Source organism: Zea mays, chromosome 1 (assembly GCF_902167145.1).
Source record: "Zea mays cultivar B73 chromosome 1, Zm-B73-REFERENCE-NAM-5.0, whole genome shotgun sequence".
NCBI classification, from domain to species: Eukaryota; Viridiplantae; Streptophyta; class Magnoliopsida; order Poales; family Poaceae; genus Zea; species Zea mays.
This window is the reverse complement of record NC_050096.1, coordinates 240,168,187-240,240,275: the sequence shown is the minus strand read 5'-3', so window position 1 is coordinate 240,240,275 and position 72,089 is coordinate 240,168,187. Positions and strand designations below refer to the sequence as shown.

The following is a 72,089-nucleotide window of genomic DNA, read 5'->3' as shown; positions in this document are numbered from 1 at the left end:
AAAACACAATACCACAAGAAATCAAACACAGGGATGACACAGTGGTTTATCCCGTGGTTCGGCCAAGACCAACGCTTGCCTACTCCACGTTGTGGCGTCCCAACGGACGAGGGTTGCAATCAACCCCTCTCAAGCGGTCCAAAGACCCACTTGAATACCACGGTGTTTTGCTTGCTTTTTCTCAATCCCGTTTGCGAGGAATCTCCACAACTTGGAGCCTCTCGCCCTTACAATTGAAGTTCACAGAGAAACACAGAGCAAGGGGGAATGAGCAACGCACACAAGACTTCAAAAGATCAGAGCAACAACACGCACACAAGTCGCAACAAGAGCTCGCAACACAACTCAAAGAGTTCGCAACTCAACAAGAGCTCTAGATGCTATCACAATGAACCGAATGCGTGAGATCGATGTCTTGGTGCTTAGGAATGTTGTAGGAATGCTTGGTGTACTCCTCCATGCGCCTAGGGGTCCCTTTTATAGCCCTAAGGCAGCTAGGAGCCGTTGAGAACAAATCTGGAAGGCCATGCTTGCCTTCTGTCGTCGGGCGCACCGGACAGTCCAGTGCACACCGGACATTGTCCGGTGCCCGATTCCTTTCCTTAAATGGCGAAGCCGACCGTTGCAGATCTGGGAGCCGTTGGCGCACCGGACATGTCCGGTGCACACCGGACAGTCCGGTGCCCCCTTCCGATCGTTGGCTTGGCCACGTGTCGCGCGCAGAATCCGCGGCCGACCGTTGGCCCGGCCGACCGTTGGCTCACCGGACAGTCCGGTGCACACCGGACAGTCCGATGAATTTTAGCCGTACGCCGTCAGCGAATTCCCGAGAGCGGCTACTTCGGCCGAGGCAGCCTGGCGCACCGGACACTGTCCGGTGCACCACCGGACAGTCCGGTGCCCCAAACCGAAACAGCCTCTTGGCTGTACACAACCATCTCTTCTCTTTTCTTCTTCTTTCTGTTTCTAACACTTAGACAAGTATATTAGTACACAAAACCAATGTACTAAGGCTTAGAAACATACCTTTACTCTTGATTTGCACTTTGTCCATCCATGAGCATAAATTCACATTTAAGCACTTGTGTTGGCACTCAATCACCAAAATACTTAGAAATGGCCCAAGGGCACATTTCCCTTTCAATCTCCCCCTTTTTGGTGATTTATGCCAACACAACATAAAGCAACTAGAACAAGTGCAATATCACTTCAAATAAAAACTCAAATTCATTTTGATTCAATTTGGCATATATGGATCATCCTTTGGCACCACTTGGTTTGTTTTTGCAAATCAAACTCAAAATCCTATCTCTAAGTCAAATCCACTTGTAGAGACATAAAGAGAGGTTTTCCAAAGAAAATTGATTCAAAATTCCAAAAACTCCCCCTATTTCCCATAATCAATACTTCTCCCCACAAGAAGCCAACTTTTGACAAGAGAGACAACAAAAGAGATTTGACAAACCAAAAGCTCTATTCTACTGTTTTCAAAATCTCTCAAGTGGTAGCTGATCCATTTATCACTTTGGCCTTTATTTTCTCCCCCTTTGGCATCAAGCACCAAAACGGGATCAATCTTGGCCCTTTAACCCCATTGCCTCACCAAAATCTTCAATTAAGAGCAAATAGGCAATAAGAGTTAAAAGATGAACTTGGAGAAATTACTCTTTTCATCGGAGTGCAGTGGAAGTCTTTCACGGTCCAAGTCCACCTTTCCCTTTCAAACCTTCTTTGAGACTAAAACAATCAAACTCAAACAAATGGTTAGTCTCAAAGGGTCAAGTTGCAACACGTCTCCCCCTAAAACTGTGCATCACTTTGCAACGGACTTCTGAGGTCCAGGGAGTGTGTGTACAACTTGAGCACCACAATAAACAACAAAATGCAAAAAGGAACATGATCAAGGCATAAACACATGTATGCTATAAATCAATCCAGGTTCCGTGAATCTAAGACATTTAGCTCACTACGCAACCTGCAAAAGGTCTTCTCATCTAGAGGCTTGGTAAAGATATCAGCTAGCTGGTTCTCGGTGCTAACATGAAACACTTCGATATCTCCCTTTTGCTGGTGATCTCTCAAAAAGTGATGTCGGATGTCTATGTGCTTTGTGCGGCTGTGCTCAACAGGATTTTCCGCCATGCGAATAGCACTCTCATTGTCACATAGGAGTGGGACTTTGCTCAGATTGTAGCCAAAGTCCCGGAGGGTTTGCCTCATCCAAAGTAGTTGCGCGCAACACTGTCCTGCGGCAACATACTCGGCCTCAGCGGTGGATAGGGCAACAGAAGTTTGTTTCTTAGAGTTCCACGACACCAGGGACCTTCCTAAGAATTGGCACGTCCCCGATGTACTCTTCCTATCGACCTTACATCCAGCATAGTCGGAATCTGAGTATCCAACCAAGTCAAAGATAGACCCTTTTGGATACCAGAGCCCGAAGCAAGGCGTAGCAACCAAATATCTTAGAATTCGCTTCACCGCTACTAAGTGACACTCCTTAGGATCGGATTGAAATCTAGCACACATGCATACGCTAAGCATAATATCCGGTCTACTAGCACATAAGTAAAGCAAAGAACCTATCATTGACCGGTATGCTTTTTGATCAACGGACTTACCTCCTTTGTTGAGGTCGGTGTGTCCGTCGGTCCCCATCGGAGTCTTTGTGGGCTTGGCGTCCTTCATCCCAAACCGCTTTAGCAGATCTTGCGTGTACTTCGTTTGGGAGATGAAGGTGCCATCCTTGAGTTGCTTCACTTGGAACCCAAGGAAGTAGTTCAACTCGCCCATCATCGACATCTCGAATTTCTGCGTCATTACCCTGCTAAACTCTTCACAAGACTTTTGGTTAGTAGAACCAAATATTATGTCATCGACATAAATTTGGCACACAAACAAATCACCATCACATGTCTTAGTGAACAGAGTTGGATCGGCTTTCCCAACCTTGAAAGCATTAGCAAGTAAAAAGTCTCTAAGGCATTCATACCATGCTCTTGGGGCTTGCTTAAGTCCATAGAGCGCCTTAGAGAGCTTACACACGTGGTCGGGGTACCGTTCATCCTCGAAGCCAGGGGGTTGCTCCATGTACACTTCCTCCTTGATCGGCCCGTCGAGGAAAGCGCTCTTCACATCCATTTGGTACAACCTGAAAGAATGGTGAGCGGCATATGCTTGCAAGATGCGAATTGATTCTAGCCTAGCCACAGGAGCAAACGTCTCCTCAAAGTCCAAACCTGCGACTTGGGCATAACCTTTTGCCACAAGTCGAGCCTTGTTCCTCGTCACCACCCCGTGCTCGTCCTGTTTGTTGCGGAACACCCACTTGGTTCCCACAACGTTTTGCTTGGGATGAGGCACCATTGTCCAAACTTCATTGCGCTTGAAGTTGTTGAGTTCCTCCTGCATGGCCAACACCCAGTCCGGATCTAGCAAGGCCTCTTCTACCCTGAAAGGCTCAATAGAAGAGACAAAGGAGTAATGCTCACAAAAATTAACTAATCGAGATCGAGTAGTTACTCCCTTGCTAATATCACCCAGAATTTGATCGACGGGATGGTCCCTTTGAATCATTGCTCGAACTTGGGTTGGAGGTGCCGGTTGCGCTTCTTCCTCCATCACATGATCATCTTGTGCTCCCCCTTGATCACACGCCTCCTGTTGATGAACCTGTTCATCGTCTTGAGTTGGGAGGTGCACCGTTGTTGAGGAAGAAGGTTGATTTCGTTCATCTTGTTCCTGTGGCCGCACTTCTCCAATCACCATGGTTCGTATAGCGGTCGTTGGAACATCTTCTTCATCTACATCATCACAATCAACAACTTGCTCTCTTGGAGAGCCATTAGTCTCATCAAATACAACGTTGCTAGAGACTTCAACCAAACCCGATGATTTGTTGAAGACTCTATACGCCTTTGTATTTGAGTCATAACCTAACAAAAACCCTTCTACAGCTTTGGGAGCAAACTTAGAATTTCTACCCTTCTTTACTAGAATGTAGCATTTGCTCCCAAATACACGAAAGTAAGATACATTGGGTTTGTTAACGGTTAGAAGCTCATACGACGTCTTCTTGAGGAGGCGATGAAGGTAGACCCTGTTGATGGCGTGGCAAGCCGTGTTCACGGCTTCCGACCAGAAACACTCGGGGGTCTTGAATTCTCCAAGCATCGTCCTCGCCATATCGATTAGTGTCCTGTTCTTCCTCTCTACTACACCATTTTGCTGTGGTGTGTAGGGAGCGGAGAACTCGTGCTTGATCCCTTCCTCCTTAAGGAACTCCTCCACTTGAAGGTTCTTGAACTCGGACCCGTTGTCGCTCCTTATCTTCTTCACCTTGAGCTCAAACTCATTTTGAGCTCTCCTGAGAAAGCGCTTGAGGGTCCCTTGGGTTTCAGACTTATCCTGCAAAAAGAACACCCAAGTGAAGCGGAAAAAGTCATCAACAATAACTAGACCATACTTACTCCCTCCTATGCTCAGATAGGCGACGGGTCCGAAGAGGTCCATATGCAGCAGCTCCAGGGGTCTTGAAGTGGTCATCACATTCTTGCTGTGATGCGCTCCTCCCACTTGTTTACCTACTTGACAAGCTGCACAAGGTCTATCTTTTTCGAATTGCACGTTAGTCAAACCTATCACGTGTTCTCCCTTTAGAAGCTTGTGAAGGTTCTTCATCCCCACATGTGCTAAGCGGCGATGCCACAGCCAGCCCATGCTAGTCTTAGCTATTAAGCATGCATCTAGACCGGCCTCTTCTTTTGCAAAATTAACTAAATAAAGTTTACCGTCTAATACACCCTTAAAAGCTAGTGAACCATCACTTCTTCTAAAGACAGACACATCTACATTTGTAAATAGACAGTTATACCCCATGTTGCATAATTGACTAACAGATAGCAAATTATATCCAAGAGACTCTACTAAAAACACATTAGAGATAGAGTGCTCATTAGAAATTGCAATTTTACCTAACCCTTTTACCTTGCCTTGATTCCCATCACCGAATATAATTGAATCATGGGAATCCTTATTCTTGACGTAGGAGGTGAACATCTTCTTCTCCCCCGTCATATGGTTTGTGCATCCGCTATCAATAATCCAGCTTGAACCCCCGGATGCATAAACCTGCAAGGCAAATTTAGGCTTGGGACTTAGGTACCCAACTCTTGTTGGGTCCTACAAGGTTAGTCACAATTTCCTTAGGGATCCAAATGCAAGTTTTATCACCCTTGCATTTTGCCCCTAACTTCCTAGCAATCACCTTTCTATCCTTTCTACAAATTGCAAAGGAAGCATTCAAAGCATGATATATTGTAGAAGGCTCATTAACTTTCCTAGGAACATTAACAACATTTTTCCTAGGCATATTATGAACAACATTTCTCCTACCAACATTTCTATCATGCACATAAGAAGAACTAGACGCAAACATGGCATGAGAGTCAAAATCATCATAAGCGTTATAATTCCTATAAGCATTTCTAGTTTGTCTCCTATCATGATACATAAAAGCATGGTTCCTTTTAGTACTACTAGCCATAGGAGCCTTCCCTTTCTCCTTGGTGGAGATAGGAGCCTTATGGCTTGTTAAGTTCTTGGCTTCCCTCTTGAAGCCAAGTCCATCCTTAATTGAGGGGTGTCTACCAATCGTGTAGGCATCCCTTGCAAATTTTAGCTTATCGAAATCATTCTTGCTAGTCTTAAGTTGAGCATTAAGACTAGCCAACTCATCATTAAGCTTGGAAATTGAAACTAGGTGTTTACTGCAAGCATCAATGTCAAAATCTTTACACCTAGTACAAATTACAACATGTTCTACACAAGAATTAGATTTATTTGCTACTTCTAATTTAGCATTTAAATCATTGTTGACACTTTTTAAAGTAGAAATGGTTTCATGACAAGTAGATAGTTCAAAAGAAAGCATTTCATTTCTCTTAATCTCTAATGCAAGTGATTTTTGTGCTTCTACAAATTTGTCATGTTCTTCATACAACAAATCCTCTTGCTTTTCTAAAAGCCTATTCTTATCATTCAAGGCATCAATCAATTCATTAATTTTATCTATCTTAGATCTATCTAAGCCCTTGAACAAGCATGAATAATCTATGTCATCATCATCACTAGACTCATTATCACTAGAAGAAGCATAAGTGGAGTCTCGAGTACTCACCTTCTTCTCCCTTGCCATAAGGCATGTGTGACGCTCGTTGGGGAAGAGGGATGACTTGTTGAAGGCGGTGGCGGCGAGTCCTTCATTGTCGGAGTCAGAAGAGGAGCAGTCCGAGTCCCACTCCTTGCCTACATGCGCCTCGCCCTTTGCCTTCTTATAGTTCTTCTTCTTCTCCCTCTTGTTCCCTTGATCCTGATCACTATCATTGTCAGGACAGTTAGCAATAAAATGACCAAGCTTACCACATTTGAAGCATGAGCGCTTCCCCTTTGTCTTGGTCTTGCTTGGTTGCCCCTTGCGGCCTTTTAGTGCCGTCTTGAATCTCTTGATGATGAGAGCCATCTCTTCATCATTAAGTCCGGCCGCCTCAATTTGTGCCACCTTGCTAGGTAGCATTTCCTTGCTTCTTGTTGCCTTGAGAGCAAGAGGTTGAGGCTCATTGATTGGACCGTTTAGAGCGTCGTCGACGTATCTCGCCTCCTTGATCATCATCCGCCCGCTTACGAATTTTCCGAGTACCTCCTCGGGCGTCATCATCGTGTACCTGGGATTCTCACGAATATTGTTTATGAGATGAGGATCAAGAACGGTAAAGGACCTTAGCATTAGGCGGACGACGTCGTGGTCCGTCCATCGCGTGCTTCCGTAGCTCCTTATTTTGTTGATAAGGGTCTTGAGCCGGTTGTAAGTTTGGGTTGGCTCCTCTCCCCTTATCATTGCGAATCGTCCAAGCTCGCCCTCCACCAACTCCATTTTAGTGAGCATGGTGATGTCGTTCCCCTCGTGAGAGATTTTGAGGGTGTCCCATATCTGCTTGGCGTTGTCCAAGCCGCTCACCTTATTGTACTCTTCCCTGCACAAAGATGCTAATAGAACAGTAGTAGCTTGTGCATTTCTATGGATTTGTTCATTTATAAGCATAGGGCTATCCGAGCTATCAAATTTCATTCCATTCTCTACAATCTCCCATATGCTTGGATGGAGAGAGAATAAGTGACTACGCATTTTGTGACTCCAAAATCCGTAGTCTTCCCCATCGAAGTGTGGAGGTTTGCCAAGAGGAATGGAAAGCAAATGCGAATTCGAACTATGTGGAATACGAGAATAATCAAATGAAAAGTTCGAATTGACCGTCTTCCTGTAGTCGTTGTCGTCGTCCTTTTGGGACGAGGTAGACTCATCACTATCGTCGTAGTAGACGATCTCCTTGATGCGCCTTGTCTTCTTCTTCTTCCCGTCTTTGCGCTTGTGGCCCGAGCCCGAGTCAGTAGGCTTGTCATCCTTCGGCTCGTTGAAGAAGGACTCCTTCTCCTTGTCGTTGATCACGATTCCCTTCCCCTTAGGATCCATCTCTTCGGGCGATTAGTCCCTTCTTGAAGAGAACGACTCTGATACCAATTGAGAGCACCTAGAGGGGGGGGGGTGAATAGGTGATCCTGTGAAACTTAAACTTATCGCCACAAAAACTTGTTAAGTGTTAGCACAATAATCGCCAAGTGGCTAGAGAGGAGTCTCAACAAAACACAATACCACAAGAAATCAAACACAGGGATGACACAGTGGTTTATCCCGTGGTTCGGCCAAGACCAACGCTTGCCTACTCCACGTTGTGGCGTCCCAACGGACGAGGGTTGCAATCAACCCCTCTCAAGCGGTCCAAAGACCCACTTGAATACCACGGTGTTTTGCTTGCTTTTTCTCAATCCCGTTTGCGAGGAATCTCCACAACTTGGAGCCTCTCGCCCTTACAATTGAAGTTCACAGAGAAACACAGAGCAAGGGGGAATGAGCAACGCACACAAGACTTCAAAAGATCAGAGCAACAACACGTACACAAGTCGCAACAAGAGCTCGCAACACAACTCAAAGAGTTCGCAACTCAACAAGAGCTCTAGATGCTATCACAATGAACCGAATGCGTGAGATCGATGTCTTGGTGCTTAGGAATGTTGTAGGAATGCTTGGTGTACTCCTCCATGCGCCTAGGGGTCCCTTTTATAGCCCCAAGGCAGCTAGGAGCCGTTGAGAACAAATCTGGAAGGCCATGCTTGCCTTCTGTCGTCGGGCGCACCGGACAGTCCGGTGCACACCGGACATTGTCCGGTGCCCGATTCCTTTCCTTAAATGGCGAAGCCGACCGTTGCAGATCTGGGAGCCGTTGGCACACCAGACATGTCCGGTGCACACCGGACAGTCCGGTGCCCCCTTCCGACCGTTGGCTTGGCCACGTGTCGCGCGCAGAATCCGCGGCCGACCGTTGGCCCGGCCGACCGTTGGCTCACCGGACAGTCCGGTGCACACCGGACAGTCCGGTGAATTTTAGCCGTACGCCGTCAGCGAATTCCCGAGAGCGGCTACTTCGGCCGAGGCAGCCTGGCGCACCGGACACTGTCCGGTGCACCACCGGACAGTCCGGTGCCCCAGACCGAAACAGCCTCTTGGATGTACACAGCCATCTCTTCTCTTTTCTTCTTCTTTCTGTTTCTAACACTTAGACAAGTATATTAGTACACAAAACCAATGTACTAAGGCTTAGAAACATACCTTTACTCTTGATTTGCACTTTGTCCATCCATGAGCATAAATTCACATTTAAGCACTTGTGTTGGCACTCAATCACCAAAATACTTAGAAATGGCCCAAGGGCACATTTCCCTTTCACACCAGCAAAAGGGAGATATCGAAGTGTTTCATGTTAGCACCGAGAACCAGCTAGCCGATATCTTTACCAAGCCTCTAGATGAGAAGACCTTTTGCAGGCTGCGTAGTGAGCTCAATATCTTAGATTCGCGAAACTTGGATTGAAATGTAGCATACATGTGTTTATGCCTTTGATCATGTTCATTCTGCATTTTGTTGCTTATTGTGGTGCTCAGGTTGTACAAACACTCCCTGGACCTCACAAGTCCTTTTTGCAAGTGATGCACATATTTAGGGGGAGCTGTGCTACAACTTGACCCTTTGAGACTAACCATGTTCTTGAGTTTGGTTGTTTTAGTCTCAAAGGAGGATTGAAAGGGAAAAGGTGGACTTGGACCATGCAAGACTTCCACTGCACTCTGATGAAAAGAGTAACTTTTCCAAGTTCATCTTTATACTCTTATTGCCTTTGTACTCTTATTTGAAGATTTTGGTGAGGCAATGGGGTTAAAGGGCCAAGATTTATCCCGTTTTGGTGCTTGATGCCAAAGGGGGAGAAAATAAAGGCCAAAGCGATAAATGGATCAGCTACCACTTGAGAGTTTTTGAAAATAGTAGAATAGAGCTTTTGGTTTGTCAAAACTCTTTTATTGTCTCTCTTGTCAAAAGTTGGTTTCTAGTGGGGAGAAGTGTTGATTATGGGAAAAAGGGGAGTTTTTGAAATATTGAATCAATTTCTCTTGGAATGACTCTCTTTATGTCTTAACACGTGTGTTTGACTTAGAGATAGAAATTTGAGTTTGATTTGCAAAAACAAACCAAGTGGTGGCAAAGAGTGATCCATATATGTCAAATTTGAATCAAAACAATTTGAGTTCTTATTTGAATTGATTTTGTATTTGTTCTACTTGCTTTATGTTGTGTTGGCATAAATCACCAAAAAGGGGGAGATTGAAAGGGAAATGTGCCCTTGGGCCATTTCTAAGTATTTTGGTGATTTAGTGTCCAACACAAGTGCCCTAGTGTAAAAAGGTGGACAAAGTACAAATCAAGGATAAAGGTATGTTTCTCAGACTTATTACATTTTTTTATGGACTAATGTGTTGTGTCTAAGTGCTGGAAACAGGAAAAATCCAATTGGAAATGTCTTGGCTCGAGCAGCCAAGAATCTGCTGAGTCTGGGGGCACCGGACTGTCCGGTGCGCCAGGCTGGCTTGAGCGAAGTGGCCGCTCTTGGGAATTCACAGGCGACGAACGACTATAATTCACCGGACTGCCAACGGTCGGCCGCGCGATCTGCGTGGGACACGTGGCCGAGCCAACGGCTAGAAGGGGGCACCGGTCTGTCTGGTGTGCACCGGACATGTCTGGTGCGCCAACGGCTCTCAGGCTGCCAACGGTCGACTGCGCCATTTATGGAAGGAAATCGGGCACCGGACAGTGTCTGGTGTGCACCGGACTGTCCGGTGCGCCAGTCGACAGAAGGCAAGATCAGCCTTCCTAGATTGCTCTCAACGGCTCCTAGCTGCCTTGGGGCTATAAAAGGGACCCCTAGGCGCATGGAGGAGCACACCAAGCATTCCTACAACATTCCTAAGCACCAAGACATCGATTCCGCGCCTTTGATTCTTTGCGATAGCAATTAGAGCTCTAGTTGAGTGGTGAACTCATTGAGTTGTGTTGTGAGCTCTCGTTGCGACTTGTGTGCGTGGTGTTGCTGTGATTTCTTGTCTTGAGTGCGTTGCTAATCCCTCCCTTGCTCTGTGCTTCTTTGTGAATTTCAAGTGTAAGGGCGAGAGGCTCCAAGTTGTGGAGATTCCTCGCAAACGGGATTGAGAAAAAGCAAGCAAAACACCGTGGTATTCAAGTGGGTCTTTGGACCGCTTGAGAGGGGTTGATTGCAACCCTCGTCCGTTGGGACGCCACAACGTGGAGTAGGCAAGCGTTGGTCTTGGCCGAACCACGGGATAACCACCGTGCCATCTCTGTGATTGATCCTTGTTGGTTATTGTGTTTTGTTGAGGATTCCTCTTTAGCCACTTGGCAATTATTGTGCTAACAATTAACCAAGTTTTGTGGCTTAAGTTTTCAAGTTTCACAGGATCACCTATTCACCCCCCCTCTAGGTGCTCTCAACAAGGCACAACACATGCCAATCTGGTGCCTTCGCAAACCCACTTTTCAGGCGCAGATGAACTGTTCGTCGACCAATGTAGTTTGGAAGCAATATTAGTATATTCTGCCGCTGCATTGACCGGAGAACTGTTCAAACGCAATTACCGTGCATTCACTGTGTATATATCCTGTCTCTTATGCGCAGAAGAGCAAGCTCTCCGCTGCTCCGGATGGCACCTCTGGCTTCACTGTGTATATATCCTGTCTACTCCTACTAGCTAGACGCAGTCTGACAGCGTACAACAGAAGCCGATATAGTTAAACACGTTTTCAATGTAAATTACGAAACACCATTACACTAGGAGTAGGTATATTTAAACATGTTTTCTAGATGTTTTTATAAATGAAAAAACACATTATAAGCATCTTTACAAAAACACATAAGTCCATAAATAGAGAGATAAAATTGAGGAGGTCATGTATTGTATGGACATATATGGATAAGAATTATGTTGGGGGCGAAAGCTGAACTTGACCTCAATCATGTTCACAATAGTCGCACACCGTTGTTAACTGACGGCAGGAAACTCAGGCGATCTCCCAAAGCAATGACTACTCCTTGCAGACGAAGTCCTCCTTGGTGAGGCCAGGGGTCGGAAGTACTTAGTCAGGGGTTGGACACTAAGGACCGATACATAGTGGGGGTTTCATGCAATTACAAGCCGGAAACCATGAGGCCATCGCACCGTGCGGGCCTCGACTACCATCATAGCTGATCACGATGATGATTCAATCATAAGGAAGTGTACAAATTACTTAGAAGTTAAAGATAGGTCTGATTGATTAGCCCAAACACCACAAGCGAAGGCCCCCATAGGACTTGGACCCAAAGCCACAGGTGGACCTGGTGGGCCTCAACCTACCTATATGGCCCACATGTCTCTCTCACTTGGGTGTAACATTTGGTGTAAATTGACATATGTAGCACTGTTACGTAATTACTCTTTTGTATAGTATATTGGCAGAGGGTAGCAGGTAACCAAGGTATGTATATACTTTAGGCCCTAGCGCAAACTAGAAAAGATAAATAGTTGTGAATTAGAGAAACATGATCAATTTGCAACTCTAATAAATTGTTCATTAAATAAGTAAAAATAAGAATATGGTTGCTGTCAATCCGTCACCATTGTAAAATATAGGAGGTCTATAATAATTTTATTTAATTAGTATAAAAATAGTTAGGTAGCATACCAGTCATCACTTTTGGTACACTTGACTATTTTCAAGAACGTCTGAAATGAGACCAAATGTTTAACCAACAAAATATTTATTACATACACAAAAATGTTTATGAGGATATTTGTTCCCTAACAAATTCATTTTTATCCACTTCAAAATATTCAAGACATTATCTAAAAAGTATAATCAAGTTTAATTAAGGCAAATTATAAAACATAACGAAAGGGCATATTAGAAAACATAACGGTAGTAGTTTTTTTTGTTTCAGTTATTTTGTATCTAACAACCTAGTGGTAACTATACCATAAAAATGTCACGCAGTTGTTGCTTAAACAATGTTAGCTTCATGGTGCTAAATAGATGGGTTAAACTCAACAAAATGCTATTCAACAAGTTTTTTTGGAAAAACTTGTGGTGTGAGTTAATGTATGGTATTAATAGCAACGAAAACTTGTGTTCTTATATTGTTTGAATGCTAGAAAATCTATTACTCTCCTCAACAGAAAAACAACATATGTAATGTTACATGTCCAAAATTGGATTTACAAAGATCGATGTGACCGAAGTTTGAGTTGTATTGTGCCTCTTGTATTAACATCTCCTTGATCATGTAGTACCGACGATAACATAGTAGCTAATAATAGGAGCTAATGAAGTAGCTTGCGAAATCATACTCTACCAAGGGGTTGCTTGTAAATTGCATTGTCTATGTATATGAGATCAAGGGGTCATCTTCCTCCCACCATCACTTAAAAATCTAGCCACCGCTAATGTTTATTTGTTTGATAGATAAGTTTTTTTTTAAAAAAATAACCGAGAAATAAGTTGTTCTCATGAATTATAAAAACTTTTAGAATATATTAGATATCATAAATAATAAATATATAGTATTGTAACACCCCAAGGTCCCCAAACACCCCGAGGTGTCACTAAAGTTACACTTTCCAAAAACTGATATAAAATTTCGGGAGCATCTCTTTTGAAAGTTGCATAAACGAGGAAACCACAGTGTATAAACATATTTCATGATAAGAAGAACATACTAAACATTATTAATTCTGCTAGCAAAGGAAAGACCACTATAACGACAAGAACAGATTAAACCAATTGCACACATAATTTTAGAAAATATACTTTTTTAGTGGAGTTTGCTAAAACCCATAATTTCATAAGATATACTTTTTTAGTAGTTTAATCAATGGACAAATATATCATTTAAATAATTGTATATTATGTGTTGATTTTATTAAAATGCATTGTATTACAAGGGCAGGACACAATCAATACGTAGGTATTCTCGACCTTGCCGCATGCACCTCTTCTCTCTCCGAATACATGAGGAAGAAAACAATCCCACCACTTTCCTTCAGATTCTCCTCACCGCACATCTCCTCTCCTCGCACCACCGGCCACATGCATAGGAATAATCCAGGCAGATTCGGCTCGTGATTGCATGTATGCGATGACGACGCCGTGCCCGGGCGCCGCGGCCGTAAGCACCAGCTGGACGGCGCGCTCCCTGGCGGGGGCGTTTCTCGACCTCACGCTCGCCTGGGCCTGCCTCTACGTCGCTGCGCTCGCCGCCGCTGCCGCGCGCCTCCTCGCGCTCCTCGGCCTCCCGCTCCCGTGCACCTGCGCGCGCCCGCACCTGCCCTGCCTCCTCTCCTTCCTGGCGCGCTACCCGTCCCTCGCCGCCGGATCCCTCCACGCCGCCCTCCGCGCCCGCTTCCCATTCGTCGGCCCCACCGAGGACGAGGACCACCGTCAGGAGGGGGCCGAGGAGGAGGGGGAGGAGCAGGCCGTCGATGCGCGGAAGGAGGAACGGGACCTTCGTCACCGCGAGGAGGCGCGCACCGAGCTACGGCGGGAGCTGGAGAAAGAGCGCAGCGCCGCGGCGTCGGCGACCGAGGAGGCCATGTCCATGATCCTGCGCCTGCAGAAGGAGAAGTCGGCGCTTGAGATCGAGGTGCGACAGCAGCGCCGCACCGCTGACGAGCGCCGCGCCTTCTACGAGGCAGAGGTCGATGAGCTCCGCGACATCGTGCTCGTGAGGGACCGCGAGGCGCGTGTGCTGCGCAAGGAGGTGGACGCGTACCGACGCCTGCTCGGGCTTGGTGCTGCCGAGGATGATGAGGAGGAGGACGACGACGAGCAGGAGATGGTCACGCCACATAGTTTCCTCGTGTCCGAAGGAGAGCCCAGCTCATCCAAATCGATCGACGCGAATCGGATGCAACATTTCGGGATCAATCCTGGGTTCAGCTTCAACAAGCCATCACCGCGTGGGCAATCGACGGCGCCGCCTCTTACTACTGCTGGTCAAATCAGTGTGGGAAGCAATGATAGCGTTGCTGTTCAGACGCCGGCCAAAGGTCCCGCGGCTCAATCAAGGCTGGAGCTAGACAACTCTGAGGACGAGGACGATGGAGCAGGGACGGTGGAAATCCTGCCCCTGTCCGCCCGGAGCCAGGATTTCGATCAAGGTGGGCATTTCCATGCTGATGCTTCACCAGGTATGGAATCCATTTGTACAAAGGAGCAAACAGCTCATTTATTTCAAGAAGTCAAGTGTTCGGGTATAGACAAGATTGTTCATGAACAGATAGGAAGTAAGAATGACCCCAATGTTTATGATGTGCATGTGGTCGAGAGAAAATTGGAAAATTGCCACTATTATTGTTGGGCTTCACAAAAATAATATCTTCGTCGTAGAGTTGCAAGATCAGCGTCATCCCTTGCTATTTTATATGTTCTACTAATCTCTCCCTAGATTAGCACTTACCTAAAATAAATAATTTATTTGTGGGGCTAATTAATGCTAACTAACATAGATCTGGAGTCCAAACTTCACATATATCGTTTCGGTTTTGCGGAACTTTACATATATACGTTGCTTCTTCTTCTTGTTCTTTTAACGAGACTCATCTGTTCGTCTCCTCACGAAACAGCGCTGTCCCCGCTGGTCCCTCGACGAACATTGACACTGTCCCCGCTGATCCTTCGACGAACATTGACGCCGTCCCCGTTGATCCCTCGACGAACATTGACGTGACTTCAATAGACGAGGATCCTTCGACAGGCGTCGTCGTGGCACCGCCACCGAGACCTGCATCCTTGTTGCTGTCCAATGCGACGGACTGCCATGGTTCGACGACATACTGACGTCTGACCATGTTGTCCCATGCGCCTCCAACGACGCTAGTTACTGCATGAAGTTAACTTCGATCATGGTACATGACACTGATCTAGCTTTTGGCTCTACCATATGCTGTGCACAACTTGAACAGGATCCAACTATTAGGGTTAAACATTAGTTTATTTCTTTAAACAACGTACACATTAGGGTTTAAACATTAGTTTGTGTTTTTGTCAATAGTGTATCAGATATTAGGCTATTTTTTCTATACTGTCGTCGTTAGCCGCATAAGTATTATACCGATTGTATTTGTTTTAGGTCTAATTTGGAGTTCCTAGAACATGCATGTCTTACACATCGATTGGATATTTCATAGATAATTGAGATACATGACGACGAAGGAATGATTAAAACATCTGGATGATAATCAGATATATACGTGCTTTTAGGTTTGAGAGATGAGACCAGAAACGTGACTGCACCAAATGAACCTGAAATGGTTGAGAAAAATGTTGGCAATGATGGTTTTCAGCATCCTTGGAAAGGTATATCTTAGATGTTGATAAAACGTCCTCAACGGAAGACTGGCCTGCAAAGGGTCCGACTCAATGCTAGCCTAGTATTCTTGGGGTGAAAGCATATAGGCCTTCAGTAGTTTTTGGTGGTTAACGACGTGTTTTGTAGAGACATTTAAGTTAGGTCATAGTGATAGTGATTGTTTGACAATCAACAATTTTAATGGCCCTAATGTTGAATTTCGTATCGGTTTTTAAAGAATGGATGGTAAAGTTAAGGATGTTGGAACTCACTAGCGCTCAAGACTAGAACTCACACCAGAAAGAACAGTAGCTACGGAGACAAGCAAATACGGCGCCGAACGCCAGACGCACAGACGTCGTTTGTTTTTCTATAGCTTTTTGCCGTCACTGATGAGCTGTGTACAGGATGATTTATAGCCGGGCAGACTCGTGAGCACCAACTGCACGATCCGTCCAAGACTCCCGATCAATCTGGCATGCCTTCGGCTGCTCGCACGACGCGGCCTAACGCGCACGACGCGGCTTCCAGCTGACCAGCCACCTGCGACTTACGCGGCACTCCACTGACCAAATCAACCTCGACGCACACACGTTCTAGCTAGCAGCTGACGCACACCCATGCACTAACACAGTGCCGGATTTATTCCTAACAATCTCCCCCTAAGTTCGGCACTGCTTCCTGCACTCACAGGAGCGTCGCCTCCTCTTCGGCATTCGCGAATAGTGCCTCCTCCTTCTTCGGCTTGGGGCAGTCCCGTGCAAAGTGGCCGCGGTTGCCGCAGTTGAAACACTTCCCGATCGACGACTTTTTCTTTTGTCGAGCCTTCCACTCGGCCTCCGTGAGAAGGAGCTGGTCGTCGCGCTGTTCGCCGCCAGCACGAGTGCGCCGCCGGGAACGCTCGTCGAACGCCTTCAGTCTGCCGAGCGCCTCCTCGAACGCCATCGTCTCGACATCGCAGAACTGCTCGATGCCCGCGACGACGGGGAAGAGCCGATCTGGAACGGTGTCGAGGAGCTTCTTCACCATGGCAGCGTCGTCGAGCGTCGCGCCAAGCCCGGCGTAACGCGCCGCCATACCGCTGATTTTGCCTGCGTAGTCGTCCAATGCCTCCTCGTCCTCCATGTACAGCTTGTCGAACTCCCCCTTGAGCGTGGCGAGACGTGCCGTCTTGACCCGATCCGCACCGACGAAACGAGTCTTGAGGCTCGCCCACACCTCCGCTGCCGTTTTCTTGGTGGAGACCTGCATCAAGATGTCATCGGGCAGAGCTTGGAGAAGCTGTGCCCGCGCCGTCTTGTTCTTCACCGCGTTCACCTCGCCATTATCTGGTGGAGACACGGCCTCCCAGAGACCTTGCGCGTCGAGGATCGACTCTACCTTGATCGCCCACGCTGTGTAGCTCGCCGGCGACAGCACCGGGTATGACATGGAGACCGAACTCCCCCCGGCGCCGTGCGGAACCATCGCCATGGACTCGGACTCGAGGTAGTAGCGCAGGATCTTGGGCATAAAATGGCTCTGATACCAAATGTTGGAACTCACTAGCGCTCAAGACTAGAACTCACACCAGAAAGAACAGTAGCTACGGAGACAAGCAAATACGGCGCCGAACGCCAGACGCACAGACGTCGTTTGTTTTTCTATAGCTTTTTGCCGTCACTGATGAGCTGTGTACAGGATGATTTATAGCCGGGCAGACTCGTGAGCACCAACTGCACGATCCGTCCAAGACTCCCGATCAATCTGGCATGCCTTCGGCTGCTCGCACGACGCGGCCTAACGCGCACGACGCGGCTTCCAGCTGACCAGCCACCTGCGACTTACGCGGCACTCCACTGACCAAATCAACCTCGACGCACACACGTTCTAGCTAGCAGCTGACGCACACCCATGCACTAACACAGTGCCGGATTTATTCCTAACAATTTCGACGAGGCTAGCTTTTTGGGGGAGTGTTGGCCCAAGAGACCTAAAGCCCGCTGCTATACGTGCGGGCGCGTGTGTCGCGGCCCGACAGCCTGGGTGGCCGCGCCGTGTGTGCGGGCGGCCCGGACGGACACGCCGTGTGTCGGCGATCCGGTTCCAACAATTGGTATCAAAGCTAGGTTGGCCCAGTGCATTCTCAGACAAATCTTGGCTCACAATGTGTGAGGGGGAGATTGTTGGGAATAGTCCCACATTTGTCTGGTGAGAGTGTGAAAGCATGGTTTATAAGGTTGAGGGTGCAACCCCTATCAGGCTAGCTTTTTAGGGGGAGTGTTGGCCCAAGAGACATAAAGCCCACTGCTATACGTGCGGGCGCGTGTGTCGCGGCCCGACAGCCTGGGTGGGCGCGCCGTGTGTGCGGGCGGCCCCGACGGACACGCCGTGTGTCGGCGGTCCGGTTCCAACAAAGGATGGACTCGTTTTAAGTGCTGTTTAGAGCTAAGAGACACTTACAGTAGTTTAGGATTTTTTTCTTTATCCGTACTAGGTATGAACTAGTAGTTTGATCTAAATGCGTCTTATATGTTAGGTGTGTTGTACACTTGTTAAACTTAGTACTAGTTAGCTTAAAAGAAGGTCTAAAAATCATTTGGAATAAACCCCATTCACATAGACTTTGAATTGTAAGTTATTTGAGGGATTTTGTAGGTGTTGGACCCTAAGAAATAAGGACATCAGAGCATCAAGTTTGATTCAATGCATACACGTGGGTTTTAGAGAAGGCTTGATCATCAACCCTACGTTAGGGTCTTCAGACCATATCTCTCTAGTCCGATGCAACCCAAAAACATTCCAAAGAGGAATTACACGTGCAGACTAGTTCAACAGTTGTCTTCGGACCAGATGTTGTGCCCATAGCAGCTAGGGTTTGTTGTATAGGGTATTGGACCGTATGGACATGATTAGTGTATGGACATGATTAGTGTTACACCATTACCCGTCGATCTGATGTCTTCTAAAGAGAATCTAGAGAGGAACCGAGAGTGTTGGACCATACACTAGAACAAGTTCCCCAAAGACAATATCTGACCAAATGAAGCCACTATGGACATTGAGTCTAGTTGGTGAAGTCACTATGGCCGTTGAGTTCTCATTAGATCGAGGGCTTTGGTTCAACACACAGGCGTTGGATGGTCTAACACAAATTCATTGGATGGGCTGATGCCTGTGTTTTTAATGCGGAAAGCCTATAACAACTAGTTGGCTAGTTGGGGAGTATAAATACCCCTAACTTGTCATTTCTAGCTCTTTTGCTCATTTGTTCAGTTGAAGAAACCTTTCGGAGAAAAAAGGGAGAGCCTTTGTCTAGTAAGGTGTTTGAGATTTAATAATCACAAGATTAAGGACAACTTCCTTGTTAGTCTTGTTTCAGTCAAGTAAGAGTTTGTGCTTATTACTCGTAGGGCTGGACAAAATACTCGTGGCTCGTGAGCTCGCTCGACTCGTGGTCAGCTCGGCTCGGCTCGACTCGGCTCATTTCAATTTTATCACGAGCTGAGCTAACATCTCAGCTCGGTTCGTTAACGAGCCAGCTCGACACGAGCTCGAGCCAGCTCGTTAGCTCGAATGAGCTAGCATTTATCTATAAAACAAAGCATATACTTGTATTGGATGAATTAATAAGTGACGAACTATGTTTGTTTAGGGTTTAAATGATGTGATATATAAAATTATGAGTATTGTTAGTCTTTTCTAGTGTTAAATTAGTATAAAATTAACTAGCAATTGATTATATTGTTGTATATATACATGCATACTATTTTTTGTTGTGGCTCGCGAGCTAAACGAGCCAGCTCGAGCTCGCAAACGAGCCGAGCCGAGCTGGTTCTCTGGCTCGGTTCCTTAACGAGTCGAGCCGAGCCAGCTCGTTTTCTTAACGAGCCAGCTCGAGCTCGGTCGAGCCGAGCCGAGCTGGCTCGATATCCACCCCTAATTACTCGGTGATCGGTGTTATCTAGACGATTTTGTGGTGAATAGAAGTTTGGTGATCATTTGGTGAAGATTATGGGTGGTCCAACCTATGGTGTAAATAGTTATGGGTGATTTATCGTGCTAAAGTGGCGAAGAATCAACTCATGAAGAGCACTTGATCCTTACACGGATCAAAGGGGCCACACCCTTGTGTGGGTGCTTCAATAAGGACTAGTAGGGAGTGCGGGTGGCTCTTTAGTACCTCGGGAAAACATTACCGTATTCCTAACATTTCCTTTACTTTGAGTGTTTACTTTTATGCAATCAAATTCTTGCATCTGCATCATTAGAATTGACATGTTAGAATAGAGTTGAAATTTAGGGTGCAAAACTTTTGTGATAAGAATAGATATTACTATTAGATACAAGGGTAAAGTGGCCCATTTGGTAGGATTTAACTGTGCAAGAAATTCTACATAAGCCTAATTCACCCTTTTTTCATCTTGATTCTTTCAATTAGATTTAAAAAACATGTGGAATAGTAGGGAATGCAAGGGCTCCATCTGATAGATGGTCAATGACATAAGCATCTCAACAGAAATCAAGGGCCTGATGGCCGAAGATCCTCAAAGGCAACAATGCAAACAGAGAGATTACATACTGGAGCTACACTACAGATGATCTCCTTATGAAAAGTCTGAATGCCATTAAAGGTACACAGGACAAGATAAGACATGCAACAAATGAAAGGACGCAACTCTTAAGAGGACATAGCTAATCAACTTCATGGAATCAATGATGTTGTAGAAGCAGGGAGACAAGTCTGTTATACTACTCCTAAGACTAACTTCAATAATTCCCCCATATATCCTCCCATATTTGTATTTTCTATTATATTTTATTATAACTCCCTAAGGGCTTGTTCGGTTTGAAGGGGTTTAAGGGGGATTGGAGGGGATTAAATCCCCTCCTATTTAAATTTGTATAGAAGGAGATTGAATCCCTTTCAATCTCTCTCAATCCACCCCTAACCGAAAGCCCTAAAAGATGCACCCCTATACAGGTCGTCTCCATCCAGATACCCAGTCTCGTTCGTCCGCCAGATGCCCTTAGCTGTCATAACAATGGTTTTAGTTCATCTGCGATTTGGTTTGGGCCTTTGGGGGCGCGCAACTGTAACATTGGCCGTATCCTTCGCCTAAACTGATCTGTTCTTCCTTGTCCAAAGGGAATGGTTAAAAGGGATTGAATTTCAGACGCACTTCACGGACTTGTAGTCCAAGCGGTTCCGGTGGCATAATAAAAAGTCAAGCACATAGATTTTCGCGACATACATAATTTTCTAATTTTTGACATGCCTTTTCAAACGCTAAATGAACTTGCTATACTCTATTATTCAATATAATACATATGGGTTAAAGTCGATTGAGGTGTGGAGATTGGGGTGAACAGTAGAACACCCAAACAAGCAATGGACTTAGCCCGTGGTCTTTGGAAAACCTAACCGCTAAAGGTCATAGCTGACTGACTATTCATAACATTCTCTGCACAGCCCAGAGACTAAATTTTAATTGGAGAATTAAATTTTAGTACCTACCCTATTTAGTTGTAGGGATTAATTATTTTTAAAACTCATTTAAATGACGCATAAGAAAACTAAAATGTCATTTATCATTCTCCCGTAATTACTCTTCTTACATGAGTGTGTTTCATGTCTCTGAGTATGATTGAGGTGAGTGCCAATATCAGAAATGGGGTGAATAGTGAATGGTGAAGTGTCGTCCGCCATAGAAGGCCCCAGGCTCCTTTTATAGTCGCAAGGAGGAGGCCCAGGTGTACAGGCGTTACCATGCTATTGTTGCGGTTGTAGGAGGCATGTCCGAGCTATGTAGCGATATGGTCGGTGGGATGGCTCTCGTCTTTGTTGTCGTCTTTAGTCAGGAGAAGGACGTCTGATACTTGTAGTTTGTTCCTTTGACTGTGTAGAGAGCCGAGGCTGAGTTCGGGAGCATGGCGTGTGTCCGAGCTCTAGCCTGTGCAGGGGTGCGGATGAGACGTTTCCAAGTGTGTTGAGTCAGAGTGGTTGAAGTAGTGCTTGACATGGTCTTCAGCGGGGTTCGCGGGAGAGCAGGTGGCATTTAATGTGCATGCTTCCTTGTTGGGGCAGTTGGCCGACGCCATGATTAGACGTTACATGTAGTCATGCTCTGGTTGGTTGAAAGACTGGTCGGAGTGGGGAATAATACCCTGTATTCACGCCCTGGCCGCCGTTGTGGGTGGTAAAAGTATATTAGACCGTGGTCGTGTCGTCCTTTGTTGACTTTGGCACCTCCAGTGACAGGTGGTCGCACGGACTCACATTCTAGGATCAGAGTGGTTGGCCGAGGCGGGCACGCCCCGGAGCGCATTCCCGAGATGCCCTCGGGCGAGTCGAAAATGCATTTCTTGCTCCGAGGTTGATCTCAAACGAGTCGTGACTGCGTTTTTGTCCGAAGTTGGCCTCGTGCTAGTCGTGACTTAAGTTTCGTGTGCTTTGGTAAGATTGGGAGCGTGTTTGCTTACGACCTCTTCTTATCAAGCGTCTAGTCACTTTAGAGTTGTGATCTGGGTATTCATAATTATAGTATCTGACACTAATATTTTTTATAAATCTAGTTCAATAATTTTTTATCCGTATAGAACTTAAATGATATTTATTTTAGGGCGCAGGCAGCAGGGCTAGATTTTAAGAGATTCCGCGATCTCAAAATTTAGGCTTCAGATTTTAATAATTTGGCCAGAATCCTCCTCGTTTGGATTGGCCACAGATTCTTTTTCCCATCCGGATTGTGTTTGGTTGCAATGACAGGACTAGAGATGGCAATGGGTAAAAACCCGTTGGGTATTACTTGACCAAACCCATACACACGAAGAAAAAATACGCCCGCTAAAAACCCATACCCATGATGGGTATAAAATTTTGCCCAAACCCATACCCATGTGGGTTTCGGGTACCCAACGGGTTTTTCATACCCACTAACATCAACATAAAAAATAATTCATCATGTAAATGACAATCAATACATTAATAAGCTAGCATAAAAGGAACAAGTGATAACTAATTTTAGCTTAAAATTTGTTACATGAAGTTTATTTCAATTAGAACATATTCAATTAATAATATTATGAAACATATTTATAAGGAATGTTGATTTTAAGACGGGTTTTAAAAATTCAGGGTTTGCGGGTATGGGTAGTGGAAGAACAAACTCATGCCCACGTACCCGTTGAGTTTACATTTGAACCCATTAACAAACCCATGGGTACATAAATTGACTAAAACCCATACCCTAATAGAGCAAAAACCCACCGGGTTTCGGGTAGCGGGTACTCATTGTCATCTCTAGACAGGACGGGACGGGATGAGACGATTACTCAAATAATGTTGTTTGGTTCAGGGTCAAGGTTGAGATAGAACTATTCCAGTGTTATCCCCAATTATCTCTCAAAATTGGAGGGAACGTCAGAGAATGTCTCTGTCCTCGCTGTCTCGCAACCAAACACAATTTTCGAGGATTCAGAGGCCATGGGGACCCGGTTTCATTTTGGTCCTCAGTCCTCACTCGATGTTGTGGCCGACGTTAACGAATGGATGAATGGTTACTGACTGGTACAGGTTGCTGCATGGTTGGTGGTCAGGTTTGGTGAGGTAGCCGAGCTCATGGACTGCTCGTACCTGGACATCTACGGCCGGCTCCCAGCCGTCGTGCTCACGCGGGCGACATCCTACGCGGCGTACCTGGTCTACGGCATAGCAGAGGGGCACCGCGGCCTGAGCTTCCCGGACCAGGAGGCGGCAGTGAGCTTGGGTGGCCGCGTGCCCACGGAGTCGCACCACCGCCGCTCTGTGTGCCTCCGCCCCAAAGAAGCCGAAGCGCTCAAGTTATAGGGCGCCGGCGCCGTCATTCCATATGGCGGCGGAGGCGTCCATGTGCCGAGGCTGCGAGATGACGGGTGGTCGGAGGTGGAGATGGGGCGGCTATGCACCATCGAGGCCGCTGAGCATGAAGCCCCCGGTGAGGACGTGGTGGCGAGCTTCGAGGTGGTTGGATCGTATCCCAAGCGCGGCCTCATCCTAGAAGGCATCGAGTTCAGGAAGCTCCAGTAGTTTTAAAATCTGGTTACTTGGCAACATTTATGGATCAACCGACTGTTGATCCAAGGGCGCCTGTGTATGGGTATGGCGCAATGCATTATGTATACTGGATAACCAATTTCCCAATCTATTATCTATTATCTATCACTACTCTATAAGGCCATATTGTAGGTGTTCATAGTGCACCGTGGTTCTGCCATCCTCCCCATCACGCATCCCACGAATCATCGCGTCGTGCTCAAGCCGCCCCGCCATCATCGCCCCTCACGCACCTTCCATCGGCAACCTTCCATAGACGCAATCACAGGAATCATCCAACGCCCCCGCCAGGCCCTCCTCGCCCCACTCTCTCTCTCACAATCCCCGCATCCTCGCCCCAGATCGTCGCCCCGGCTCTCGATCCTCGCCCACGCTCTCATGGAAGGCGATTCCGCGATGCTCGCGTCGTCCCTAAACCCCGCCCCGGCTCTCATGGAAAGCGTGTCCTCTGCGCTCGGCTCTCTCCGCGTCCGCGACAGCTCGCTATCCATGGAACTAGGGCTGGGCAAAAAACCCGTAACCCGAAACCCGAACTCGAAATACCCAAACCCGAACCCGAAATACCCGAAACCCGAATTTTGTTCGGGAATTTCGGGTAGCAACTTGCAAAACCCGAATTTAGTTCGGGTAATTCGGGTATCACAATCGGGTACCCGAAATACCCAAATTACCCGAACTTTAATGTGTCATGTACTCATGTCATGCTTAATTATTAATTTGTATATTTATAATTATGTGTATGTGTGCATAACTTGTGATTGTAGATTGCTTGTGTTTTATATGTCCATGTGTATCATTATGCAAACTATATTTTTATACTAATTTAATAGGGTGTATGTGTTTTTATGAATGTGACACAATAGTTCGGATAGTTCGGTAATACCCGAACCCGAACCCGAAATTTCGGGTACCCGAAATTTCGGGTATTGCAAAACCCGTTGTAATTTCGGGTATCGATTCTCAAAACCCGAAATTTTAAAAACCCGAATTACCTGACCCAAAATTTTCGGGTAACCCGAACGCCCACCCCTAGTGGAACGTGGGTCCTCTACCCCGGATCGTCGCGTCAGCCCTCGATCCGCGTCCACGACAGCCCAATCTGCGCGTGGATTGGGTACCCCTCTGCCCCGAATCGTCGCCCCCGCCCGACATCAGCGTCCGCGTCCGCGTTGTGGTGTCCGCGTCCGCGTTGTGGCGTCCGCAATCTCCATGGAAGGCGATCCCGCGCGTGGATTAGGTACCCCTCTGCCCCAGATCGCTGCAACTGCCCTCAATCCGCGTCTGCATCCATGTTGTGGAGTCCGCAGTCTCCATGGAAGGTGAGTCCAGCGCGTGGATTGGGTACCCCTCGTTGTGCCCGCGTGCCAACAAGCGAGGTCGTCCCGTCGCCTCCATGGAACCGCACCACGGCACTAGGACTGTTATCCCCACCACCGACCTGCGAGCGAGGCTGTCCCAACTAGCTCCACCGTGCCACATCAGATCATCGACGGGCGCAGCCTCCATCGCGCCGCGTCGGACCACCAGCGAGTGTGGCAGTGCCGCCCCCATCGACCACCGCCACAGGACCTGCCACTGACGGCCGCAGAGTGCCTCAGATTTATTGGGTGATAGGCAGCATCTGCAGATCCACCACCGCTTTGTCATGCCATGTGTCTTTGGTTCCAACCGATGTTGAATCTGATGTTTCTATTCGTGCCCCTCGGTGAAATTCAGTTGCTTGATTTGGGGAGCCCATTTTACCTACTTTCGCCAGTAGCCGCAAGCCCGCAATCACCGTGTGCACACGGCTGCACTTCTTTTTCTTGCATTTCTGGTTTGCAGCTGCGGTTCGATTCAATATTGAGTGAAGTGTTTGTTTCTTTTCATGAAGCAGCATTAGCAGATGAAGAGGCGGAATATTCTTCTTGGGATAGTGACGACGAGTACCAGAAATTCATCCAAAACATGAACCCTCCAAGGTATACTAACCACTTCTTCAACAATTTCCTTGTTTCAGAAAAAAACAATTCCTTCCTTAACCTCTATAGATGTTCAGGGTCACCATTGACAACACCTCATGTCCAAGTGCTACAGTTATTCATGTGAGTCCCTCAAAAATTAGATGCTTTCTCATTGGCGTGTTTTCCTTGTTTGTGCCTAAGGCTGAAGCCGGCATAGTTTTTGTTTGAACGATATAGGTGGACAGCACCAACAAGTATGGCATACTATTGGAGGTAGTGCAGGTCCTCACTGACCTCAAGCTCATAGTCACGAAGGCATACATATCCTCAGACGGAGGATGGTTCATGGATGGTAGGAGAGCCATTGGTTTCTTTCCTTTTCGTCAAAATGGTGCGATAATTTCTTAGTTGACTTATTTATTTTCTTCATTGTTGGTGTATTCTTGCTGATCTTCAGCTGTCCATTTTGTCGGAAGGTGATTACATCCAATCTCTTGCAACTGCGTTTTGCAATTGTCATTCTTCATGGACACGAACAATTTTGTTGTTTGTATTCACCATGAAAAAATCACATGCCAGAGAGATGGTAACACGAGTATTACATTAACAAAGCATAGAACACGAGTATTAACATAGAAAAGTTTGAACTTTCCAATTATCAGTGTTTTGTGTTGATTTGTGTATGGCAGTTTGAGAAGAGCAGAGCGGTAACACCTCTACATTCAGTTGATGCTGAATTCTCCAAGCCCATGTGGATTTTTGGTGTCAGCTCCTATGATTTCCTTGGAATAGATGGCACAAGTCACAAAGTCGTTTGCTCTTAAAGGTTTTTGCATTTTCTAATAGCTATCTTATTTTATGCCGTTCAGAAGAATGAACCTGTTTTTCCATATTCAGGCAGTGGTTCATTAGACGAAAGCCTCCCCTACCGGTCACAACTCATGGTAAACAAATATATTATTTTTGTCCTTTTTATTTACGCCATTTATGATCATGACTTTATGTTACATCAGAAATAATTAGCTGAAACACTTTGTTAGATTTTATATACATATTTCTAAATCCCTACTACTAATTAAGCGTCTAAAGTGGGCGCCCGCGATACCGTGGATACGCTCTGCCTCACCCCGCTGCCAATGGACCCGCCCCACACCCTCGACTCTGCTGCTCCCGCCCCACGCCCACGCCTAGGCGCCGCTCTCCCAGCTGACCGCGCCAAGGCGACCACGTCCCCGTCCATGTCGTACCCACGGAAATCTCGCCCGCAAGATGCGTCCGTGCCGCGGCTGCCACGCCCGCCCTGAAACCTCGTCGTCACCCCCACCCCTCACCATAAGCCTCCATTTCTTCCTTGCTTATGGGGTCACCAGAGGGAATAGCGACCAGGAGCCGCGCCACTGCGGATCAAGGTGCGGCAGGTCAGGGCGCCGCCGCGGATCGTAGGCTCGGCCGGGACTACTTCGTCACCAACGTCCTCGTATATAAGAGTGAAAATTATTTGCCTGTTGCCGACATCCTTATCTAAAGTCCAACTTCTTATAAAAAAAGTATGTGAAGATTTACGTGCTTTTTTCTGTTTTCATACCACCATATTACCTCCTTAAATGGTTTGGTGTTCCTATCTCTTCAAGAAAGACATGAGGGGATAAGAAAAAGCCAGCCTATTTAACACATCAACTACCTTATGGTGTATAAAAATGAAACTAACTACTGATGAATAAACTCCAAACCATTAATCATGAATGAGGGAACCAGGACCGACTAGGAACAAACTACGCCTTACCAGTTATTAACTTCTTATCATGAACCTGGCGCTATTGATTCCATTTTAGTGGCTTTTCACTTTGATATCAGGTTGTATCATGGTATCACCAGATCAGGCAACAAAAAATATACAAGGCCATAAAGGACAAGGGCCTTCCCGTTGATTTGGTTGAGTGTGAAGGGGAACGACATGGTTTCCTCAAGGCTCAGTTATCCCTCTATCGCCCTCAACTTCTCGCTCAAGGTTCATTCCCTTCCCCAATCTGCCCCTCCCCCTTGCTGTCCTTTTATCTATTTGCTTTACACCAATCATTTCCTTGAGATGGTATAGAGGGCACTGCTTCAGATACAAATAATATTAGGTTCGTGGTTCAACTCCTTGTTTCGTAAATGAGCTTGGTTTAGGACTGAGCAGGAGTCCTCCTACAAGGGACATGGAGAGAAGATTTACTAGACACATGTGAGTAAATTGTTGGTTTATAACATTGTGCCTACTCTTAGTGGTGGCTGATTAAGAATGCAAGTGGGTAAGTGGGTTCGAGCAGCCTGCCTAAAATGGCCTATTTGCTGGTTTGGACTACATTTGCATCCCTACATGTTGATTGATGCTATCAGGGGGTGCATTACCTTACTAATTTTGAAGTTACGAACATATAAACCTTTACACTGAAGATCATCTTGCAAATTCAGGGAACATCTTTCAGGGCATAAGATTTACTAGACACATGTGAGTAAATTGGTGGTTTATAGCATTGTGCTTACTCTTATTTTAGTGCCCCACTTTATCAGCTTTTATGAATGCTCACACTGAAAATGCTACTATGCAAAATATAAGTAAAATGTCGTCTTCTGTAGCTGTTACTTTTAAGGTGATTGACGTGCATTGGGTTGAGCATTTGTTTCTCATTTGCTAGCTGCAACTGCAACAATTTTTTTTGTTTATTGTTGGGCCATCCACTTGCACAAGTGTTGGCTGATAGTGATCTTTTGGTGTTGGTTGTTGGTGGAAATGGTAGTAAAGAGCAGATTATCGTGAGTGGATCAATGGAAGTGCCGAAACCTTGTTGGGCAGTTGCTAGATCCGATGTGCCAGTGTGGGAGCAACTTTTTAACGTCTCTGTTTGCCATTACAACCATTTTAATCTGTTCCATCATGGTGACTTCTAGAGAAATTTTGGGATAACATTTGATACAATTTTGGTTTAGAGGTCGTGACAAACGATGGACGATGGACATAAACACATGAGAGGAAGCCATGGTGATATCATATTTTTGACAAGCCTGGGAGAGGTGAGTGTTGCTTTGTACGAGTTGATGAAACATTGAGCCCTATATGTATCTGTAAAACATATATTGGTGATGTATTTGTGATTGTAGGCGACTTCGTACTCTTCTAGGCTACTCGACTACAATACAGTGTGGAGGCAAGTATCATCAGGGATGACATTGATTTTTTAAAATAGTTTGTATGATATTATAATATTTGTTCAACATCATATCATTCTATTTAAGTCGACATATTTATAACAATATTACATATTTATAATAATATTACAGACTTTCCTTGTATGATATTTATAGTGATATTTTGTCATACGGATTTTGAATATCATAATGATGTTTGTTGTTCTGTATCTATGTTTTATATTAATTTTTAACTTTCGTGACAATGTACAGGCACATCACCAATATGTTCGTTCGGATTTGAAAGTTGATGTTTGTGCTACTTATTTGGTCTAGGAACTAGATTTTTCTACATCCGTTTGGATTTAGATTGAACAATGTTCCTTTGTATATTAACAAATAAAAAACGTAGCAATGCTCCTTCGGATATGAACAAAGAAAAACCGTAGCAACGCACATGCACCATATATACTAGTAAAACTAATATGATCCTTTAAAACCCCTATATAAAAATTGTGATTTTTTTTGTAAAATTATCGGTGAAATGGCCATGTAAACTGCTGTACCCACATTTGGTGGGTAAACTGCTCCTGCACTCCCTTCTTTGGTTGCAGTAGCACCGGTTTTTCCTATCTGCGTGATTAACTGCAAACACTGGACACACACAAGGCACAACACATGCCAATCTGGTGCCTTCGCAAACCCACTTTTCAGGCGCAGATGAACTGTTCGTCGACCAATGTAGTTTGGAAGCAATACTAGTCTACTACTAGTATATTCTATCGCTACATTGACCGGAGAAATGTTCAAACGCAATTACCATGCATTCACTGTGTATATATCCTGTCTCTGATGTGCTGAAGAGGCAGGCTCTCTCCTTTGCTCCGGATGCACCTCTGGTTTCACTGTGTATATATCCTGTCTACTGCTACCAGCTAGACACAGTCTGACAGCGTACAATAGTAGCCGATATAGTTAAACTCGTTTTCAATGTAAATTACGAAACACCATTACACTAGGAGTAGGTATATTTAAACATGTTTTCTAGTTGTTTTTATAAATGAAAAAACACATTGTAAGCATCTTTGCAAAAACACATAAATCCATAAATAGAGAGATAAAATTGAGGAGGTGTCACACCCGGATTTAAGGGATAAAGCCGGGTGCATCTCATATATGCGCCAAAAAAGACAACACATACAATAACAGAGTGTATAGAGATGAATGTCACAATATCATAAAAGTATTTATTACATAATAAAAGTCTTACAAAATAAAAGATAAATATAAAGCGAACTAAAGTCCATCATTGGCGCCATAAAGTTAACTGGGAGACGCCACCTAGATCAAGTCGAACTCCTCATTGTGCGGCTCCTCATGGGCCACCTGTTCTTCTCCTGTGGGGGATGTGAGACAGCAAGGGTGAGATCACATATGTTTATCGTTCAACAAGTTGTGGGGAATAATGTGCATGAACTCACCAAAGGTGGGAGTTCATGTGATGTGTAAGGCTGATCAACAATAGGGGGTTAAAGCTGAGCATTGCTTTTAATAAGCTGGTCAAATTTTATTAGCAGTTACTAAATGTAAGTGAATACCAAACCATAATAAGAATAATTGAACAAAATTAATAATAAATCCCATGCAATGCATATGACAAATTGAATTTAGTTCCATAATTTAATCATACGAGAGTCCTGAGCTGCTCATGACTGTGAGCACGACTAGTATACCAGTTTTACACTCTGCAGAGGTTGTACCTTGTACCCACAAGTCATGTCACCCATCTGCCAAGGGATCGCGACTCCCATACACCTCTACCAAGGAAGCGAGGTAGAGCAACACTACGAGGCATTCACCTAGTTCCACTAGCTTCAGAAAACCCGCTACAGTTTCTAGAAAGAGCAATGCAGGAATCCCCTGTCTGACCGCGATCGCAGCAAAATCAACCCAGGAACCTCCCTACACGCCTACTCCCCTACTGCCCTTGCCCCTATCGGGTAAGGTAGTCCTCCACTAGCTTTCCTAGTTAGTCAGCCAAGGGTGTCCCATTACACCCTTGTGGTGGCACATGTTTCTCAAGTTAAGCTCCATGTTCCAATTAAAAATAATGATCTTGACATGAATAATAAATAAAATAATAGAATAATTGGAACATTGACATAATGTAGTATTAAACCCAAAACCATATAGAGCAATAGCAAAACTACTCAAATGATTCAGGGATAAACAAGGTAAACGGATAACCAGTCTAGGGTCACCTATTGGGTCCCATCAAAATTAAACCTATGCATTGATAGGTGATAATAAAGAACATTATTGGGTAAAAAGTGGTCAAGGGCACAACTTGCCTTCAATGAACTCCTGCTCAGCAACTTCTACCTGCTGAACACCGGGATCCCTAGCCACTAGCTCTTCTACTCGTCACAATACAAACAAGCATAGTATAAAGAATAGATTAACATCACACCAAACATGTATACAAAATACATATTAATAATCTACATATTAAAATATGATCATAGGAAAAAGAATTATTAAATTTGGAGTTATGGATTTTAAGTTATGAATTTCCAAAGGTTTTATGTGCTTGGTACAAGATTAAATAGGATATAAATATTAATTTGGCTTTCATGTCAAAACAGTGGCACTAATTGATAAACAATAATATTACAAAATTATAGAAACTAGAATGGATCAATTTGGACTTAATATGAATTTTCTATGAATTAAACAAGTTCTAGGAATTATTTTTATATTAAATTCATTTTCTAATTCAATTTCCCTGATTTTTCATTCCCATGGACTGCGCGCATTAAAACAAAGAAGTACAGGGGCCTCAGTGTAAATCTTCCTAAGACTCAGTGAACACCACTCGAGGACTGCGGGGTGATTTCCTCAAAAGCTAGGGTCTCATTTGCAAGGTTACCCGGCCGAAAGGGTAATGAACGAGATCGACCGTCGGATCTAAAATGCGCGGTCCAGATTATATCAGTCGACAACAAACTCCCCTATAAACCCCGAGCCTCCGATTGAGATCGGCCGACCATGATTTAATTTCTGCTCGATCCTATTCCAACCGCTGGATCCACGATAAACGCCACATAGCGTCCAACTAAGGCCTTGTTCGTTTGTGCCGGATTGGTGGGTCGGAACGATTCCTAACCAGATTGCTTCTCTAATTTATATAAACTTTGATTAGCTGAAACGATTCCGGGTGCAATCCGACATAAACGAACAAGGCCTAAATAGTCACTAATCATGTGCGTCCAACCACAGATCAATAGCCAGGATTGTGTCTCCTTGACCCTGTCACCGGCTGACGGCGGCGCACATGAAAACGACGGCGACGTCCATTACCGCACCAGGCCAACTAGGGATCTGGCGCCCCAACACCCTAGAAAAACCTAGATACACGACGACTACACGATACTGATGACTTTGGGGAGATACTTACGATACCTCGCGCAGGGTCCTGCCCCACCGACGGCACACGACGGATACGCAGTGACAACGACGAATTGGCGGCGCCGAGACTGTCCTCCCACCTTGATTCCGCCGCACGCGCGCTCAGGGTGATCAGGTGGAACTTCCTGACTCTACTCCAAGTTCCCGTCGGCGGTGTACGGTGCAAACAGCGACGACGCACGCCCCAAATCCACCGGCTATCCCTGCCTTCTGCCCCAGATGCTAGCTAATTTCTCACAGCTCGAGCCGATGATCCGGACGTGCGACCGCATAGGTAATATAGACCTCGAGCCCAAGGCGGGGCGATCCGGGAGGAGGTCGCGGCTGGAGCGCGCACTTCGGAGGAGGTGGTTGCGGCCGTTGCGAGAGGGTGCTGACAGCACGGGGCCACGCGACAGCGGGACGACGTGAGACAGTTACAGCTGACGCGTGGGGTCGGTGGCGCAGTGTCAGCCGACGCGCGAACCCAGTTGTGTGAATGACCAGTGGGGCCCACCAGGCGGTGTCTGAAGCTGATTGCGTGCGCGCGGGATGAGATGGTTGGGCCAGCAGAGTGAGGTGGAGTGGGCCGGGCACAGAGTTTTGGCCCAACTGTGTGCTTCTCCTTTTCTTTTAGAATTTTCTAATTTCTTTTCCCAATTCATTTTCTTGATCTCAAATTTGAATTCAAATTTTGTTATGAGTTTCACATTTGGGCTAATTGCACAAATTCAAGTCCCTACATAAATAATATTTATTTATATATATTTTTTATCTATATAGAGTTTTCTTTCTCCTCTTTTATTTCTTAGTTCCCTTTTCCAAAATTTTAAATTAGGTATTAAATCCCCACTTTTGACACTATTTATTTCCATTAATGTGATTACTATTTTTATTAAATGCACAAACAAACAAAATCCAACATGATGCACAATTTAGTAATGTGTCATTTATTAATTGTTTACTTTTAGATATGAGTGTTAACATGTGCTAATAAATAGAAGTCACACAAATAGGGAGATCACTCTATTCTCATTATTTGCAATTTGAGTATTACAAATCCTAACCCCTTAAAAAGAATCTCGTCCTCGAGATTTAGGAAGGACTAGGGAAAAGATGGGGAAATTCTATTCGAAGCTCTTCTTCTCTCTCCCAAGTAGCTTCATATTCTCCATGGTGACTCCATTACACTTTGCACATCTTTATCACTTTATTTCTTGTAACTCGAGTCAAAGTGTCAAGAATCTTGATATGATACTCCATGTAAGTCAGATCACCCTGAACACTGAGCTCTTCCATTGGTAACTGTTCTTTAGGGACACGGAGACACTTCTTAAGTTGAGACACATGGAATACATCATGCACATCAGATAGATTATTAGGTAGCTCGAGTTGGTATGCCATCTCCCCAACTCGCCTAACGATTCTGAATGGTCCAATAAAGCGAGGGGATAATTTGCCTTTGACTTTGAATCTCCTCATTCCACGAAGTGGTGACACCTTGAGGTACACATGATCACCTTCCTCAAACTCAGTGGTCTTCTTCGATTATCAGCATAGCTCTTTTGCCTAGTCTGAGCTACCCTTAAGTTCTCCTGTATTATACGGACTTGTTCTTCTGCCTCTTGAATAAGTTCAAGCCCAAAGAACTGCCTTTCTCAAGTCTGATCCCAATATAGAGAGTCCTACACTTCCTGCCATATAAAGCTTCAAACGGTGATATCTTCAGACTGGCCTGATAACTATTATTATATGAGAACTTAGCGTAAGGTAGACTCTTGTCCCAACTGCCTCCATGTTGAAGGGCACAAGCTCTCAACATATCTTCCAATACTTGATTAGTCCTTTCAGTCTGGCCATCAGTCTGAGGATGATAGGCCGAAATGAAATTCAACTTCGTATCCAGATTCTCATAAAAACGTTTCCAAAATCTGGAGGTAAACTGTGAACCTCTATCAGATACGATCTTCTTTGGTACTGTCGGTGTTTTGGGTCCGACCGCGCACCCGGGGTTGCCCCTCGAGGTGCTTTTTGGAGTAGGACGGTGTTACCGACTATAGCTCAATGGTTCGCGCTAGATGCACGAGAGACAGTGGACAATTTTGTACAGGTTCGGGCCGCCTTGAGATGCGTAACACCCTACGTCCTGGCGTGAATACTTTGTGTGGTGGGTTACAAGGAGGTTCTCTAGTACCGAGGATGTTAGAGAACTGGGTGGATGGCTAAGTAGTCAGAGTTGTTTTTGAGGGGATGCCCCCTAGGCCTTATATACTCGACCGTGGGGCATTACATGTGGATATGATAACAACATGAGCCTAAGTAATAGTGAACCGACTGAGCCTATCTTCCTATAATTCCGCCGACCTATCTCCGCTCTATTCCGATGTACGAGGCCCCTGCGCGGGAAGGTCGGATCCTTGTTGCGGTTGCCGTTCAAACTCGTCGGGCCGTCTGGGCCTGCGTCAATCCAATCTCGTGTCAATCCATTTTAGCAGGCGTTCCTCCCCAGGCCCACGAAGGGATTACCTTGCGAATTATTGGGCCTATAGGCCTTTCGCAAGGTCTTTTAGCCTTCCAGTGGACCCAGGGGATATCTGTCCCCCACAAGCCCCCAATCTTTGGGTTGATTTTGAAATAAACGGCCCAAAGATTCTAGGTCCAGCTTGCAGTTTTTGATTTTGATAAGGAATGCCTTGAAAATAAGTCTGTCGAGCCGTTGCTTCTGAATTCTGAGTGACTCGGTAAAAACGATCTTCTGTTGTCTTCTTCTGCCATTATTCATCGGCCTTCGCTTTATTCCTCAAAATCGGTGCTCTCTCTCGGGTTTATGCTTTGGAGATCAGCATTTTGCTCTTTAGAATTCAAAATTCATTGGTGCACCCAATGGGTGTAGCCCCCGAGCTTCGAGTGGATTTTTGTGAATAATTCACTCGAAGGTCTTCATTTCAAGTCTTCTCAGAAATCATTTGTATCTTCCACTCATGCTTTTAGAAGTCAGCCTTGTCTTAGTTTCATCTTATGCTTTAGAAATCAGCATTCTGTCTCTTGGGGTTGATGATTCACTGGGTGTAGCCCCCGAGCTTTGAGTGGATTACTAAAAATAATCCACTCGACGGTCTTCATCTCACGCTGTTTTTCAGAAATCATCCTTTCCTTTTTGTCGAATGCCTTAGAGATCAGCATTATATCATCAACTTTATGCTTTAGAGATCAGCATACAGTTTTGCCTTTGAGATCGAGCGTGCGATCTGCCCATATCTCGTTTGGTCTTGAAATTTATTTGATCTGCAACAGATTGGACGTTCGGTAGATGGCCTTTGGCTAGTCTTCATATCACTTCATGCTTCAATACTTCTGTTGATTTGACTTGTACCTCATCGGCTATTTTTGGCTTTCCTTTGATCTCCATCGATATCTTCCTTCTATCTTGATACATTCATTGCGTATACTGTGTGGATGTGACTACTTGGGAAAATCTATTGAAAAATTCTTGGACGTCCCCCCCAATGGGTGTGGGCAAGGGACGGCTTGGTGCGCTGAGCGTTTAGCAAACTGCCCCTGAGTAGTAACTTGACGTGACCGCGGGTGTAATCATATCATCCAAGCAGTTGACTTGAGTCCCAATAGGTGTCGTGTTACGTGGAACGGCGCCAGCCGCCTGACGTGTTTCCAAACGGTTTGAATTGCATATTGTATTTTTGCGACTGTTCGGTGGCCGTGATAGGAGGTGAGCGGTTGCCTTCTTCTTCTATAAATAGTGTGCTTGCTTCTCCGGCATCTTCACATATCTTACTGCCGCTTGTTGCTTACTCTCTTCTCTTCTCTTCTACTCCACCATGGGTAGGAGCAAGAAAGGTGGAAGTCCTCCGAGGGAGGAGTCGGCTCGCGTAGACCCAATGGGTGTGACCTTGATGATGCTTATCCCAATGGGTGCAATCCGGTCAGAGCTGATCCCAATGGGTGTGTTGTTCGTATTATTGACGAGGATGAGGAAGAGGAGGAGGAAATCCCCTTAATTCGGAAAAACAGTCGGTGTTAAATAGTCAGTGGGAAGAGTAGTGATATTCCTTCTCCAGCTTTGTCTGCTCTCGTTGGTCTGCAAGAATTGTCTCTGGCAAATTTTGATCAGGCTCTCGAGGATGTGGTCCCTGAAGATCTGCTGTCCGAGCCGACAGATGGTGGTATGATGGATGTTTGCACTGATATGCCTGATGTCGGGTTACAGTTATCCCGAGCAGCGTCTCGTGCCTCATCGACCTTGGAGCGCGGTCTTAAGAGTCAAGAGGCTGATCTAGATTGCTCAGTTCCCATGGAAGTGGCTGAAAATCCTTTAGCCTTAGAGGTGGCTGCTGCAGAGAACCCAGTCCCCAAGGATGGCGCCAACGTTTACCCAGCCCCCGAGGGTGTTGCCGGTAATGATCCGGCTCGGGTGGGCAGCGCGAGCTATGACCCAGCCCCCAAGGGTGTCCGAGCGGGTTCACCTTCTCATACTTCCATGGATGTCCATGTCGGGTCTTCTCCACATTCTGATTGCATGGCAGCAACACGTGCTTCGGGTCAGGAAGTCGCCTTAGAGGCCGGCACACCTGATGCTAGAGTTTTGATTCCTGCTGGTGATGCTGAGTTGGTCCCCAATGATGCTCTGCAGATTGCCTCGGTTGATAATCCTTCATCAAGTCACCAACTGATTTCCCATGATTTGGGGTTTCCTTCATTCTTCTCCAATCTCCAGGTAATTTGGCTTTTCCCGATTTGACTATACTCCGGGTGAAATACTGTCTTTGCACTCATTTGTTTTCAATGTCAGGCTTTGGTTGACGAGATGGCTGGTCAGCTGAGATCGCAAGGTGCCTCTGTCCCGGAGAGAGCTCTGTCTCTAACACATTGGAATCCAGTGCTGCTTCAGTAGCGGGTATCTGATTTGGAGATGGCAAATGCTGGTTAGTGCCCTTTGTTTCCCCCTTGGCTACTTGATTAATCTGCTTTTTGGCTGAATATCCTTGTTTAACCGTTTCTTGCTAGATATGGCCCGACGGTACTCTGATCTTGAGGAGAAATATTCTCAAGGTCAGACGGACTTGGCTCAGGTTTCTGCTTCTCTGAATGATGCCAACATGTTGAATTCCTCTCTCAATGCTCAGCTTGACTCTGAAAAGGTGGCCAATGAATAAAGCTTTACTTGACTTTCTCTGCTGTGTTCTTACTGCCTTCTTGATGTTTGAGAGCTGATTCTTGTCTGCAGGAGGAAAAACGTGCCCTTGCAACTTCTCGTGACAACCTTGACAAGTTGTATCATGACGCCAACAATTCTTTGACTATCTTGGAGAGGAGCCATCGCTTTACCATGGCAGACTTGGATAATCATCGTTACAAGCTTCAAGAGTCCCTGGATGAACTCATTCGTGTTAGGCAATTGGTGTCAGGCAAAGATTCTGTCATCAAGGATCTACGTGCTTCCAAAAGATCAGTCGTCCAGGAGCTAGAAGCTGCTCGGCTGGCTGTCAAGGCTGCTGAAGACACTTCCGCTACTTTGAAGTCCCAGCGTGACAAGGCTATGGACAAAGCCATTCGCGTGGGGCGAATCTTGATGTGGAGACCCAGTGTGATTGTTCCTGACGACATAGTTGCAGATGTCAATGCTGCTCCTGATTCTTCGAGTCACCCTTCTTCATCGGTCGCTCCTGAGAAAAACATTACCAAGTAGAAACACTGAATGCATTGTGTATGTGGTTAGTGTGCTTGAATATTCTGTCAGAAAGTGTTTTCAGTACTGAATGCCATTATTATTTTCCTGTTGTTAGAATCCAACAGTAGTTACAATTGCAGAAGTAGGTGCAGTGTGATGGTTTTGAAACTTCTTTTCATTTCGCGAGGCATAGAGATCGCCCTAGGATGAGTAATCACAAGCGCGCTTGTGTTGGATCGAGTATACGTGAGCACGCCGTGCCGACTTAAGTCACTACCGACTTAAACCGACTGCTCTGTTAGTAGGGTATAGTGGTCACCCTGAGTTAAGAGTGAGCATGTCACACCTCCTTAAGTCATCGCCGACTTAAGTCGATTGCTCCGTTAGTAGGGTATAGTGGTCACCCTGAGTTAAGTAAGCGTGAGCATGTCACACCGTCTTAAGTCATCACCAACTTAAGTCGATTGCTCCTGTTGGGGACTTGTTCTCAAATGCTATGAATTAAGAACAAGGCAACATAAAGTGTTAAATAATAATGTCCTTCGTCCGCTGAAGCATTGTTTCCCCAAGGATTTAATGAACTTCGGACGAAGGCCAAGAATAGAATACCACGAAGGTCATACCTTCGTGATCGGATATACAATAATGAAAAATGAAATATAAAATATTAAACATTAGGAGAAGATCTATTAAAAATAAATTACATTATTCATATCTTTCATAATATGAACTTAAATATTAAAACATAATATTTAGGTACGTTTATACCTTCGCCTTAACAGAAAACAATTCCAGCGTAATGCGTTAGAGATTACAGGATTGCGCGAACAGTGTCGGGGTACTGTTCACCTATTTATAGGCTCAGGGTGCAGCCTGTGTAAAATTACATTTATGTCCTTTACAATCGACTACAATAATGACACAAAACATCATGGTTCTTTAAGTCAATCCATCTTTAAGTCAGTTCAGCCCTTCGTCTTGAGATCTGTCATTATGCCGAAGCTCTATAGGTAATAGCTTCGGCGCTTGCTCCTGAGAGGATCTTCCGAAGGTGTTTTCTTTCTTTAGGATCTTCGGCTACGAAGCATACCCCAACAGTAGCCCCTTCACGGTGCTAGATCGTTTTTCGTAATGAGCTTGATCCGTGAAAAAATCTTCTAGGCTTCGGGACGCTGAAGATCCGAAAAACACCTTCCCTGAGCTCGTTGGCGAGAAACGATTAAAATAATCGGCGTGCGCGCGGTGGCCCCATCTTGCAGCAGTTACGCGTGCCCCAGCGATTCACCTTCTCGGACTCTGTGGCCCACTGTTCAGCGAGTGCGAGTGACTGTTTGTTCGGTGCGGGAGACCTTGACGATTCACCTTCCCACCTGCGGCAGTATATAAACAGACGGGTAGGTGTGAAGTTACCGCAACATTCATTGCTATTGCACTGTTTTGCTGCCAAAATTTTAGTCATAGCCGAAGCTTAATCATCGTGCTCAGACGAAACTTCGCTTTTGATTCTGCTTCGTCACAAGAGGAAGAGCTTCGAGAAAATCAAAAAAGTCAACAACAAAAATTTCAAGAAGGGTATAGTGGTCATCGCCGACTTAAGTCGATTGCTCCGTTAGTAGGGTATAGTGGTCACCCTGAGTTAAGTAAGCATGAGCATGTCACACCGCCTTAAGTCATCGCTGACATAAGTCGATTGCTCCGTTAGTAGGGTATAGTGGTCACCCTGAGTTAAGTAAGCGTGAGCATGCCACATCGTCTTAAGTCACCGCCGACTTAAGTCGATTGCTCCGTTAGTAGGGTATAGTGGTCACCCTGAGTTAAGTAAGCGTGAGGTTGATAGTAAACAGTTTGAGTGCCTTTGAGAATGAAGTCTTTTTATTGATGATGTATTTTCCAATTTATAGAATACAAGGCCGTCCCAATAGCTTTTGATATCTAGCTAGGGGTAAAACTTCCTGAGATGTTCTATATTCCATGAGTTCCCAATTTCCGTGCCGTCCATTTGAGTAAGACGATATGATCCGGGCCGAGTGACTTCTGCTACTATGAATGGCCCTTCCCATAGTGGTGACAATTTGTGCCGTCCCACCCCCGTTAGAATTCGGCGGAGGACAAGATCTCCCACTGCGAAGGATCGATGCCGTATGGCCTTATCATGATAGCGCCTCAAAGTTTGCTGATACTGGGCTGACTGAATCACTGTATTCAATCGTTCTTCTTCTAGTATATCAACATCCTCCAGTCTAGTAGCCTCAACTTCTGCTATGTTTTCGAAGATTAATCTCGGTGCCCCAAACTTGAGATCAGCGGGTAGCACTGCCTCCGAACCATAGACCATAAAGAAAGGAGTGTTTCCATGTAAAGCTCGGCTAGGTTGAGTTCTCAGGCTCTAGACAACATACGACAACTCTCTGATCCACTTTCCTGCGAACTTTTCATTCTTGTCGAAGACTTTCTTTCTGAGTGCTTCCAGTATCATTCTGTTGGCTCTTTCTACCTGCCCGTTGGCTCTTAGGTGTGCCACTGATGCATATTTGATCTGGATGCATTTTTGTTCGCAGAAATCAAAGAACTCCGAGCTAGTAAAATTGGACCCCAGGTCGGTTATGATGCTGTTCGGTATCCCAAACCTGAATATTATGTCCTGTATGAATTCCACTGCCTTAGCTGAAGTTAGAGAAGCAATGGGCTTGAACTCTATCCACTTAGTGAATTTGTCGATAGCAACCAGTACATGAGTGTATCCTCCTTGAGCCTTCTTGAAGGGTCCAACCATATCCAGTCCCCAGCACGCGAACAGCCAAGTTACAGGTATGGTTTGTAGTTGCTGTGCTAGTAAATGCTGTTGTTTTGATAAGTACTGACAAGCCTCGCACCTCTGGACTAACTCGGCTGCATAACTCTTTGCCGTTGGCTAGTAGAAACCAGACCTGAAGACCTTCCCAACCAGAGTCCTGGATGCTGCGTGTATCCCGCATTGCCCAGCATGGACCTCATCTAGCAGTTGCTTCCCAGTAGCCGAAAGAATGCATTTCATGAGGACTCCTGTCGCGCTTCTTCTGTATAGTGTTTCCCCAATGAGAGTGTAGTGAGTCGACTATCTTGCGATGCGCTCTGCTGCATTTTTGTCATCCGGCTCATCCTCATTCTTTATGTATCTGATGATTGGCTCCCTCTAGTCATCAGAATCAGACTCTGGTTGGCTCAGAATATTGCATTCTTCTACCCAATCTAGTGAAATGCTCGGGTGCAGTACTTCTTGGACGAAAACTCCAGGCGGGACCTGAGTCCGACTAGATCCTAGCTTTGACAATGCATCAGCTGCCGTGTTGCGGTCTCTCTCCACATGATGAAATTCCAAACCTTCAAACTTGTCTTCTAGCTTTCGGACGATAGTGCAGTATTTCCCCATGGAATCATTCGAGCAATCCCACTCTTTGTTTATCTGACTTATGACCACCAGAGAATCCCCATATACCATCAGTCTCTTGATGCCCAGTGATATGGCAATGTTCAGTCCATGAATCAAAGCTTCGTATTCTGCTGCATTATTGGACGCTGAGAATAACAATTGAAGAGCATATTTGAGTTGTTCACCTCCAGGTGCAATGAAGAGGATCCCTGCGCCTACCCCCTGCAGCTTCAACGAGCCATCGAAATACATTCGCCATACTTCTGCAGTTTCCGGGTTATCTGGCACTTGTTGCTCGGTCCATTCTGATACGAAGTCAACTAGTGCTTGAGTCTTGATTGTAGTACGAGGTCGAAACTCAATGTCATGAGCTCCCAGCTCACAGGCCCACTTGGCTATTCTTCCGATGGATTCTTTATTGTGGAGAATATCCCCTATTGGAAATCCAATGACTACTATGACTTTGTGGTCGTCGAAGTAGTGACGGAGCTTGCGTGCAGTTAGAAGTACTGCATACAATAGTTTTTGAACTTGAGGATATTTCTTCTTCGAGGGACCCAGGACTTCACTGATGAAATAGATGGGATGTTGCACTGGGTATGCGTGTCCTTCTTCCGCTTGCTCGACCACTAGCGCGGTGCTTACCACGTGAGTCGTGCAAGAGATGTATAACAGTAGATCTTCAGCCGGTTGACTCGACGTGGCTCGACGCGGCGGTTTTAGCACTGGTGGTGTTGTCAGGAATTTCTTCAGTGCGTCTAGAACTTCCTGAGCCTTTGAAGTCCACTGGAACTTATCTACCTTCTTGAGCAACTTGTAGAACGGTAGGCCTTTTTCTCCTAGCCTTGATATGAATCTGCTTATGGCTGCCATGCATCCAGTAAGTCTTTGTACTTTCTTCTGTGATCGTGGTGCTTCCATTCTCATGATAGCCTCGATCTTTTCTGGATTGGCCTCAATTCCCCGGTGGCTGACAATAAACCCGAGCAATTTTCCTCCTGGTACTCCGAAGACGCATTTTTCAGGATTAAGTTTCCATCGATATTGCCGTAGACTGTTGAAGACTAGCTATAAATCTTTAGTGAAATTTTCTGAGTTTTCTGTCTTGATCACCACATCATCCACATAAGCTTCCACACGCTTGCCCTAGTGGTCGGCTAAGCATGTCTGAATAGCCCTCTGGTAAGTCGCTCCAGCGTTTTTGTAACACCCCAGGTGTTTATATTCCGCTCGACAGTGAGTACGGATTTAAGCACGTAATCAGTGGATAAATCGGATGTAAATTTTAAACATCTTCGCCTTTTGCGATTTTAATATCGCATCTATTTCGTCTGTCGCGAGTTCGACATCGTTTTTATTTTATTCGGGCTCTTCCGAAATTTTCGTGATATTCGGAACGTAATTGTTCCGAAAATTGGTGCATCCGATGGTTATTTAAAATTCATCGCTCGCACGAAGACGTATTTGAAAACTTAGTTCAGCCCTCTGAGTTTGTCCCAAACAAATTAAATAGAACTTGACGACTAAAGTTTTTAGGTGTAAAATAATTTAGTCTCTTCTCGTGAATCGAAACATCACGTTGAGGGTTTATTATTGTGGTTGGTTTCCAGCAAATTATCCTCAACAGATGTATCGGGTATCGAGTTGCAGAATACAATTTAAAATATCAGTCCTGATCTCGTTGGGTTCGGTCTGTGTGTCTTGTCTCGATCTAAATCTTCAAATAGAAATAATGGGTACGAATTCATCTGATTTCGGAGTAGCCATCGAATCAAGTTATGTTCAAATATTGTTATCGATCTCGTTTTGTTTGACCATTTTATACATCTTTTAAACCATGATTATACAACCTCAAAATATCTGCATTTCGTTTTAGTCTAAAAATGGAAAAGAAGGAAAAAAAGCAAATTCCCCCACCGCCCAAGCTTCTAGTTTAATTTCCATCATACACAATCACTTTTTCCAGAAAAGGTTGGCTTCTGGAAAATATCCTCCACGAGATTTTTTTTTTCTCCTTGTTCGGTCTTCACCAGGAGTGCACATCTTCATTTTTCCTTGCTCCTCACACCGTCGCCTCCAGCGACCAGCCCCCTTCAGTCGGCCGTCGTTCCCTCGTCGATGTCCAGGTTCTCTCCCGCCGCTCTTCGAGTGGAGATTTTTCAGCGCTCAGCCTTATCTCGTCTCCGTTCCTCCTCCTCTTGATATTTCTTTACCGTCACCGCCCCTGCTCCTATTTAACGCGCGCGCGCAATCCTGCTTCTTCCCCGCGCGGCAGTCTCCCAGCTCCCTTGCGCGCTCGTTCTGCCGCACAGCCTCAGCGCCACACACCTGTTCATGGCGTTGGCCGCCGCGCTACTACCAGCCGAGCTCGCCTGGCCGAGCTCTCTGCTCACCATAGACGCCCAGCAGCTCCTTTTCTTCCATCGCGCAGCACCAGCTTCCCTCTCCCATGCCGACACGTTCTGCTCTCTGTTGTTCCCAGTCCGTCCTGGCTACGGGCGCGCTTACCTCGGACAGCCATGGTGCTCTGCGCCCCGAGCTCTCTGCGTGTCGCGCCGTTCCTAGCTCCCTGGCGCGCGCGAGTTCTTCCGCTAGCACTGCTCCCTGCGTCGCGCCCAGCTCTGTTGTCGCGCGAGCTCCACCTTCCTTAGCCGCTGTGCCTCTCTGCTGGTCGGAGCTCTAGCATGCCGCGCCCAGCCCTGCTCCTTGTTTTTCTCTGCGACGTGGAGTCTTCTCCCCGCGTTCGGATCTCGCCTGGTCGCCGTTGTCGCTCTGCACGACGTTCTGTGCACCCATTTCCCTGCTGTTGTGTTGACCGGAGTTTCCTGCTGGCCAGCGTGTCCTCTCGGCTCGCTTGGCCTGAATTCTCATCGCGTCGACGATTTTAACGGATATCGTCATTCGTCGTCGTATCATGCGTGCAACAGTCCTAGATCTGTGCCGTCCTGGTCTTGTTGTCGACATCGTTCGCCGTGGCTCAACTTGCTAGTTCGTCGTTATTTCATCGTCGCGTCGTTTGCCGTCGAGTCGTCAAACACGTCATCCCCTGCTCGACCCCCACCTCACCAGCTCGCTCCAAACACGATCTCGTCGTCGACCCACGTTGTGCCCACGACGTGCTCGTCGACTTCGATGATTTGATTTCCAATTTCGTGCTGCTTATGTCGACCCTCGAAACTCCTTGTCGTACTCGACCCCGCAAGTCTCCATCTCGTCGTCATTCCACGCGTCATCAAGAATCCCAAGAATCGGGTGAAGACGAAGCTAGCAGCGCGATATTCCCTAGGCGCTCGACAAATTGCCTGGATCGGAAAATCGCTACTGATCTCGCGGATTCGTGTCAGCGGTTGAAACGGTAAGCTGATGAAGTGTTTAGAATAGTTCGAACGTTAAATAAATTAATGTGTTAATGCGATGCTCATTAGGTGCTCGATAAATTGCTGAGTCACGAAACTCTCGTCGACTTCGCAGTTCTTGCGATTATCGAGCCAGATTCAGCTATGGCGAATTATTTCGCTATTCGAGTCACTTAGCTGAATTAGTGGACCGAGTAGAATTTTGGTAGACATATGTGATGATAAAATATTTTAATCACTTATAAAGATGTAGTATAATTTATAAGGCAAGGGATTAGTTCAGAATTTAATTAATTAACTAATAAGTTGTGATTAGGCTAATTGTATTAAAGGTGTATAATTTGTTGTTTTGTGATGTTCGCGTTAGGTTCGGTTAATCTAGAGAAGCATAATTATTGCGCTTAGTCGTACGTCGGTAACTAGTGTTTCCGTATAAAATTGTACAACGCCTTGTCACTAGGTGTTTAATACGCTATCGTATAACACTATTTAGATTTGTGTTATTCCTGTTTATATGCATTCATGTGCATAATGCATTTCATTCAGGTACGTTGATTAACCACGAGATGCGGAGAACTTGAGTCAAGTCGACCCCAAGCGTGGACTACTCCGCATGGTCAGCTAATGGACCAACCTGAAGATGGTTAAATCAAGCGAATGTTCGGTCGAGGGATACTCATCAAGCGGACGTCATCTAACAAACACTAACCTAGTGTTTATTCCAGGCAAGCCCCGGTGCATGCAACCCCTTTCCTTGTGTTTTTAAATAATTTTTGCACACTTTAAGTCTAATGCAATGTGCATTAGGTTTATAGGAGTTGCTTGGAACCCTTTGATGCATTGCCTTCCTTGATATCCATACCTTTATAGATACTTCGGATGAAGTATCAAAATATGATTTACAAAAACGCTTAGCCCTGCTCAGATCTTGTGGATAGAGGTTGTCTTTTGCGTTAAGGCCTTGCTCAGGGGTTATCCTGAGGAAAGATGGCTTCTACCTGCAAGAATATTTTCATTGAGAGCGTGGTGGGATCTTACTGCAAAGTTCCCTTTGATGCTCTTTTCATCCTAGGAACATAAACAATCCTAAGGATGGAAGTACTTAAATCGGGACTTGGGTTTGGAACAGGTGATGTTCTACCCAGGTTAGTTAAGGATTGGATGCGTATGTAGGCCTGTTGATCAAGGACTATCTTAACTAGCCACATGCCCTGGAAATGGGACAGGGTAAGCCTGAACCCGGCTATTCCATACATGAAAAGAAAATCGCGCACTGGGAGTGGAGAGATGGCGAGAGTGGCACGTACCCTCCTGGCAAAGGACCGCCTTAAAAGGGGTGGTGTGCTCTCGGGTGGCGCGGACCTGTTCATGCAGTGGAGGATCCGTGGGAATGGTAGACATGCAAGGTTTACGAGAAACATATGTCGTGTGGTTAGAGATCCTCAGCTGAGTAAATCGATTCGGATCGCCGTTATATCCCCGGAGAGTGGAGACTTGATCTCCGACCTACAACCTAAGTCAAGATGTGAACCTCATGAATAAAAATTATGTTGTATTGATGAGATGGTGAAATTAGACCAGATGCAAACAGAGTCTATTAATATTTAATCTGGCATTAAAATATTGAAAGTAAGGACTCACTTTAGTAAGCTAATTCTGCAAAAGTATCTAAGTTGATTCTTGCTAAAGCCTCTCCTTGATTCCCAAATCCAGCATATCCTTGAGAGTCTTTTCTTTAGTCGGGTAAGTCTTGCTGAGTAATTCCATACTCAGGGTTTTATTCCCTGTTGTTTTTCAGGTTATAGTTTTGTGCTGCTGTGATGGTGTTAAGTGCCGGTGGACTCGGCCTTCTTATATAAGTATACCCCGTCTTTATCTTCTTATTGAGGATGGTCACTTAAGCTAGCATATATTTCAAACTTATAAACAATTTATAACAGTTCAAAGTTATTCTTTTGAATCACTTTTTGTAATCACTCTGATAATGTACATTATAAAACTTGATGTAACATGTAAAATTTGGTAATAAAATTTCCGCTGCAAAAATGTTGGTGTGTGATTTGTGTTTACTTAATCCCGCGGTTCTGGTTGTAAGTGGTTTATCCGATGTCCTTGGGGCAATCGGACGGATCCTGTTAAGTTATCTGGTGCACATGCATAACAGTCTGAGGTCTTTGAGACAAGGACAGGTGCATGTGGGCCCAATAACTTGGGAGGTTCTGCCACAGCTGGTATCGGAGCAGGATTAAGTATATACAGTCACATACGAATTTTCAAAACAAAAGTTTTGGTTTTGAAAAACTTATTTTCAACTAAACACATTGTTTGGCTTTGAAAAACAGTTTTGAAAAACTATAATGCTAGCGACATCCTCTGTTAAGCCCTAAATTTAAGGACTATCAGGTGGCTTAGTTAAAACCACTAACCCAGAACCGGGTGGGTATTGCATACATGTGTACTGTTATTTTGAAAGTCATTCAGTCTTGAATGGATCGACGCTTAAGGTAAGGTGAGATGTGAGAGCATGACCGAACAAACGTCGGTCTAGGGAAGTGCTTAACTGTGGTGCTTGACTATATACATGTTCTACATATGTATATACGAAAGCTGCGATGTGGAGTATTTACTTTTCTGGGAATTCAGTACCCCATGTGTGTGTATGGGTATACAGACATGGGAATACTGAGAAGTGTATTGTACTTGTAACGACGCACCTACGCTCTGGTAAGAAGGTGAGTTACCATAATGAGTTGCCCTATGGTTAAAGTGTGGCAACATCGCCTATGCGTGGCTCGGCGCTTAATGATGAGCTGGCCTCCATATAGCAATATATGGAGTATAAACTATGATAAACTGTCATGTGTGACTTGCATCATTGGGAAATTGGGCTATGATGGATTTTTTCTGCAGGTACACTAACCTCGAAAACGTATGTGTAGCTGACGACTAGCAAAATACCGTGAGAGTCGTAAGTATGCCACCGATATAGAACGTTATTGCCACAGTATGTTGGCAAAACTCGTGAGGACGAATAGGACGAGCATGCATCCTGATTGTTGCATCATGTTTGTCACCTATACACCCAAAATGCTTCTCTCACCTTTATTCTAATAACCAGTGATTGTAGATAATGTGGTGTAATGCAGTATTATGAACTTCGATGAAATAGGTGTCCTCCATTCTTTAGGTGACCTCTTAGGGTGCTTTATGTGCTTGCTCTTATGCTTGATGTGCCAATAGAAAGTTGGTAATTGATTGCCTAAACCCGAAACTAGGCCATGTTCTTAATTTGTGAACCATGACCTAAATTTGAATATTCCATTATAATTCCATGACCAAATTCATGCAAATAAATACTTAGATAATTTCTTTGTTGGACATAAAGTGTACCTGGACTTGAAACAAGAATCTCGAGTCATGTCTCCATCCTAAACCATGTCCGTGTTCGGTTGGTGCAAGCTGATGTACCTTATCCAGTTTGCCTGTTTTTATGGACCGCCATGTTACTTTTGACCTAACTTAGGAAAGATATGTCCGATCATTTTATTGAATTTGATGCCTTTGGTTTCCTCATATCTATCAAAGGCATGCCAACTTAATCTCATGATTATTTTTACTCTGCATCTAGTCAGATACTAATCCTTGACCTTGTAATCCCTACGATGGGCATAGAAATATGTTTGGGGCTGAATTAACAGTCTCCCATCATACTCCTTTCAACAAGTTTAGGTTATGGCCATGTCTTGTTCATTTCATCGGGCCATGATCTATTGGCTATCTACTTGTAACCATTCTTACAGGTGGAGTATCTCTTTGTATATTGTCACCTTTGCTCAGTCTATTTGTGTCGCGTGAGATTTCTTATTGGTTACGTCTGGTAATGGCGTTATAACTAAAACCGATGGTGCTGCGACGAAACCGAGGGCCTCATGTGGACGATCGACACATGGATGCGCTGTTTGGCACGCGCTGGTATCACGGATAATAGTTGTAATCCATTATGAGACTATGTCAATGCGTTATCTTAGCACAATATTTTTTTGCTACGTGAGATTGTTATTGGTGCCAGTTCGGTAATGGTGTCATGGTTAATGACTTATGGTGCCGCAGCGAAACTGAGAGCCTCCTGTGAATGCGCACACAGGACTGTGCTACTCGTCGGATGCTGGTATCAAGGTCTCTGGTCATGATCCATTATGGAACTACACTGATGTGTGATCTTCCGTGGACACCTTCCTTGAAACAATTTCTATGTTGTTTGTCGAGTGACCAAGCAACATCTATCATCACTGTTGGACCAAACGGGCATTACCACTTTCATGTGTGGTCTTATGTCTTTTGATCTTGGTAGTGACTACTCATACAAGTTCCCTTTACATCCTTTGTGTAAAGGTGAAGCCTTGGAGCTTTTTAGTGTCGAGAGACAATTGATTAGCTCTCAAAATGAAGATTGATTTTTCCCTGCTGTTGAGATGCAGGAGTTTGTTCATTCTCTCTCTTATTTAATCCAAGTATTCCCTAACCAAGTGGATAATTCATCTCACATGAAGAAACGGATGAACAACCTGACCAAATGGATTCTTGCCCAAATGCATGACCAACTGTTAATATGAGTAAACTCTCAACCCTTGGCTTACCGATGGTACTGAGAGGACTTACTCAATGTCAAAAGTAGTTCAACAAGTTGGTTTTACTAACTTGTAACTGCATTGTGAACAAAGGTTGAGTTTAAAGATCGTTTAATCGAGTTGTCTAAACTCACTTTGGTTCAACCCATCCTAAGAAAGTTCTTACAAAGATCAAGTTAAAATCAACTGATAACCCCTAGTCATCGCTCTAGTCATGCCTCGATTGTCTCACGTGTGCTTTTCCAGCATGTGTGATCAAGTCGAGCCATGCCTAGTGCTTGATAAAATGGACTGGTTGCAAAGTCCGCATCTACAGATCCCTCCGCTGGTGATTTTCTCGAATCTATACCATCTTTCGTGGACTTGAATTCTCAGGTTAGCCACATGTTAACCGTGACAGTATTCGACATCCACACCCGTCCCCTATGCTATGAATTTCCTATAACCACTTGTTGGTAAACCTCTTTCTGTGTGTTTTACCCAAGAGGTTGCATCTAATTCTGTTTGGGTAAAGTCACATATCTACTGCTCGCCCAACAGACTCAGATAGTATAGTGTCAACAGAAAAAGCAAACTGCACACATGAAACCTTATGTGTTCCTCTGGCTGATGTTGTCTCTACTAATGGACATTTCTAAATTGGCTTACGTCGATACATGTTATGTCCACTAGGGGAAACAACATCCTGAGACACTTGCCTTCGCTCAGAACTGCCTTACGATTATCGCTGATAAGGAAATGGGTTACATGCTGCTCTACTCTTAGAAGTCTTTCGTTCTGAATCTCGGGACGAGATTCTTTTAAGGGGGGAGGGCTGTAATACCCCAGGTGTTTATATTCCGCTCGACAGTGAGTACGGATTTAAGCACGTAATCAGTGGATAAATCGGATGTAAATTTTAAACATCTTCGCCTTTTGCGATTTTAATATCGCATCTATTTCGTCTGTCGCGAGTTCGACATCGTTTTTATTTTATTCAGGCTCTTCCGAAATTTTCGTGATATTCGGAAAGTAGTTGTTCCGAAAATTGGTGCATCCGATGGTTATTTAAAATTCATCGCTCGCACGAAGACGTATTTGAAAACTTAGTTCAGCCCTCTGAGTTCGTCCCAAACAAATTAAATAGAACTTGACGATTAAAGTTTTTAGGTGTAAAATAATTTAGTCTCTTCTCGTGAATCGAAACATCACGTTGAGGGTTTATTATTGTGGTTGGTTTCCAGCAAATTATCCTCAACAGATGTATCGGGTATCGAGTTGCAGAATACAATTTAAAATATCAGTCCTGATCTCGTTGGGTTCGGTCTGTGTGTCTTGTCTCGATCTAAATCTTCAAATAGAAATAATGGGTACGAATTCATCTGATTTCGGAGTAGCCATCGAATCAAGTTATGTTCAAATATTGTTATCGATCTCGTTTTGTTTGACCATTTTATACATCTTTTAAACCATGATTATACAACCTCAAAATATCTGCATTTCGTTTTAGTCTAAAAATGGAAAAGAAGGAAAAAAAGCAAATTCCCCCACCGCCCAAGCTTCTAGTTTAAGGCCCCGTTTCAATCTCACGGAATAAACTTTAGCTTCCTACTAAACTTTAGCTATATGAATTGAAGTGCTAAAGTTTAGCTTCAATTTGAAAGGGAAATGTGCCCTTGGGCCATTTCTAAGTATTTTGGTGATTGAGTGCCAACTCAAGTGCTTAAAATGTGAATTTATGCAATGGATGAACAAAGTGCAAATCAAGAGCAAAGGTATGTTTCTAAGTCTTAGTACATTGGTTTTGTGTACTAATATACTTGTCTAAGTATTGGAAACAGGAAGAAAAAGAAAAGGAAAAAGGTGGCTGTGTACAGCCAAGGGGCTGTTTCGGTCTGGGGCACCGGACTGTCCGGTGGTGCACCGGACAGTGTCCAGTGCGCCAGGCTGCCTCGGCCGAACAGGCCGCTCTCGGGAATTCGCCGACGGCGTACGGCTAAAATTCACCGGACTGTCCGGTGTGCACCGGACTGTCCGGTGAGCCAACGGTCGGCTAGGGCCAACGGTCGGCCGCGGATTCTGCGCGCGACACGTGGCCAAGCCAACGGTCGGAAGGGGGCACCGGACTGTCCGGTGTGCACCGGACATGTCCGGTGCGCCAACGGCTCCCAAATAAGCAACGGTCGACTGCGCTGTTTAAGGAAGGAAATCGGGCACCGGACAGTGTCCGGTGCGCCCGACGACAGAAGGCAAGATCAGCCTTCCAGATTTGCTCTCAACGGCTCCTAGCTGCCTTGGGGCTATAAAAGGGACCCCTAGGCGCATGGAGGAGTACACCAAGCAACCTTTGAGCATTCTTGATCATCCACACTCAGTCTTTGCGCATCCGTTTGTTATTCTAAGTGATTCGAGCTCCGTTCTTGTGAGAACTGTGAGATAGTCTTTGAGCTCGATTCTTGGCCGTGTGTGTGCGCATTTTGCTGTGGATTTGTGTGTGTTGCTTCCCTCCCTTACTCCGTATTTCTTTGTGAATCTCAAGTGTAAGGGCGAGAGACTCCAAGTTGTGGAGATTCCTTGCAAACGGGAAATTGAAAGGAAAAGCATAACACTGTGGTATTCAAGTTGATCATTGGATCACTTGAGAGGAGTTGAGTGCAACTCTCGTCCGTTGGGACGCCACAACGTGGAGTAGGCAAGTTTTGTACTTGGCCGAACCACGGGATAAATCACTGTGTCTTCTCTGTGTTGAACTCCTTGTGGTTATCATATTGTGCAAGATCTTCTCTTTAGCCACTTGGCATTAACTGTGCTAACGCTTAATCAAAGTTTTGTGGCTTAAGTTTTGAAGTATACAGGATCACCTATTCACCCCCCCTCTAGGTGCTCTCAATTGGTATCAGAGCCGTTCTCTTCAAGAAAGGGACTAACCGCCCGAAGAGATGGATCCTAAGGGGAAGGGAATCGTGATCAACGACAAGGAAAAGGAGTCCTTCGTCAACGAGCCAAAAGATGACAAATCCAATGACTCTGGCTCGGGCCACAAGCGCAAAGATGGGAAGAAGAAGAAGACAAGGCGCATCAAGGAGATCGTCTACTACGACAGCGACGAATCCTCTTCTTCTCAAAAGGACGACGACAACGACTACAGGAAGACGGTCAATTCGAACTTTTCATTTGATTATTCTCGTATTCCACATAGTTCGAATTCGCATTTGCTTTCCATTCCTCTCGGCAAACCTCCACACTTTGATGGGGAGGACTACGGATTTTGGAGTCACAAAATGCGTAGTCATTTATTCTCTCTCCATCCAAGCATATGGGAGATCGTAGAGAATGGAATGAAATTTGATAGCTCGGATAGCCCTATGTTTATTAATGAACAAATTCATAAAAATGCACAAGCTACTACTGTGTTGCTAGCCTCTTTGTGCAGGGACGAGTACAATAAGGTGAGCGGCTTGGACAATGCCAAGCAGATATGGGACACCCTCAAGATTTCTCACGAGGGGAACGACATCACCATGCTCACTAAAATGGAGTTGGTGGAGGGCGAGCTTGGAAGGTTTGCAATGATAAGGGGCGAGGAGCCAACCCAAACATACAACCGGCTCAAGACCCTTATCAACAAAATAAGGAGCTACGGAAGCATGCGATGGACGGACCATGACGTCGTCCGCCTAATGCTAAGGTCATTTACCGTTCTTGATCCTCATCTCGTGAACAATATTCGTGAGAATCCCAGGTACACGAAGATGACGCCCGAGGAGGTACTCGGAAAATTCGTAAGCGGGCGGATGATGATCAAGGAGGCAAGATACGTGGACGACGCCTTGAATGGACCGATCAATGAGCCTCAACCAATTGCTCTCAAGGCAACAAGGAGCAAGGAGGCGCTACCAAGCAAGGTGGCGCAAGTTGAGGCGGCCGGGCTAAATAATGAGGAGATGGCCCTCATCATTAAGCGCTTCAAGACGGCGCTTAAAGGTCGCAAGGGACAGCCAAACAAGACCAAGACAAAGGAGAAGCGCTCATGCTTCAAATGTGGTAAGATTGGTCATTTCATTGCTAACTGTCCCGATAATGAAAGTGACCAGGAAAAGGAGGACAAGAGGGAAAAGAAGAAGCATTACAAGAAGGCCAAGGGTGAGGCACATATCGGAAAGGAGTGGGATTCGGATTGCTCCTCTTCCGACTCCGACAATGAGGGACTCGCTGCCACCGCCTTCAACAAATCGACCCTCTTCCCCAACGAGCGTCACACATGCCTTATGGCAAGGGAGAAGAAGGTATGTACTCAAAACCATACCTATGCTTCTTCTAGTGAGGATGAGTCTAGTGATGATGATGAGATAGATTACTCATGCTTATTCAAGGGATTAGATAGATCTAAAATTGATAAGATTAATGAGTTGATTGATGCCTTGAATGACAAGAATAGATTACTAGAAAAACAAGAGGACCTTTTATATGAAGAGCATGACAAATTTGTAGAAGCACAAAAATCCCATGCTTTAGAAGTTAAGAGAAATGAAATGCTTTCTTGTGAATTATCTTCTTGCCATGAGACAATTTCTAGCTTAAAGAGCATAAATGATGATTTAAATGCTAAGCTAAAAAAATCTAGTAAATTAACATCTTGTGTAGAACATGTTGTGATTTGCACTAGGTGTAAAGACTTTAATGTTGATGCTTGTAGTGAACACCTAGAGTGCATTTCTAAATTAAATGATGAAGTAGCTAGTCTTAATGCCCAACTTAAGACTAGCAAGAGTGATTTGGATAAACTAAAATTTGCAAGGGATGCCTACACAATTGGTAGACACCCCTCAATTAAGGATGGGCTTGGCTTCAAGAGGGAAGTCAAGAACTTGACAAGCCATAAGGCTCCCATCTCCGCCAAGGAGAAAGGGAAGGCCCCTATGGCTAGTAGTGTGCAAAAGAACCATGCTTTTATGTACCATGATAGGAGACAAACTAGAAATGCTTATAGGAGTTTTAATGCTTATGATGATTTTGATTCTCATGTCATGTTTGCTTCTAGTTCTTCCTATGTGCATGATAGAAATGTTGATAGGAGAAATGTTGTTCATAATATGCCTAGGAGAAATGTTGTTAATATTCCTAGAAAAGTTATGAATGGACCTTCTACAATTTATCATGCACTAAATGCTTCCTTTGCTATTTGTAGAAAGGATAGGAAAATAGTTGCTAGGAAGTTAGGGGCAAAATGCAAGGGAGACAAAACTTGCATTTGGGTCCCTAAGGAAATTTGCACTAACCTTGTAGGACCCAACAAGAGTTGGGTACCTAAGTCCCAAGCCTAAATTTGCCTTGCAGGTTTATGCATCCGGGGGTTCAAGCTGGATTATCGACAGCGGATGCACAAACCATATGACGGGGGAGAAGAAGATGTTCACCTCCTACGTCAAGAATAAGGATTCCCAAGATTCAATTATATTCGGTGATGGGAATCAAGGCAAGGTAAAAGGGCTAGGTAAAATTGCAATCTCCAATGAGCATTCTATCTCTAATGTGTTCTTAGTGGAGAGTCTTGGATATAATTTGCTATCTGTTAGTCAATTATGTCATATGGGATATAACTGTCTATTTACAAATGTAGATGTGTCTGTCTTTAGAAGAAGTGATGGTTCACTAGCTTTTAAGGGTGTATTAGACGGCAAACTTTATTTAGTTGATTTTGCAAAAGAAGAGGCCGGTCTAGATGCATGCTTAATAGCTAAGACTAGCATGGGCTGGCTGTGGCATCGCCGCTTAGCACATGTGGGGATGAAGAACCTTCACAAGCTTCTAAAGGGAGAACACGTGATAGGTTTGACTAACGTGCAATTCGAAAAAGATAGACCTTGTGCAGCTTGTCAAGCAGGTAAACAAGTGGGAGGAGCACATCACAGCAAGAATGTGATGACTACTTCAAGACCCCTGGAGCTGCTGCATATGGACCTCTTCGGACCCGTCGCCTATCTGAGCATAGGAGGGAGTAAGTATGGTCTAGTTATTGTTGATGACTTTTCCCGCTTCACTTGGGTGTTCTTTTTGCAGGATAAGTCTGAAACCCAAGGGACCCTCAAGCGCTTCCTCAGGAGAGCTCAAAATGAGTTTGAGCTCAAGGTGAAGAAGATAAGGAGCGACAACGGGTCCGAGTTCAAGAACCTTCAAGTGGAGGAGTTCCTTGAAGAGGAAGGGATCAAGCATGAGTTCTCTGCTCCCTACACACCACAGCAAAATGGTGTGGTAGAGAGGAAGAACAGGACACTAATCGACATGGCGAGGACTATGCTTGGAGAGTTCAAGACCCCCGAGCGTTTTTGGTCGGAAGCCGTGAACACGGCTTGCCACGCCATCAACAGGGTCTACCTTCACTGCCTCCTCAAGAAGACGTCGTATGAGCTTCTAACCGGTAACAAACCCAATGTATCTTACTTTCGTGTATTTGGGAGCAAGTGCTACATTCTAGTGAAGAAGGGTAGAAATTCTAAGTTTGCTCCCAAAGCTGTAGAAGGGTTTTTATTAGGTTATGACTCAAATACAAAGGCGTATAGAGTCTTCAACAAATCATCGGGTTTGGTTGAAGTCTCTAGCAACGTTGTATTTGATGAGACTAATGGCTCTCCAAGAGAGCAAGTTGTTGATTGTGATGATGTAGATGAAGAAGATGTTCCAACGGCCGCTATACGAACCATGGCAATTGGAGAAGTGCGGCCACAGGAACACGATGAACGAGATCAAACATCTTCCTCAACTATGGTGCTACCCCCAACTCAAGACGATGGACAGGTTCATCAACAGGAGGCGTGTGATCAAGGGGGAGCACAAGATGATCGTGTGATGGAGGAAGATGCGCAACCAGCACCTCCAACCCAAGTTCGAGCGATGATTCAAAGGGATCATCCCGTCGACCAAATTCTGGGTGACATTAGCAAGGGAGTAACTACTCGATCTCGATTAGTTAATTTTTGTGAGCATTACTCCTTTGTCTCTTCTATTGAGCCTTTCAGGGTAGAGGAGGCCTTGCTAGATCCGGACTGGGTGTTGGCCATGCAGGAGGAGCTCAACAACTTCAAGAGAAATGAAGTTTGGACGCTGGTGCCTCGTCCGAAGCAAAATGTTGTGGGAACCAAGTGGGTGTTCCGCAACAAACAGGACGAACACGGGGTGGTGACGAGAAACAAGGCTCGACTTGTGGCAAAAGGTTATGCCCAAGTCGCAGGTTTGGATTTCGAGGAGACTTTTGCTCCTGTGGCTAGGCTAGAGTCTATTCGTATCCTGCTAGCATATGCCGCTCACCATTCTTTCAGGCTGTTCCAAATGGATGTGAAGAGCGCTTTCCTCAATGGGCCGATCAAGGAGGAGGTGTACGTGGAGCAACCCCCTGGCTTCGAGGATGAACGGTACCCCAACCACGTGTGTAAGCTCTCTAAGGCGCTCTATGGACTTAAGCAAGCCCCAAGAGCATGGTATGAATGCCTTAGAGACTTTCTAATTGCCAATGCTTTCAAGGTTGGGAAAGCCGATCCAACTCTGTTGGGGACTTGTTCTCAAATGCTAAGAATTAAGAACAAGGCAACACAAAAAATGTTAAGTGTTAAGGTCCTTCGTCCTCCATAACAATATATCCCTTCGGGATATAAAGCATCTCGGACGAAGGTTACGAAGGACATACCTTCGTAAGCATAATAACGAAGAATGAAGCGTTCACATAAATCATAGAATATGAAATAAAAATTTAAATATTGTCATAGAATTATCTCTACTTGTATTAATGAATATAAATGGCTTTGAATTACAAATGTACCTTCGGTCCTGCAGAAGGCAAAAGTACAAGCGTGATGTGAAAGCAAATGACAGGTTCACGTGAATAGTACAGAGGTACTGTTCATCTATTTATAGGCACAGGTCGCAGCCTGTGACAAATTACAATTATGCCCCTTGCGAAAGTTTATAGCATTGACTCAGACCTATATGTATAAAAAGGTCATTCTATCTCTATGTCGGTTTAAAACGCCGAAGCTCCATGAAAAGGGACCTTCGGCCATCTCTTGGAGACGACTTCAGCCGAGGCTGCTTCTTCGTGTGAGACCTTCGGCGCACCGAAGCACGACCCCAACAAACTCTTTTTACTAAGACATGTGATGGTGATTTGTTTGTGTGCCAAATTTATGTCGATGACATAATATTTGGTTCTACTAACCAAAAGTCTTGTGAAGAGTTTAGCAGGGTGATGACGCAGAAATTCGAGATGTCGATGATGGGCGAGTTGAACTACTTCCTTGGGTTCCAAGTGAAGCAACTCAAGGACGGCAACTTCATCTCCCAAACGAAGTACACGCAAGATCTGCTAAAGCGGTTTGGGATGAAGGACGCCAAGCCCGCAAAGACTCCGATGGGGACCGACGGACACACCGACCTCAACAAAGGAGGTAAGTCCGTTGATCAAAAAGCATACCGGTCAATGATAGGTTCTTTGCTTTACTTATGTGCTAGTAGACCGGATATTATGCTTAGCGTATGCATGTGTGCTAGATTTCAATCCGATCCTAAGGAGTGTCACTTAGTGGCGGTGAAGCGAATTCTTAGATATTTGGTTGCTACGCCTTGCTTCGGGCTCTGGTATCCAAAGGGGTCTACCTTTGACTTAGTTGGATACTCAGACTCCGACTATGCTGGATGTAAGGTCGATAGGAAGAGTACATCGGGGACGTGCCAATTCTTAGGAAGGTCCCTGGTGTCATGGAACTCTAAGAAACAAACCTCTGTTGCCCTATCCACCGCTGAGGCCGAGTATGTTGCCGCAGGTCAGTGTTGCGCGCAACTGCTTTGGATGAGGCAAACCCTCCGGGACTTTGGCTACAATCTGAGCAAAGTCCCACTCCTATGTGACAATGAGAGTGCTATCCGCATGGCGGAGAATCCTGTTGAGCACAGCCGCACAAAGCACATAGACATCCGGCATCACTTTTTGAGAGACCACCAGCAAAAGGGAGATATCGAAGTGTTTCATGTTAGCACCGAGAACCAGCTAGCCGATATCTTCACTAAGCCTCTAGATGAGAAGACCTTTTGCAGGTTGCGTAGTGAGCTAAATGTCTTAGATTCGTGGAACTTGGATTGAATTATAGCATACATGTGTTTATGCCCTTGATCAGGTTCATTCTGCATTTTGTTGCTAATTATGGTGCTCAAGTTGTACAAACAATCCCTGGACCTCACAAGTCCGTTGCAAAGTGATGCGCATGTTTAGGGGGAGATGTGTTACAACTTGACCCTTTGAGACTAACCATGTGCTTGAGTTGATGATTTAGTCTCGGAGGAGGATTGAAAGGGAAAAGGTGGACTTGGACCATGAAAGACTTCCACTGCACTCCGATGAGAAGGTAACTTATTCCAAGTTCATCTCATGAAATCTTATTGCCATTTGCTCTTAATTGAAGACTTTGGTGAGGCAATGGGGTTAAAGGGCCAAGATTGATTCTGTTTTGGTGCTTGATGCCAAAGGGGGAGAAAATAAAGGCCAAAGCAATAAATGGATCAGCTACCACTTGAGAGATTTTGAAAATAGTAGAATAGAGTTTTTGTTTTGTTAAACTCTTTTATTGTCTCTCTTGTCAAAAGTTGGCTTCGTATGGGGAGAAATGTTGATTATGGGAAATAGGGGGAGTTTTTGAAATCTTTGATCAATCTCTTTCGGAATGACTCTCTTTATGCCTCAATATGTGTGTTTGACATAGAGATAGAGATTTGAGTTTGATTTCCAAAAACAAACCAAGTGGTGGCAAAGGATGATCCATATATGCCAAAATTGAGTCAAAATCAATTTGAATTTTATTTGAAGTGATTTCGCACTTGTTCTAGTTGCTTTATGTTGTGTTGGCATAAATCACCAAAAAGGGGGAGATTGAAAGGGAAATGTGCCCTTGGGCCATTTCTAAGTATTTTGGTGATTGAGTGCCAACTCAAGTGCTTAAAATGTGAATTTATGCAATGGATGAACAAAGTGCAAATCAAGAGCAAAGATATGTTTCTAAGTCTTAGTACATTGGTTTTGTGTACTAATATACTTGTCTAAGTATTGGAAACAGGAAGAAAAAGAAAAGGAAAAAGGTGGCTGTGTACAGCCAAGGGGCTGTTTCGGTCTGGGGCACCGGACTGTCCGGTGGTGCACCGGACAGTGTCCGGTGCGCCAGGCTGCCTCGGCCGAACAGGCCGCTCTCGGGAATTCGCCGACGGCGTACGGCTAAAATTCACCGGACTGTCCGGTGTGCACCGGACTGTCCGGTGAGCCAACGGTCGGCTAGGGCCAACGGTCGGCCGCGGATTCTGCGCGCGACACGTGGCCAAGCCAACGGTCGGAAGGGGGCACCGGACTGTCCGGTGTGCACCGGACATGTCCGGTGCGCCAACGGCTCCCAAATAAGCAACGGTCGACTGCGCTGTTTAAGGAAGGAAATCGGGCACCGGACAGTGTCCGGTGCGCCCGACGACAGAAGGCAAGATCAGCCTTCCAGATTTGCTCTCAACGGCTCCTAGCTGCCTTGGGGCTATAAAAGGGACCCCTAGGCGCATGGAGGAGTACACCAAGCAACCTTTGAGCATTCTTGATCATCCACACTCAGTCTTTGCGCATCCGTTTGTTATTCTAAGTGATTCGAGCTCCGTTCTTGTGAGAACTGTGAGATAGTCTTTGAGCTCGATTCTTGGCCGTGTGTGTGCGCATTTTGCTGTGGATTTGTGTGTGTTGCTTCCCTCCCTTACTCCGTATTTCTTTATGAATCTCAAGTGTAAGGGCGAGAGACTCCAAGTTGTGGAGATTCCTTGCAAACGGGAAATTGAAAGGAAAAGCATAACACTGTGGTATTCAAGTTGATCATTGGATCACTTGAGAGGAGTTGAGTGCAACTCTCGTCCGTTGGGACGCCACAACGTGGAGTAGGCAAGTTTTGTACTTGGCCGAACCACGGGATAAATCACTGTGTCTTCTCTGTGTTGAACTCCTTGTGGTTATCATATTGTGCAAGATCTTCTCTTTAGCCACTTGGCATTAACTGTGCTAACGCTTAATCAAAGTTTTGTGGCTTAAGTTTTGAAGTATACAGGATCACCTATTCACCCCCCCTCTAGGTGCTCTCACAATTACCACCATTAGCTCTCTTGTTTAGATTATAAACGGCTAAAAGTAGCTAAAAAAAGCTGCTAAAGTTTATCTCGCGAGATTGAAACAGGGCCTAATTTCCATCATACACAATCACTTTTTCCAGAAAAGGTTGGCTTCTGGAAAATATCCTCCACGAGATTTTTTTTTCTCCTTGTTCGGTCTTCACCAGGAGTGCACATCTTCATTTTTCCTTGCTCCTCACACCGTCGCCTCCAGCGACCAGCCCCCTTCAGTCGGCCGTCGTTCCCTCGTCGATGTCCAGGTTCTCTCCCGCCGCTCTTCGAGTGGAGATTTTTCAGCGCTCAGCCTTATCTCGTCTCCGTTCCTCCTCCTCTTGATATTTCTTTACCGTCACCGCCCCTGCTCCTATTTAACGCGCGCGCGCAATCCTGCTTCTTCCCCGCGCGGCAGTCTCCCAGCTCCCTTGCGCGCTCGTTCTGCCGCACAGCCTCAGCGCCGCACACCTGTTCATGGCGTTGGCCGCCGCGCTACTACCAGCCGAGCTCGCCTGGCCGAGCTCTCTGCTCACCATAGACGCCCAGCAGCTCCTTTTCTTCCATCGCGCAGCACCAGCTTCCCTCTCCCATGCCGACACGTTCTGCTCTCTGTTGTTCCCAGTCCGTCCTGGCTACGGGCGCGCTTACCTCGGACAGCCATGGTGCTCTGCGCCCCGAGCTCTCTGCGTGTCGCGCCGTTCCTAGCTCCCTGGCGCGCGCGAGTTCTTCCGCTAGCACTGCTCCCTGCGTCGCGCCCAGCTCTGTTGTCGCGCGAGCTCCACCTTCCTTAGCCGCTGTGCCTCTCTGCTGGTCGGAGCTCTAGCATGCCGCGCCCAGCCCTGCTCCTTGTTTTTCTCTGCGACGTGGAGTCTTCTCCCCGCGTTCGGATCTCGCCTGGTCGCCGTTGTCGCTCTGCACGACGTTCTGTGCACCCATTTCCCTGCTGTTGTGTTGACCGGAGTTTCCTGCTGGCCAGCGTGTCCTCTCGGCTCGCTTGGCCTGAATTCCCATCGCGTCGACGATCTTGACTGATATCGTCATTCGTCGTCGTATCATGCGTGCAACAGTCCTAGATCTGTGCCGTCCTGGTCTTGTTGTCGACATCGTTCGCCGTGGCTCAACTTGCTAGTTCGTCGTTATTTCATCGTCGCGTCGTTTGCCGTCGAGTCGTCAAACACGTCATCCCCTGCTCGACCCCCACCTCACCAGCTCGCTCCAAACACGATCTCGTCGTCGACCCACGTTGTGCCCACGACGTGCTCGTCGACTTCGATGATTTGATTTCCAATTTCGTGCTGCTTATGTCGACCCTCGGAACTCCTTGTCGTACTCGACCCCGCAAGTCTCCATCTTGTCGTCGTTCCGCGCGTCATCAAGAATCCCAAGAATCGGGTGAAGACGAAGCTAGCAGCGCGATATTCCCTAGGCGCTCGACAAATTGCCTGGATCGGAAAATCGCTACTGATCTCGCGGATTCGTGTCAGCGGTTGAAACGGTAAGCTGATGAAGTGTTTAGAATAGTTCGAACGTCAAATAAATTAATGTGTTAATGCGATGCTCATTAGGTGCTCGATAAATTGCTGAGTCACGAAACTCTCGTCGACTTCGCAGTTCTTGCGATTATCGAGCCAGATTCAGCTATGGCGAATTATTTCGCTATTCCAGTCACTTAGCTGAATTAGTGGACCGAGTAGAATTTTGGTAGACATATGTGATGATAAAATATTTTAATCACTTATAAAGATGTAGTATAATTTATAAGGCAAGGGATTAGTTCAGAATTTAATTAATTAACTAATAAGTTGTGATTAGGCTAATTGTATTAAAGGTGTATAATTTGTTGTTTTGTGATGTTCGCGTTAGGTTCGGTTAATCTAGAGAAGCATAATTATTGAGCTTAGTCGTACGTCGGTAACTAGTGTTTCCGTATAAAATTGTACAACGCCTCGTCACTAGGTGTTTAATACGCTATCGTATAACACTATTTAGATTTGTGCTATTCCTGTTTATATGCATTCATGTGCTGCATTTCATTCAGGTACGTTGATTAACCACGAGATGCGGAGAACTTGAGTCAAGTCGACCCCAAGCGTGGACTACTCCGCATGGTCAGCTAATGGACCAACCTGAAGATGGTTAAATCAAGCGAATGTTCGGTCGAGGGATACTCATCAAGCGGACGTCATCTAACAAACACTAACCTAGTGTTTATTCCAGGCAAGCCCCGGTGCATGCAACCCCTTTCCTTGTGTTTTTAAATAATTTTTGCACACTTTAAGTCTAATGAAATGTGCATTAGGTTTATAGGAGTTGCTTGGAACCCTTTGATGCATTGCCTTCCTTGATATCCATACCTTTATAGATACTTCAGATGAAGTATAAAAATATGATTTACAAAAACGCTTAGCCCTGCTCAGATCTTGTGGATAGAGGTTGTCTTTTGCGTTAAGGCCTTGCTCAGGGGTTATCCTGAGGAAAGATGGCTTCTACCTGCAAGAATATTTTCATTGAGAGCGTGGTGGGATCTTACTGCAAAGTTCCCTTTGATGCTCTTTTCATCCTAGGAACATAAACAATCCTAAGGATGGAAGTACTTAAATCGGGACTTGGGTTTGGAACAGGTGATGTTCTACCCAGGTTAGTTAAGGATTGGATGCGTATGTAGGCCTGTTGATCAAGGACTATCTTAAATAGCCACATGCCCTGGAAATGGGACAGGGTAAGCCTGAACCCGGCTATTCCATACATGAAAAGACAATCGCGCACTGGGAGTGGAGAGATGGCGAGAGTGGCACGTACCCTCTTGGCAAAGGACCGCCTAAAAGGGGTGGTGTGCTCTCGGGTGGCGCGGACCTGTTCATGCAGTGGAGGATCCGTGGGAATGGTAGACATGCAAGGTTTACGAGAAACATATGTCGTGTGGTTAGAGATCCTCAGCTGAGTAAATCGATTCGGATCGCCGTTATATCCCCGGAGAGTGGAGACTTGATCTCCGACCTACAACCTAAGTCAAGATGTGAACCTCATGAATAAAAATGATGTTGTATTGATGAGATGGTGAAATTAGACCAGATGCAAACAGAGTCTATTAATATTTAATCTGGCATTAAAATATTGAAAGTAAGGACTCACTTTAGTAAGCTAATTCTGCAAAAGTATCTAAGTTGATTCTTGCTAAAGCCTCTCCTTGATTCCCAAATCTAGCATATCCTTGAGAGTCTTTTCTTTAGTCGGGTAAGTCTTGCTGAGTAATTCCATACTCAGGGTTTTATTCCTTGTTGTTTTTCAGGTTATAGTTTTGTGCTGCTGTGATGGTGTTAAGTGCCGGTGGGCTCGGCCTTCTTATATAAGTATACCCCGTCTTTATCTTCTTATTGAGGATGGTCACTTAAGCTAGCATATATTTCAAACTTATAAACAATTTATAACAGTTCAAAGTTATTCTTTTGAATCACTTTTTGTAATCACTCTGATAATGTACATTATAAAACTTGATGTAACATGTAAAATTTGGTAATAAAATTTCCGCTGCAAAAATGTTGGTGTGTGATTTGTGTTTACTTAATCCCGCGGTTCTGGTTGTAAGTGGTTTATCCGATGTCCTTGGGGCAATCGGACGGATCCTGTTAAGTTATCTGGTGCACATGCATAACAGTCTGAGGTCTTTGAGACAAGGACAGGTGCATGTGGGCCCAATAACTTGGGAGGTTCTGCCACAGTTTTTGAGGCCAAACGGCATGGAGGTATAGCAGAAGGCTCCAAACGGGGCGATGAATGCTGTTTTTTCCTCATCTTCTTTTGCTAAGCTGATCTGATGATATCCAGAATAGCAATCTAAGAAATACAACATAGAACACCCAGCAGTTGAGTCTACCACTTGGTCTATTCTAGGGAGTCCGAAGGGATCCTTCGGACAATGTTTGTTGAGATCCATATAGTCGACGCACATGCGCCAATCCACTTTATTCTTTTTGAGTACAAGAATAGGATTTGCCAACCACTCGGGATGTAACACTTCTCTAATGAATCCGGTCACGACCAAGCGAGCCAGCTCTGTACGGATGGCTTCTCTCTTTTCGGGCGTGAAATGACGTAATTTTTGTCGAATCGGCCTCGCCTGGGGGTAGACCTTCAGTTTGTGCTCGACCAGTTCTCTCGGGACTCCTGGCATATCCGCAGGTTGCCATGCGAATACGTCTCAGTTATCTTGCAGAAACTGGACGAGCGTGCCTTGCTATTTGTCATCCAGGCTGGAACTGATGATGGCAGTTTTGCACTCATCGGCGAACCCGAGGTTGATTCTCTTGGTTTCTTCGGTCGGCCGCATAGAGGTCACGGCTTGAGCTTCATTCGCGGGTACCGTGAGGTCTTCCTCAGGCTTTGAGTTCGCCTGCGCAGAAGAAGTCGCCGATGGTTTGGTGGTGATGGCCGCCTGAATGGCCACTCGGAAACACTCTACGGCACCTTGGAAGTCAGCGCGCACAGTTATGATTCCTTGTGGTCCTGGCATCTTCAATATCATGTACGTGTAGTGTGGAATGGCCATGAACTTCGCCAACCCAGGCCTGCCGATGATGGCATTGTATCCGCAGTCGAAGTTTGCCACCTCGAACCTCAGGAACTCGGTTCTGTAGTTTTCCGGAGTTCCGAAGGTGACCGGCATGTAGATGTGTCCCAGCGGGTATTCTCCTTCATTCGGTACGATGCCAAAGAAAGGAGTGTCCGACTCATGGAGCTCTTTGAGGGGAACTCCCAAGCCTTGGAGCGTCCGGGGGGAAGTGACGTTGATGCTGCTTCCCCCGTCCACTAATACCTTTTTTACCCTGCTTTCTTGGATCACCGGATCGACGAGGAGCGGGTACTTGCCCGGGTAGTCAAAATTGATCCACTGATCCGCCCGAGTGAAGGTGATCGGGTGCTCGGACCATCGATACGGGGCGGGAGGACCAATGGTTGCCACCAGTATCTGACGGTCATTGAGCTTTTGTTGCCTCTTGCTTTCTTGCGACCCATGTCCGCCGAAGATGATGTTGACTTCTCCGTCGACGCGTGGGAAGGCTCCACCTCCTCCCCCTTCCTGCTGTTGGGGTTGTCGAGGTTCTCCAGGTCCTCCTCGTGGTGGGGGAGGTGGCAGAGGTTGGAAGGGTCGGCCGTTCCCCACGGAATGCTTGAAGTCTCTGCAGTTTCGAAGGGTGTGGCGCATGTCCTTGTGGTACGGGCACTGGGCGTCGAGGATGTCGTCCAGCGTGCGTTCGCCTCCGCGAGGTCCTCCTCGGGCGCGAGAGGCGGGTGGTCCGGCGGCGTCGACTTCTTCACGAGGCCTCTTCTCCCAACGTTTGTTGGGTTGTTGGTTCGTGTCGCGTCGTGGTGCCGCCGGTGCAGGCTTTGCTCCTCCGATGAGGTACTGAGTTCGTTCGTCAGCGGTGATGTAGAGGTCGGTTTCTGGAACAGCTACTCGGAGGTAGTCGGTGCCTTCTGCAGTATGGCTCGTACGAAGGTTGAGTCATTAGATCCCCGGTAGAAGTCCTCGGTCACTACCGCTTCTGCGACCTCTGGGATACGATTTCTCATGGTCTAAAATCTTTTGAGGTATGACCAGAGAGTCTCGTCCCCTCGGCTCTTGATGGATTTGAGGTCCCATGGTTGTGCCGGTTTGTCGAAGAGAGATTGGAAGTTGGTGGTGAAGCGCCGACTGAAGTCACTCCAGTCGTCGATGCAGTGTCGGGGTAGGTGTCACAGCCATTGCAGTGCATCTTGCCCAAGGACGATAGGCAAGTATGCGGTCATCACATCTTCGGTTGCCCCAGCGGCTCGGGCGGTGGTGGTGTAGACGGCCAACCAGCCTCCCGGATCCTGCTTAGGCTCATACTTGTCGACGTTGGAGACTTTGAAGTTAGGTGGCCATTGAATGGCCCTGAGGCATGGAGTGAGCGTCGATACTCCACATGTGTCCTCCTGTCGTCGATGATGATGTCTATCTCGGGGAGGGGAGTTGTTGTCGTGGTGCCTCGACCGTCCCCGGGTCGTGCCACCAGTCGAAGCCGTTGCCGACTCAGTTCTGGTGGCCTGACTCCGCGCAGGGATGCCGTGATCCTGGTCATATTCTTCTCGGCGCCGGATCTCGTTCTTGTGTCGTCGTTCGCGTGAGGCGTTGATGGAGCTCCGCGCATCTCGCTGACTGTTGATGGCGTGTCGTAGATCACTCGGTGGATGAGCGAGAGGTAGAAGGTGATTAGCTGCCTGGGTGAACAGCCGCCGATAGCCCTCGGTGTCTGGAGTACGGGGGAGGCCATCGGCTATCCGAGCCAATACTCCACCGACCTCACTTGGTGTGTTCATGGCTCGGGCGAAGTCGGGGTTCAGGTTGCGTCCGAAAAGTGGATTCTCTCGGTGTTACCTCGCTTCCTGCTCAGCCTGCTCTTGAGCTTGCCGACGGTCACGTCGTCGGGAATTCCTCCTTTCCCTGAAGACCCGTTCTTCTGGAGTTTCTCCTATCTCCGAGACCTCATCTCGTGATACGGGCTGCGATGGGTCCCGCTCTCCGGCCTCGTGATGTCGCTGAATATTTCGGTGTCGGTTCCTTCTTCGGCAGGATTCCCGCTGAGGAGGTTCTTCCCCGGGCGTAGTTGGTTCATCGTCGGAGATGGGGGGCGACTCCACTCTCCCGATGAAGAGGACGTCAGGGTAGAATGGAACCGCCACTGTGACGAGCTTCTTTCTGTTCTCCTTTGAGGACGAAGGCACCAAAAGAGCAGTTTGACAATCCTTTACCTTGTTCGCTTCCTTTTTCCTTGTGATCCATGTCCATTTTTCCGTCGGAGAGGTGGACAGCGGAGTTCTCCGGGTAGACGGACCCTCAGCTCCTAGCTTGCTGAAGGTGGTCTTTGCTCGGAGCGCTAGAGGTTGCGCTTTTTCCTGCTTCGCTCCGACTTTCCCGGAGATTTTTGAGGAAGACTTTCTCTCTGGCGGATCCGCGATGCGATGTAGAGTTCCTTCTTCATCTGCTATAGACGAAATGGTTCCGAAGCAGAACACGGACCCAGGGCGGAGGAAGATCCTGTGCTGGAAAGTGACGGCCATTGAGCTAGCTTGGATCAGTGACACACCCCCTACCTGGCGCGCCAGCTGTCGGTGTTTTGGGTCCGACCGCGCACCCGGGGTTGCCCCTCGAGGTGCTTTTTGGAGTAGGACGGTGTTACCGACTGTAGCTCGATGGTTCGCGCTAGATGCACGAGAGACAGTGGACAATTTTGTACAGGTTCGGGCCGCTTTGAGATGCGTAACACCCTACGTCCTAGCGTGAATACTGTGTGTGGTGGGTTACAAGGAGGTTCTCTAGTACCGAGGATGTTAGAGAACTGGGTGGATGGCTAAGTAGTCAGAGTTGTTTTTGAGGGGATGCCCCCTAGGCCTTATATACTCGACCGTGGGGCATTACATGTGGATATGATAACAACGTGAGCCTAAGTAATAGTGAACCGACTGAGCCTATCTTCCTATAATTCCGCCGATCTATCTCCGCTCTCTTCCGATGTACGAGGCCCCTGCGCGGGAAGGTCGGATCCTTGTTGCGGTTGCCGTTCAAACTCGTCGGGCCGTCTGGGCCTACGTCAATCCAATCTCGTGTCAATCCATTTTAGCAGGCGTTCCTCCCCAGACCCACGAAGGGATGACCTTGCGAATTATTGGGCCCGTAGGCCTTTCGCGAGGTCTTTTAGCCTTCCAGTGGACCCGAGGGATATCTTTCCCCCACATGTACACCATGTAAACATACAATCTGAGCCATATATAACTCTGCCAGCTAAGAGCCTTTATCGGTAGTCTTGACCAGAATGACATGAGCCACTTTGGTCAGTCTATCCACAATCACCCATATGGAATCATATCCTTTCGGGGTGCGAGGCAACCCGACAATGAAGTCCATACCAATCTCTTCCCACTTCCATTCGGGTGCAATAGTCCAGCTGGTCTTTGGTGTTCAGCCTTGACTCTTTGACACACATCACACATAGCCACATGTGCAGCCACATCTCTTTTTAGTCCATACCACCAATACTTCTGCTCCAAATCTTGGTACATCTTGGTGCTCCCAGGATGAATAGAGTAATCAGAATCATGGGCTTCCTTCAGTATAGTCTCAAGAAGGCTTTCAATTTTCGGAACACATATCCAGTTCTTGAACCATACTGTGCCTTTCTCATCCTCCGTGAATTATGGACCTCTACCTTCAGTAATTAGATCCTTGATCTCTTGGATTTTAGCATCGCCAATCTGACCTTTGCGGATTTCTTGCTCCAAGGTAGGTTCTACATCAATAGCGACTCCTTCAGTATGTGCAACTATTCCCAGGTTAGGTCTTTTGAAATCCTCAACAATCTCATCAGGTAGCTGGGAAACGATAGCTGAATGGACATGTTCCTTCTGACTCAAGGCTTCCGCAACCAGATTCGCCTTGCCCGGGTGATAGTGAATCTCCAAATCATAATCCTTTATGAGTTCCAACCATCGGCATTGCCTAAGGTTGAGATCCTTCTGAGTGAATATGTACTTCAAACTCTTGTGATTGGTGTACACTTGGCACTTAGTTCCCATAATATAATGTCTCCATATCTTGAGCGCATGCACTACGGCTGCCAGTTCTAAGTCATGAGTGGGATAGTTCAACTCATGTTTCCACAACTGACGAGACGCGTAGGCAATCATGTGTCCTTCTTGCATAAGCACACATCCCAAGCCTTGGCCACATGCATCACAATGGATATCAAATCCCTTCTATAGATCTGGCATAACCAACACTGGGGGTGACATCAATCTCAACTTCAGTTGATTAAAGCTATCTTGGCACTTCCAGTCCCACTTAAACTCTCTCCCCTTCTCCAGAAGTGAGGTCATAGGCTTAGCAATCTTAGAGAACCCTTCAATAAATCGCCGATAATAGCCTGCAAGTCCCAAGAAACTCCGGATCTCAGTAACCGTACTAGGTATGCTCCACTCCATTATCTCTTTGACTTTAGCAGGATCCACTGAGATTCCTCCATTAGAGATGATATGTCCAAGGAATGACACTTCGTCAATCCAGAACTCGCATTTGCTGTACTTAGCGTAAAGTTGATTATCCCGTAGCTTTTGTAGCACCAATCGCAAATGTTCCTCATGATCACTATCACACTTGGAATAAATAAGAATATCATCAATGAATACCACGACGAATCTGTCAAGATACTCCATGAACACCTTATTCATCAGATTCATGAAATATGCTGGTGCATTAGTTAGTCCAAATGACATGAGTGTGAATTCATATAAACCATATCGGGTTGAGAAAGCTGTCTTGGGAATATCAGAAGGCCTAATCTTCATTTGGTGGTAACCCGATCGGAGATCAATCTTCGAGAATACCCTAACACCTCTCATCTGATCAAATAAATCCTCAATGCGAGGTAATGGATACTTGTTCTTCACAGTAACATCATTATGGGATCTATAATCCATACACATCCTTTGCGATCCATCTTTCTTCTGTACAAACAGAACTGGTGCTCCCCAAGGTGAGGAACTCGGACGAATGTACCCATCCTCCTGTAACTCAGTTAGTTGCTTCTTAAGTTCTTTTAGTTCTTCTAGGGACATCTTGTATGGCCGTTTAGAAACAGGAGCAGTCCTAGGTAAAAGGTTAATGACAAACTCAACTTCCCTATCTAGTGGCATCCCTGGTAACTCCTCTCTACTACGTTACGTATTTCCGCACTTTGATGATATTAATGATTATGCTGTGTATTAGACTTTGTGGATGTCTTGGACATCTTATTGTAATAAAAGTACCATTCCGCTATTTACTTTGAGCAATGTGCGATGATGTCCAATTATGTAATCACTGTGTATGTGAGTTTCTGATCCTGGCACGTACATGGTTCGCATTCGATTTGCCTTCCAGAACCGGGTGTGACACGTGCAGTGACTGCCCTTGTACCCACCATATCTGGAATGGGAGACCACGTCTCACGACAACTGAGGGGGAAAGTCCATGTCCAACTTCACTCAAGTACTAGGCTTACCGATTACCATATTTCTTGGCATTTGTTAGGGATGTTCCTAAAACATCCGACTTGTATCACAAATCTAATATTTTAGCATAGATATACATAGAATTTAAAGTTAATTTTCGGCAATGTCATTAAGAATATTATGAAGTATCTAAATAATTTTTTGTATAATTTTTATGTACATTATTTTCTCCCTACAACAAAAATGGTGAAAAAACATCCGAATCTATATTCGGATAGACATCCGAATTTTATATAAATTATTTAAAAAGATATAGAATGAATTTAATGTTTATTTTTTGTGAAGATTAATAGTCTCAATGCTAAAAACAAGAATATAAATTTACATAGCAAATTCTATATGTTAGTTGTTCACAATCAAAGAAAGAAGACCAAAAAATGACATCCGAATAAATATCCGGATCCATCCCTAGCATTTGTTTAGTACTTTCAAACGTTTGACATAAGTATCTGCACATTAATTCTTATTCCTATTCTGGTCCACAGACAGGGCATCCCCAGACATCTATGTACACATACAATCATAAACCCATTATCAAATGAATAGAGCCAATTCCTAACCTCGCATGACTACTAGAAAAATCACCCGACTTCTACCGAGATTCCTAATCAGCATAGCAGCTACTCGACCTAGCATACTAGTATTCATCTCAAAAGGAACCTGAGTTCATGCATCTAGGGTTTCAAACAACTCCTACACTTAAGTTCACAATACGATATAATTGCAGTAAAATAGCATATACAACAGTTATGCATAAAACTGTGGCTTGCCTTCAGGTGGTGGTGCTGCTGGGATGTCCTCAGCAGCAGGTTCGGGAGCAGGCTCCTGGCTTTCCTCTTTATCAACTCCTTGCTCCCAGATCAACATGTATTTTTCGTCAGTGAGGTTGTAATCTAACAAATGCAATGTGTGAGAGATGTATGTTATGATACACTAAAGTGCTTATTAGTGATGCATGGTTTAATAACACTAGGTTACTAGCATTATGCAAGAATGTGCATGTTGGTCACTTGTTCTCAAATGCTACAAGTTAAGAACAAAGCAACACAAATGTTAATGGTTAAAGACCTTCGTCCTTCGAAGCATTATCTCCCTTAGGATATAATGATCTTCAGACGAAGGTTATGAAGGACATACCTTCATCATCTCAATATGTAATGGAAAGCAGGGACATATGTTACATATAAGGAATATGAATAATCATATTAAATCATTAGGTTATCTATATTCTCATTATATGATCATGAACAAATATTAACGATATAAGTTACATTTATACCTTTGCCTTGACAGAAGGTAAGAATCCAAGACCGACGTGCAAGT

The 72,089-nt window shown here is 45.6% G+C and overlaps 1 protein-coding gene and 2 pseudogenes across 1 annotated transcript; all 3 read left to right on the top strand.

Annotated features, from left to right (window-relative positions):
• The first annotated feature begins 13,532 nt into the window (after positions 1 to 13,532).
• LOC109943757 (uncharacterized) lies at positions 13,533 to 15,723 on the top strand. Its single transcript, XM_020547256.1, has 2 exons — positions 13,533 to 14,685; positions 15,121 to 15,723. Exons 1-2 carry the CDS (start codon positions 13,626 to 13,628, stop codon positions 15,222 to 15,224), a joined length of 1,164 nt encoding a protein of 387 aa, XP_020402845.1. The 5' UTR covers positions 13,533 to 13,625; the 3' UTR covers positions 15,225 to 15,723.
• A 7,587-nt stretch (positions 15,724 to 23,310) lies between these two features.
• On the top strand, positions 23,311 to 23,900 carry LOC109942134 (F-box protein PP2-B13-like; annotated as a pseudogene).
• Positions 23,901 to 45,459: 21,559 nt separating this feature from the next.
• Positions 45,460 to 62,004, top strand: LOC103645376 (uncharacterized; annotated as a pseudogene).
• The last annotated feature ends 10,085 nt before the right edge of the window (positions 62,005 to 72,089 follow it).

Bases quoted from the DNA above. Each gene is read 5' to 3' on its own strand.
- LOC109943757 (XM_020547256.1), top strand. From the start codon at position 13,626: ATGTATGCGATGACGACGCCGTGCCCGGGCGCCGCGGCCGTAAGCACC. The intron at 14,686-15,120 runs GTATGGAATCCA...CTCACGAAACAG, and splicing joins CCATGCTGATGCTTCACCAG to CGCTGTCCCCGCTGGTCCCT.